This window comes from Rhinolophus sinicus, chromosome 6 (genome assembly GCF_057876585.1).
Source record: "Rhinolophus sinicus isolate RSI-liver-muscle chromosome 6, RSI-T2T, whole genome shotgun sequence".
Taxonomy (NCBI): domain Eukaryota; kingdom Metazoa; phylum Chordata; class Mammalia; order Chiroptera; family Rhinolophidae; genus Rhinolophus; species Rhinolophus sinicus.
The window spans coordinates 8,401,465-8,473,553 of NC_142506.1; positions in this window are offsets into that span (position 1 = coordinate 8,401,465).

Here is a 72,089-nt window from a genome sequence, read left to right on the forward strand (position 1 = left end):
GTCTCTGTCATCAGGTTCGTGTGACAGTCACACACAGGAATGATGTGGTCAAGGCAGCAGAAGTGAAGACGACATACGTGCCCTGCAGCATGGATTCCACTGACCAAGGCTGTTTCCCTGCTGACAAGGCATGGCAATGGATGCCCCTGTATTCACTGCAGCATTATTCACAGTGACCAAGACGTGGAACCAACCAAAGTGCCCTTCAATAGACAAATGGATAAAGAAGATGTGGTATGTGCCGGGTGTGCCCCCAAAATGGATACACATGACTTGTAGTCATCTTTTGTGATCAGTATATATTGAGTATTACAATTTTAATACAGGTTTTCCTTTCTTAAAATGTGTGTATATTTTTTGGCACCCTCTGTATGCACAATGGAATACTACTCAGCCATAAGAAAAGATGAAATAGTGCCATTTGCAACAACATGGATGGATCTTGAGATTACCATGCTGAGTGAAATAAGTCAGACAGGAAAAGTTGAGAACCATATGATTTCAGTCATACATGGGATGTAAAACTGAAAGCAACAATCAAATAAGACACAGAAACAAAAACTCGTTGACACAGACAACAGTTTAGTGGTTATCAGAGGGGGAGAGGTGTAGGTGGGTGGTAGAAAAGGGAAAATGAGGTCAAATACCCATATATGGTGATGGACAGAGAACTGACTTTGGGTGGGGAACACACAATGCAATATAAAGATGATTTATTATAGAAATGTACACTTGAAACGTATATAATTTTACTAACCAATGTCACCCCAATACATTTAATAAAAAATAAAAATAAAGAAAAGAAAAAGAAATGAACAATGAATACCAGGTACAGTATCAATCCTTGTGAAGACCAGTTGGCCACCTGGTTGCAAGCTAACCACCTCAGGCTCTTTTCGCTCTGGGTGGATCAATGAATTTTTCTCTTAGGAACAGACACAATATTTGGGTCTGGATTTGCCTTTCCTGCCTGTGGGACTTAAGCAATCACCACCGTCTAAGCTTAGAACATGATCCACCATCATCGAATTCCAATGCAACATTGCACCAGACTCACTGACCCACTTTATCACAAAGGAAGTGGAAATGTTTTTTCTTGTATTGAATAAAAGTTGACTCTCCTAGAACTGTACCTCTCAGTGTCACGGTGCTGCTTTGATGGTATTATTTTACAAATGATGGCGGATAAATGCGTACCAAGCATTCCTGGCCTGGGCTTCTACATGCGCTGTTCATGGTGGCAGAACTGCCTGCCGATGGGATCACCATGGGCCAACTTTGGGCTTTTAGGTATTTATTTATCTTTCCCATCCATCAAGAAGGGAGTACAATCCTAATGACTAATCAATATAGTCAGATACGGATTACGAGGCCAGCCTCCATTTTTGAATGAAATACAGAGAATATAACTATAATGGGAATGAAAAAGTTCTTGTTGTCTTATTTTCCCCTGTGGGGAAGCTCCCAAGGAAAGTCAAGAGGGTATCTTACTGACGGCATTATTTACTGAACAAAGGCAGTAGACTCAAAATATCCTTTAAATGCTGTTTTGGACCCTGTATAGAGAAGTAGAAAAAGCCCAGGTTTGGGGGGGATAGAAAGATCAGGATTTGATTCTCAGTTATAGCAGGACTTAGAGCAATTTTCTCATTCTCTCTGGACCTCAGTGTTTTATTCCATTATAAAGGGAGTAATGATTTCTGCTTTAAGGATTATTGTGGGGATTAAGTGGGATTTCCTGGCACTCCAAATGTGGAAGTCCCCATCTCTGGGACATAAAAAGCATGAGATTGGTTTCTTCTTGTTCCTTGGACTATGCTACTGATCTTGACAAATTTTTATCTCCATGCAAACCACATGGATCTATTAACATATTAATAATACCTTCCCTCAGAATGTCCAGTTTCAATTCAATAGATAAACCCTTGACTGTCCTGGGTCCCATTAGATATCTGAGGACGTGCAGTTACTCTGGTTGAACTTAGGTGATTTCCATGTTTCCTCAGGAACATAATTTCATGTCATGTCTTTGGAAGGGCTGTTTCTGGAAAGGACTGCTTACTACTCAGAAATTGGTTTTAATCTCAGCCAGGTACCTTTCCTCACCTTATTCCACATTTTGAGAGACTCAATGTATCCAACACATACTTTTAGAATATCTCTGATGTGCTAAGCACTAATGAAGGGTTGGGGGTACACATGGTCATGAGATCTGGTTTCTGGAGATGAGCTGTCAGGAATACGCGTGTAGACATTTCAGTACCATACAAATGTGATCGTCACTAACATTTTGATGTCACTCTCTGAATCACATCTTCTTGAGATACTGTTAGGTGGAAATCCAATTTTCTGTTACCATGTTTCCCAGGGGAAACACCCGGGATAGAAATGAGTTGGAATAGGGACATTTTTGACTCTTTGAGCATCCTCCTCTCAGAAGAAGCACCTGAGTAGGACTGTGTGAACAACCTGAGCTTTCTTTTCTCTTCTGTCTCCTCGTCGGAGCAGGCCTATCATTGTCAAGTTTCCACAGAGGGAAAAGTTTCATCTGATGAAGGTAGTGCTGGTGGAACGCGTAGTTGGAAGCCTACTCTGACAAAAGGTTAGAACACTTCCGGTAATCCAGCTTCAACAGTACTAAAGCTTTGTTCTGTATTCATTCTTCCCATCCTTCTGTCCATTATTCTTTTTTTGCAGTCATTGCATGCATTGCTCTCTATGTGTCAAGTACTTCATGTTTGTTTTTCTTGTTATTCAAATGTCCTGCCTCCTTGCTGCTTATTTCGTCAGAACGCGCATTAATTTCTGCCACATGACTGTGAATTTGTCTATTTCTCCTTTTAGTTCTGTTAAAACTTGCTTTATGTGCGCTGAAGCTATATGTTATCAGGTAGATGCAAATTTAGAATTGGTATGTTTTCTCATAGGTTGATCCTTTTATTGTCAACATACTGTGCCTTTTTATCTGTAGTAATGTTTCTTGCTTTAAAATTACTATATTGGGTATTAGTATATATTGCACTTCTCTTATTAATGCTTGCATTGTATATTTCTTTCCAGCTTTTTACTTTCAAACTTTCTGTCTCTAGTATTTAAGGTATGGTCTTTTAAGAAGCATATGGTTGGTTTACTTTTAATCTATGCTGCTAATCTTTGTTTCTTTAATTGAAATATTTTGTCCATTTACATTTAAAGTAACTACTATTTCATTTTTTATTTATATGTACCATCTCTATTTCATTCTACTTAACTCACTTTTGCCAATTTTTTTGCCTCCACTTGGAATAATTTTAAAACATTATTTCACGTTCTTTTTTATTACTTTATAGCTATATGTTATTTCACCATGTTTTAGTCATTATCCTAGAGAATTCAACTCCATTTACCCTGTTTCACCTTATTGAGCTATTGTTGTCATGTATTTCAGTTCTACATATATTTTATATTCCATGCGACATTATTATGTTTATTTATATACTCAATATTTCCTTGGCTTTGCCCACATGTTTACAGTTTCAGTTGCTTCTCAGTTTTTCCAAGCTTCCATCATTTTCCTTCTTCCTGAACAACTCCCTTAATTCATTCCTTTAGCGTAGGCCTGAACATGGCAAATTCATTTTTTGTCTTTTATAAATACCTTTACATGTTACCTTTATTTTTATTTTTTTTTGAAAGATATTTTCACTAAGTATAGAATTCTAGGTTAGTATTTATTATGTTTAACACTTTGAATATGTCATTTTAATATTTTCTGGCTCCTGTCTTTTCTCTTATGTTGTCAGTTATCACTATTACTGCTGCTGATGCTCATGTGAAATCTATCTATCTATCATCTATCTATCTATCTATCTATCTATCTATCTATCTATCATCTATCGTCTCAGCTGCTTCTAAGATTTTTCTCTTTGTCAGTGTTGGCAAATTCTTGACCATTGTACTTTCAAATATTATTTCTTTTCCATTCTCTCTCTCTCTCCACTCCTTTGAGATGCCATATTTGTTAGGCTCTTGCTATGTGTTATATGCCTCTTAGACTTTTTTCTATATTCTACGTCTCTTTCTTTATTTTTTGTGTGTGTATCAGTCAGATTTTTTCTTTTACTGATCTGTCTTCTAGTTGAACATTTCTCTACTGAACTTTGGCAACTATACTTTGAAAAACGTACTGAATTCTTAGTCTTATATTTCAATTGTTTTATTTTTCAATTTTAGAGTTTCCACTTGAGTTTCTAATAGTATTTAGTTTCCCCTAAAATTTTCCATCTCATCATCTGACTTCTTTAATGTTTCGTGCCTAATTATTTTAAAGTCTATGTCTCATAACTTTTATATCTCTATTTATTGCAAGCCTATGCTTTTTCACAACTTGTCTTTTCCTATGTCTTATAATTTATTGATTGCAGGGCATTATGTTTGAATATTACCTTCCTTCCAGAGAAAATTTACTTTGTTTCTTACAAGTCACTTGGGTAGGGACAGATCTCGTTAATTTGTTCTGAAATTAAATTGACCTGCTCACTCATTCTTAAATTGTAGCCCCCCTTGTGTCCCAATAACTGGATGTGGAAGTGTTATGTCTTCGTGTGTCAATATGAACTGAACTCAGAGGAAAAATAGCTACAACTACTCCTCAGAACGATTGGTCCAGGAAACCCCAAGAAATAGAAATAAAGATTGACCTTGAGTACGTATAAAGTTTGAAGAGATGAAGCCTCTCGGTGTTTTGTAGCAGTTTATATCATAGTTGGTGTCTATAGATAAGTGGCTGATTTGTTTTCAGGTGCGAGACTGTTTTATCATTGTTGTTTCATGGGCTTTAGTAAGTTTAAGTTTCAAGGTCTGAAATTGACTTAATCAGGTATAACTCTAGTGGAGTAAGATTTGCCTCAAAACAAGCACATAGGACTTTTAGGCATTGATGGGTATAAGACTAATTATTATTATTCTCTTTACAGCAAGAATAGAGTGCAAAGACAGCACTCTTATATATGGATACTAAGAATATGATTCTATCCTTCAAATTTTATTTACTTTTAATTTTTATTTGCTGTCAACATAGTGGTTAGACATTTATATAATTCTTGAAGTGATTCCCCAATTAGTCTGGTACCCACTTGCCACTGGACATAGTTATTACAATATTTTTGACATATTCCCTATGCTGTACTTTATATCCCCATGACTATTTTGTAACTACCAATTTGTACTTCTTAATCTCTTCACCTTTCTCACCTAGCTCCCTAACCCCCCTCTCATCTGGCAACCATCAGCTTGTTCTCTTTATTTAGGAGTCTGTTTCTGTTTTGTTTGTTCATGTATTCTGTTCTTTAGATCTCATATAAGTGAGATCATGTGGTATTTGTCTTTCTCACTCTGATTTATTTCACTTAGCATAACACTCGCTAGGTCCATCCATGTTGTCGCAAATCATTAACATTTCATTCTTTCTATGGCCCAGTAATATTCCACTGTATATATGTACCACATTTTCTTGATCCAGTCGTCTATTGATGGACACTTAGGTTGGCTCCATATCTTAGCTATTGTAAATAGTGCAGCAGTGAACATAGGGGTGCATATATCTCTATCTTCCAAAATTTAAGTACTAGGTTCTAGGAAGTACCACCAGATCACTTCAAATTCTGATACTCTTTCTATTTTATTTTATACATATGTGTACCTTGTGTATATACATATGAGTACACACACGTACTTGTATATGTGTATGTTTATATCTATACAAATATATCTCTATCTCTACCTCTATCTCTATATTATCTTCTCCCACTCAGCTTGGGGTGAGGGACAAACAAACACATGCCTCCCCAGCCCAGGTGGGGGTGAAGGGCGCTGGCACAAGACTCTACAATTCTGTGCACTGAAGCTCTCCTTCTGCTCTTTCACTTCAACCCTTCACATCCTCAAGTAAGAACCCCCCATGCTCTTTTTTGGTCTCCCCCAGCCTTTATCTGGACTTACAATACGCCAATAAGAACATTTTGAAGAAAATACATATTTAATGTTAAAAATACAACCTATCAGTTTAGGCTTATTGAGTAATTGTTATTCAATTTTCCATAGGTTTCTCCATTTTACTCAACTATTGTATGATGAGCATTTTGCTACTTTTGTAACATAACTTTTCATTTTTTTAAAAAAAAGTGGAGTTAAAATGATTACCTCCAAATGTGTCTTGAAAGTCTGTGTAATGATTCAATGAAATGCCTGAATTGTAATTAAATATTAAAATTATTTTGTATTTTAAAATAATAAGTAAGCCATCTTCTTCCACACCGCTTCTTGGTTTTCTTACAGTATCCGAGGAGTAAAATGTTATGATTTCTGTACAACATTGCAGTCCAATCAGACCTGAAGTCTTTTCAGGATCCACTGCATTAATCACAAAATATATCATTTTAGGCAAAGTTAGGATGGACGGAACTCGTTTACCTCTGGTGATGTCACCAAACAACGTCCATGTGTTTCTGCCTTTCTTCTCCTCCGTTAGGTTGGATGGAACACCACAGAGGGTCCTAAAGGCTGCAAGTCCGGACACTCAGAAGGGAATTGTTAAAAAGAATTACCCAAACCCCGTTCTCTTACTTTGCAGTCTGAACAGGAAAGACAACTCACAGGTAGAGTGATAAGAGGTGTGCTGTGTACTCGGACATTCTGAGAAGGATATTGTCTGGACAGAGGGTTTGGCTCCAGGTCCCCTGAGCAGAGAGGTCCATATGGTTCAGGTCCAGAGAAATGGATTGCTGCTATTTCTTCAGACTCAGTAAGGCTGAGGCTATCACAGTGTTCAAAGGGGAACCTTATGTTCACCTCGGGGCTGCCAACTGTCCAGCCGCCATCCCCATCAGCAATGGCAAGAAATGCTCCGAATTTGGGCTGGAGAAAACAGAGCAAGAGCCAGCTAGTCTATGAGCCTCATCATGAGAATGCTAATAATTGCCAACCTTTCCTGCATCCTTCCTGTGAGCCAGCACTGCAGAGAGCATCCTGTGTGCATTATTCCATTTAATCCTCACTGTCATAGAGCTGAAGCTGGTGTGATGACTGTTTTGCATGTAAGAAATGAAGCTCAGATAGACGAAATAATTTCTCTACGATCACTTAGCTGGGAAGTGGTAGAGCTGGGTTTTGTGCTATTGCCCCAAACCCCCACCTCTGAAGTCCAGCGTCTTAGCAGGGCACCCAGGTCCCCCAGGACGTGGCTCAGAGCCTCCTGCTCTCTCCGCCCCAAGGTGTGTCCTCTCCCTGTCACCCCTCCCTGAACACACCTTGCACTTCTGAGATTCTTTGCTTTTGCTCATCGGTTGTGCCTTAAAGGTATTTTCCCTTCTCACCTGCCAAACCAACGCTATCATCCACCAGCCCCCTGTACAAATGTCACTTCCTCTATGAATCCTCTCCCAGCTTCCTTCTCCCAACTCTTGGCCTCTTTACCTCTATTCCCTCAGCACCAAGTTCATATTTTAGCACAGAGGTCAACAAACTATGGTCTGTAGGCCAATTCTGGCCTGCAGCCTGGTTTAGTACGACTCACAAGCTTAGTTTTTGTTTTTAAAAATTCAAAGGAAAAAAATTAAAAGAAGGAGAATATTTTGTGACATGTGAAAATTATATGGAGTACAAATTTCAGTGGATATAAATAAAGTTTTATTGGTACACAGCCATACTCATCTGTGGACATATTGTGTACGGCTGCTTTTGTCCTCAATAGAAGAGCTGAGTAGTTGCAACAAAGATATATGGCCCAATATCTACAATATTTGCTATCTGGCTCTCTATACAGACGCAACTTGCTAACTCCTGCTTTATAGTCCTATCAAGTGGTGATTCAGAATAATGCGCACCCATGTGTTATTGATTTTTCTATCGCCTGTGCCCAGCACAGAGCCTGGTTCTTAGTAGACAATTATTTAATGAGCATAGGAATAAAAGTGAAGTGAGTATAAAGAAAATATTCTACACCAAGAATGAGGAGCCCTGGACTCCAGTATCATTTCTGTCACTTACTGTTATATGTCAGGAACACTTCAAGTAGGATAGTTTGATAAATATTTTTCATAAAGTGATACGCAGTAATTCAGAGCTGGTAGCAGCAAACGTGTTACCATCTGTAGATGGGAAGGGTCCAGCGGTGGGAGCAGTTTCAGGATTCCTGAGAGAGAAAGTTGTGCAGAGTCAGCCCTTTGGGAGTTCCTGTAGTTCTCTGTCAGCGAGGCACAGCCAGTGACAGAAACCTGGGAAAGAGCCAAGAAAAGAAACGCCCCTCCCTCTTCCCATTTTCTGTTGGGTCTCCCTGTTGGCAAAACCCACTCAGGTGCTGGAGCCCAGTCACTGCATGGAGGTTGGCTTCTGGAAAAGAGAGCAGGGTGGAGAAGATAGGAAGCTGGAGGGCCAAGGGGAAGATATCCTACGCACAAACTTAGCGACAAGTCACATTTATTTTTCAGGCTACAATTTCTTCACCAGGAAAACGGAGAAGTTGGATTATAAGATATTTATAATAACAATAACTGAAACAGCAACAACAACACAAATGGAAGTTCTTTGTTGAGACCTTATTATGAACCATACATCTGTTTTGTCAAATAGCCTTCAGAATAAATGGTATCCCCATTATGTAAATGGGAAAACTGAGGCTCAGAGAGACTTTGCAGACCCTCAGAGACCCTACTTGTTCACACAGCTAAGAAATTACTTCATTTGAAAGTACACCTTCCTATATACAGTCCCTCCCTGATTTTTATTTACCAGAATCCCAATCTAGCAGCATTGGTTGGGGCAATAGTGTTTTGGGACTTCGGCTGTCTTTCAAATTAAACTCCATACTAACTAGTCTGCCTTAGGCTACCTGGTCAGCTCTTCTGGATTCACTAAATTCACACAGCCCTCCCTGATCTCACCTCTAGTTTCCTGTGGACAACAGCTTCAGGCACTGTTCCCCAAATCTGCCCTGAAAGAGCAGAACTGCCAAGGAAACTTGCCCCAACCTACCCTCTTTCTTGTTACTATCGTAAGACTTGGCCAGGAGTTCCGGTAACAGGGACCTCATCAATAAAATTAGTCTGGTGACAAATGTTCCAGTGTTTTCCAAGAAACGTGCTGAAAGCTGAACATTATAGGTCTGAACCCTGGTACATGTATTTATTTATTCTGAGCAATTTGCTCAACGCGGGAACCCTTGTACATCATAACATGGACGTGATGTCTTAATTATTCATGCCATTAATAATTGACATCATTAATAACAGGAGTAATACCATTAATAATTAAGTACATAAAATGGAATTCTCTGGAATTAATTTATTATCATTAATTTTGGTGCTAGATTACCAGTGCTCATTAGAATGGTGGTCAGGTTCTGTGCATCAAATTATTTAACTAGTCGTCTTCAGACCTAAAAGGCCAAGGAATCGTGGCATTCACTTCAACCACTTCCTTTCCTCGCCATGCAAAGCGACTCTTCTATCTTTTCTCTGTGCAGGGAAGGGGGACAGCTTCTTGTGGACACTCCATAGAGTTCAGCATGTCTCACCGGCTGGAATATAAACTGGGACCCAATGAAGAGAAGGAGGGAAGAGCACTGCCTGTGGGACTACAAAGCCTTGCAATAAACCTGCCCTCGGGCCCCCAGTCCTGCCAAGCCAGGTCCAGGGCTCAGCCCCTTTCCTGCCACAGACCCAGGGCTGTGACTGCTCCTCTTCCCTAATTAAAGCCTTGGCCATCTATTTCCTTCTCTGGGATTCCTCTTCCGTAAACTGACGAAAGAAAAATAGTCCCGTCTCCCTGGAGCTGCTCTTGATGCTACCCCCGGAGACAAGCCCGCTGGCCCTTTTAAGAGTTTTGGGGCCAAGTGTGATAAAGACACTGGCGGGGAGAATAAGAGTTGCCTGTGTGGATAATGCACACAGGCTCAATTTTGGTGTTTCAGAGCTCTGATCCTCGTGTGAGTCACCGATGTTTCAATGAGCTACATTTCCTTATCTAGAAAACGGTGCAATGCCGACAGGGAAGATAAGAGCGGTTACCAGGGAGAAACACTGCCCCGGACACTCGCTCTAGGAAGGACCTGATGTCCAGGTGAAGGGAGGGTCAGCAGGCAGCCTCCAGCTGTCAGCACCTTCAAGGTCTGCTCGGGTGTGCAGAACTGCCACGTCTGAGATCACAGCCTTCCCAGGTAGGATACCAGCTCCTTTGGTTTGCCTGGAACTTTCTGGACAGTATAAGTCCCACATCCCAGGATGGGTCTCTGGGCTGGAGTCCGATCCCATGGCCACATCTTTCAAAGCAGAGACATTTGCTCTCAGCGTCTCACAAGGCGAATCCTTTGTGTAATTTTGGGTGATTGTCTGGAACAATGGGCCACAGTGATTCTGCTCTCCCTCCCCTCCCCCTCGCCAGCTGAGCTCAGTACAGCTGCCCACTAAAGCCCACTGGGATCTTCCGACAAGAAAATTAATGTGATGTGTTCCTCCCATGAACTCCCATAACACTCCATAACTTTCTGATGGTGCTCTCTGCACTGCCGCTTTTATTATAGTTATTGCCGAACTTGCCTGCCTCTCTCTCCTGGACCATGAGCCTCAGGCCCCACACCAGTGACTGGGACATTTCTGTGTGAAGAAGTGAGAGAATGGATGGCACGTTGTAACCTGTACTTCCCTCTCTTGTATGCCTATTGACGGTTAAGAGAGCGCCCCATTGATAGGGGTTAAATGTGTGAAAACCTGTGACATCAAAAACCTGGGTTCTTCTCCCGCCTCCACCTGGAATCCTAAGACTGTTTTGCTTAACTCTTAGTTTTGTTTGTGCATGAATAAATTTGCACAGTTGACCCAAAATTAGTAATTTCTAGGTTAAACGTAGAAATACTCTGTGTCTCTGTTTAAATAGTCTAACCCACTCTTGAAAATAACCCAAAATGTGTCAATATTTCTATTCTACCTTATTTTTCGGTTTTTCTAATAAAATGAAATAAATGAATATTATCTAGTAGCTGACACTTATGATTAATCTTCTCTTTGTGGATTGAATGGTTCCGTTAGCTCTTTAGGATCTTTGCAAATCGTATTTGCATATACCAGAGCCTTTTTCTCTAGTGTCCCTGGAGGTATGTATAAATAGATACAATCATGTGCTCCAGAATGCAAATTGTGGCAGTTTTTCCATCTCTCTGACCTTGTTTAACCCTCCTTCTGGATTTAGTCTTCTTGATTAAACAAAGGGGAAAAATTCATAGTCTCACCTGGATGCTTTGGTGAGGGATACTGAACCCCTGTGATAGAAATCGTCTTCTCCCTGATGAAACGTATCAACTATTAATTAGTTCACTCAACTGACCGGGGATCAACCTGAGTAGGATGATATTAAATGTTGAAGGAAACGGAAACATCTGGGACTCAGGGGCCCCTGAATTTGAAACTCTTCGCCTTCCTGCCACTGAGGTTTGAAATTGGGTACTGCTCTAAATTAAGTTTAAAACTCAGCTCCAACTAAAAAAACGTTAGGTCGTGTATTAGCCTGCATTGTCATCTGGCATACTAAATGATGATTCAGTTATCTGTTTATTGTCTTTCTCCCTCCAATATAAATACATTCTGTGCATTTAGAGATTTTTGTGAAGAGCGACTAGCACAGCAGATTTTTATTTGTTGAATGAATAAATGATGGATTTCTGAATTTTTAAACTTGCAAAATCTCAAGTGGAAGGAATTCTCAGAGCCATATAGTCTAACTTGCTTTCTGTGCCCCTGTGAACAATCATTACTGTGAACACGAACCATTCCAGGAAAAGGGGCTCATCATCTTTCAGTAAAGGTAACCCGGTTTTCCTGGCTTAACTGCAGCATAGACTCAGTTTACCCACAGAAAACGATTGTTGTACTTGTTACAATGGGTGTTGAGCCTTACAGCTCCCTCAAAGAGTTAGTACTTTTCATAAAGTCAAAAGCGTTTTTTTAAACAAATGTTTATCAAATCCCTCCATGCTCTAGGTGCTTTGCTTACAGTAATTCTCATTAATAGTGCAGTGAGATAATCTTGAGTGTACCCGCTGTCCAGATGAGCCCAGGGAGCTTCAGCGAGGCTCTTACTAAGGCACTCAGCTAAAAAGTGGCAGAGAATTCAGTTCTGGGAATTCAGGTCTGCGATCATCATTGTTCTCACTGCTCAAATAATGAATACTATTTGTAGAACATGTATACAGCTCACCAAATACTCTAACAAATTTACCTCCTTCAAAAAAATACTAGCACCCCCTGAGGTAAGGATGGCATTATTCACCCTGAAACCAGAGCTCAAGAGACACATTCAGCACAATAAATAGTGGAGTTGAATTTAAACAAGTTAACCGGATACAGATCTCCTATTTTTTACACTAACACCATACCACTACAAAAAAAAATAAATAATAATAATAATAAATAAGTAAATAAATAAATAAATAAAAAACACCAAAAAAAAAAAAAAAAGCAAACCAAAAAAAAAAAAAGTGTGATTCTTACATTCTACCGTATAAACTTCTTCAAAAACTGGTATTTATTTCAGTCAATTAACAAACACATCCTTATTGTATTCCTGTCATAAGCCGTGGCTGGAACTGAAGGGGTACAGATGAACAAGGCATAGACCCTGCATGCTATAGATTCACAACCTTGTTGGAGTGAAAGGGACACTTGTAGAAAGGTTCAGGAACATCAGGGGAGGCAGTAAGAGTGAAGTGTCATGCTGGCTTTGGGAAATCAGGGCAGGGAAGATGTTTCATCCTGCTAGTCTCTGCAGTTCGTTGTAAAACACATCTTTCTCCCCACTAGATTGTCAATAATTCGAAGGCAAAACCTATGTCCGGACATTGGTTCTGACATCCTATTAGCATATGGCACAGAACTGGGCCCAAAGTTGGTGCCAGTGATGGCAATATTGTTGTATAACACGAGCTGCTGTTTAAGACTCAGAGCGTAGCCACTCTTCTGCTCAAATAAATCAATAACCCTATGAATAACCCTACATGTAATAGGTCTGGGCTATTTTGAAAGCGTCTTCACCCAAGAGGATTGCTTGAAGCAGCTACGTGACTCAGCAGAGAAGTGGGCCACCAGATCAGAGGCTGAGACTTAGAGAGGAAAGGGGGGTTGAGAAACAGTGCCAGGTAACTGGCCCCCCGCGGAACTTCTGATGAACGTAGGGAAGCTCCTCAAGGTAAGGTCATCCATAATGGGACTCTGCCACCCCAGAGGGCACAATGACCAGCATATGCCTATGCCTGCCTCAACCCTGGGAGAGCGTGAGACAGCCTCCTGAGGGAGAAAGAGAAAGGAACAGAAAGGAGAGAAAAGAGGCTGGCTGATTATGTGTCTCTCCCTCATTGTCCTCTCCCAGACATCAAGTAGGACCTCAAGTTGGCATAGAAGGAAAATCTTAAATGTATGAGTAGGTGGTGTTATATACCTGACTGGATACTTTCATTATTCAAATAAGACTGTTTTCATGTCTGAAGTTGACAGGAGGAAATATTTAAAAATCTGAGATGACCTGGAAAAGAGACAGCTAACAGAAAGAAGAAAGCTGCTATCTGTTTATATGCTCTGGAGTCCATCCTGATGAACAAAACATGTTTACATAGAATAGATATACTACAGAGAACTCGATTTTGAATCTTGCTTTATTATTTAAGGTTATAACGAGCATTTCTTACACTCAAAAAGAAATTCCATAACAATCTCATGCCTGTATAATGACCCATTCAATGAATGTGCTTCCCCGGTGATGGGGTGACAGTGGGTACACGCAAACCTCTCTAAGATTGTTTCAAGTAATTTATGTTTTACACTTAGAATTGTTGCGTACACAACCACATAAGCCAATTGGAACAAAAGAAGTTGAGTTCTAATTCTTTTCTCATAGAGCACTGGATTAAGTGAATATTACTGGTTACTCAGGGGAATGGACCTGAAAATTAGATTTTCAAGGAACTTGGGCTTCTTTCAAACAAGAGGCTGATTGTGCCACTTGAATTAACTTCAGAATGATGCTAGACAGGAAATGGAAGGAGGAGCTGGCCTGCTCAGAGCAGGGTTCTCCGCTCTCCCAATTAGATCAGCTCTAAGTTCCCACAGAAGATAACAAAGGTGCTGAGGGTTTGACAGTGAACAAAACCCCGGAGTTATTTTGATTCCAGGGTAGATAGATAGGCATATGAGCTCCCAAAAAATCCCTTTCTCCCAAGGTCACTGAACATATTCTGCTTCATTGAGTCCCAGGACCAGCGCGCACACCCACACACACAGAGCATGGCAAAAAAACGTATACACATTTTAAGATAACATCGTCACACTATTTGCAATATAGCGTCCCCCTTATCCACGGTTTCACTTTCTATGGTAGCAGTGACCCACTGCAACAACAGCCCGAATATATTAAATGCAAAAATTCTATAAATAAACAACGCATACGTTTTAAATTGCGCCGTCATTCCAAGCCCAGTGTGATGAAATCTCGCGAGTCTTGCTAAATCCCGCGTGGGATGCAGAGCATCCGTCTTCCGGAGTCTCCACCTGGTGGTACTTAGCAGCCATCTCGGTTATCAGATCGGTGCACAGTGGTGGTCCTGCGGTGCTGGTATTCCAGGGTATTCCAGGGACCCTGCTTTTACTTCTCAATGGCCCCCAAGCACAAGAGCAGTGGTGGTGGCGATTCAGAGACTCCGGCAAGTGCTTCGTTTCAGCGAAAAGGTTCTCAACGTAATACGGAAATAAAAAAAATAAATCGTATGGCGAGGCGGCTAAGATCTACGGTCAGAACGATTCTTCTATCCGTGAGACGGTGAAGAAGGGAAAATAACTGTGTGCTAGTGTGGGGGCAGAGCCCCAGAAAGTACAGGCTCTCGGCCTCACGTGGAGGGGTGCTGGCTCGGGTAGTAGATGGCCGTCAGCTGTGGCCATGGAGCCATTGGCCACTAATATAACTTCTGCGGCTACGAAGGAGAGCCGAGGAGAGTGGAGGAGAGTGAAAGAGAGTCGTCGGTCGGTTGCAGACAAAACGGACAGCAGGTCGCACGTCCAGTGAACCCAGCCTCCAGTGAGACCGTAGTGGTGTGACTCCCCTACCTATGGCTCCGTGGGTGTTCCTTTTTGGCCTCACCATATCCTGTGTTCTTGTGTGGAGAGTGGAAGCAGAGACCCCCGCAGGTCTCCCGCATGACAGCTAGTTTTTGTGTGTTCGCACCTTGCACTGCAACAGTTACGGCCTTGGGGTGTGATAAGGGCTGCGGCTCCGTGGAAAAGGCAGACGTGACCTGAACTGGAGGACATGAGCTGAAAACCTATCCCGACTGAGGGCAAACAGTGAACCTGGGCCGAGACTTCAGCAAGGGGGCCCCTAACACGAGGGACACCGAACCATTTACTGCAAGTGAGGGATGGTTACACGGACTCAGGAAAGGACTCGGCATCTTTTCATCTCAGGGCATCACAAGAAGCAGGGTGAGTACCGTACAGTGTTTTGAGAGCGAGAACATATTCACGTAACTTTTATGACAGTATATGGTTATAATGGTTCTATTTTATTATTACTTACTGTGTTTCATCTCTTTCTGGGCCTAATTTATACATTAAACTTTATCATAGGTATGTATGTAGGTGGGAGAACATCGTATGTGTGGGGTTTGGTACTATCCATGGTTGCAGAATCCACTGGGGAGACTTGGAACGTATCCCCCACGGATAAGAGGGGAACGACTGTAAGCTGGTGTATTATGTATAGCAATATAAAATCTTGACACTGTTTGCAGTAATCTGGGAATGGAATGGTTTGCTTGGATGCTGAAAGGCCTGGCACGTGAGGCGGTCTGACTTCACTGGTGCGGCATGGGTTGTACCATTCTTGAAATTCTTGCATTTCAAGCCAGAGCTGTGCATTTAGCAATTAGGAAAACGCAGTGAAGTATGGCCTCGCAGAGGGAGAGAGCTCTACTCAAAGTGCTTTTTAGAATATACAGTGTTTCCTGCCCTTGATGAATACAGTGATCTAAGTGTTCCATTATTCAAACATGCGGTGAATAACAATAAGGCACTGGGTGGAACGATTGAAGAGGGGAAAGCACTTGGAGGGATTTACAAGTCTTTTAAAACTTGTTCGGCCTCTTCTCTTGGAGAAAACAGCCCCGAGACTCGCTTTGACTCCTCTGCTGTCTGCTGTTTTATTTTCTGTGCAGGTCAGGGTTGCTAAGGAATCCTGGCTGTCTCCAATGTAAGAGGTAATGGGTAACAGAATCATCAAAAATAAAGACAGGGAATAGCTGCAAGGCTATTGCCTTCGTCCTGTGGGGACAAATGCTGGATTCCACCCTATAATACGTTCCTCGTGTCGTGGAGCTGAGTCTGATTTCAGCGGTGGGTGTAACCAAAGACCTTTGCCCCCGCATTCATTGCAAGCGGCTATGGACAACAAAGCCCACTTGAGGACTGACAAGGAGTGCTCTTGGAATGAGTGTAATCCAAAACCCATCACCGAGTTTTATTAGAACCAGGGAAGGCGACAGGCCTATTGGTCATGACTCCAAAAAAGCTAAAGAAAACCCACAGGCTTCGGGGACTAATGCAAAACCATTGCCGGAGCCAAAGGCTCATAGCAATTTTTGTCCTTTTTGACTGACGACAGAAGAAAGTACTAGTATTGTTGAATTTGGGCCACTTATTTTGGCTTTTTTTTTTCTTTTCTTTTTCTTTTGGTTTTTCAACTCTTCTGGAAAATGTGATCACAAACCTCTCTGGGACAGAATGTCTTCTGTTAGCTTAAATTTGATATGCATTATCTAAGATAGCGTCACGTGCTTGTGAGCTCTTGGTAGAACTTAGCTTTAGTTTAGCTTGTTTCTTTCTTGGCAGTATCAACTTATTCTTATGTATGTATGTATGTATTTATTTATTTTTAAGGGCAAGACAGTCCCCAAAGAATTCATGGAAGGAGCTCTAGCCTGAGTCACAAGACATAGCTGGAAACATACATAGCCTTTGCATCAGTTCTTAGGATGTTACCCCAGGAAAAATTCTTAACTTCTCTGAGCCTCAGGGATAGCTAGGGTTGTCGTACACGATCTAATGACTCGGGACCCATCATTTTCTTGTTACAGATGAGAAAAAAAAATGTTCTCGAGAGAATTTCCTTACACTGTACCAAAAAGAGTTGACTGGTGTGGTGCAACACTCTGGACCCACATCACTGACTCACTGGCTGCACTGAGTCCACTCCACCAGAACACAGCTTCCTTCCCCAGAACACAGCTTCTCTAGATGGCACTATTCACAGGGCATTCCTCCTCCAGCTATGTGCTCTGTCAAATTTTGGACCGACAGAAACACACACCTTTTCTTGATATTAAAACAACCTGGTTAATTCCGAACTCCAATTTGCTTTTAACTAACCTCTTCCCTCCTGTTGCTTGATCTGGTCTGGAATCACATATGCTCTGTGACCCTCCAAGGAGAAATTGTGTGCTGTTTAGAATACAAGAACACTCGTAATAACACTGTTTCCAGAAACGTGATGCTCTTTGACCCATCCCAAATAGCCCGTCTCCCACCCATGGAGGTCTTAGAATCAGTCCATTAGGGCAGCATGTATGATACTATAATACAGGTTTTGCTTTATGTGTCTTTCAAATCAACTTGATTTTGAAATCAAAGAGGTCAGATGCTGGGTTTCCTAAATTTATAAGTGACTTTAATTAGGTACATGGATTGATTGTAGAACTTTTTTTTCCAGACTCAACCAAATACAAATTTATATGGGGTACATATACACCAAGCCACCTAAACAGACTCATACTCACACTTAAAAACAACAACAATAACATACATGTAATGAGACCCTCCTCCATGCAAACTAATATACCAGGCAGAGAATCATACACATAGGGTTCCTGCCTTCACAAAGCATTGGGGCTATCCGGGAAGACATGTTTGTACAAATAATGGCAAATGTCCTGACTTTAATGAAGGAGTATGGTGGGTGCTCTGTGGGCATATCTTTAATTGGTGTAGACAGAGATTGCTAAGGCTTTCTGGAGAGTGTACCACTTAAGCTGAAATGTAAAAGATGGTCAGGAATTCATTAGATTAGCTGGGGTTGAGAGGAAAGTTCATTCTAAGCAGAAGTAGCCAACATGTGAAACACTCAAAGATGAGACAATCTATAGCAATTTTATGAAGACACCAAAAGCCCGGTGTGGTTGAACTCTAGAGATAAAGTGGTGATGGGTTGTGGGGAAAAGCTGAAGTGATGGGCCAGGAGTTTGGTCTTACCAAGGGTCCAGAACAGGGGTTAGTGCATTTTAAATTTTGGAATGACAAGACAAATATGAATTTAAAGAGAACATTAATATTTCCATGTGAAGAATGCATTTGAAGGGTACAAGAATGGATTTGACAAGACTAGGAAGGGTGCAAATGTAACAGGGCTACATAGATGGGTGTTTTCTACTAGGATGCAGATGGTACAACAAAAGCGGATGGAGAGAAGAGGATGGGTTTGCCAAGTATTTAGGGAGCAGAACTGATCAGTTATTGGTGATGAATTCCATGTGGGATGAGGAAAAAATGCGATTCGAGATTAAGTCACAAGTTTCTGGTTTTAACAGTTGTTGGATGGTAAGGAAACTACCAGTCACCCATACGGAGAACCCAGGGGAAGGAGCAACTTTGGTTGTAATGGTTATAACTGTACTAGCTGGCATGTAGTGAGCATTTACTATGAACCAGGGGCTGTTCTAAGTGTTTTATATACCTCTACTCAATTTTCTAACAACTCTCAACTATATACAGTTTTGCATCGTTTACATAATTCACTCATGGTCCTATAGCTGTACCTGGCAGGACTGGTATTTCAGCACAGAATGTCTGATCCCAGAAACCTTGAGTTTACTTATTACCCTGTTTGAGGGTCCAGGGAGAAAGGTTGACTAGAAAGCAGAATGCGTAGTTCTGAAGCTCAGTCTGAGCTAGAGATATAGGGGCACTGTATTAGTCATGCTAGGCTGTAAGATCTCGGTGGCTCAACACGATAAATGTTTCTTTCTTTCTTCACACAGCCAATGAAGTGGTGTGCATCATTTCTACCGAAATTATGGTGGCCAGGACATTCCATATGGCCCCAACTGGCCAATTACATTTAGCTCTGCGCACGTGAGGAGAATGAATAGATTTTACACAAACAGAGATGGTGATTGAACCCATAGGAGTGAATAGGCTCACCTAGTGAATGACTATAGAATTAGGAAATGGCCTGTGTCAGATAATCTGACAAGCTCTCTATGATGATGATAATGATTAATAAGAGACAAAACTTTTGGAGCACTTACTGTGTTCCAGGCACATTTACATATATTACTTCATGCACTTTCTGCAAAAGCCCTCTGTGTAATGCTATTATATATTTGTATGTCTATAAAGAAACAAAGCTACAGAGATAGTAAATAACTCTCTCCAGGTCATAGAGCTCATAAGTGACAGAACAAGAATTTGAATGCAGGTGGCCTGGTTCCAGAGTCTGTGAGTTTAACCTGTGTCATATGCTACATAATTACTAACTTCAAATACTTGAAAATTGTTGCATTAATATGTAAGTATCTTTGGTATGGGTTCCCAAGGGATAGGACTATAACTAACAAATAGAATTTAAATGGTGGTAGATTTCAGTCCAGAAGAAGCTAGCTATTTCTAATGGCGCTATCTGAAAGGAAGCCAATTGCATCCTGACATAGTGGGATCAGTGCAGGTACTCAAGCATAAGAACAAACTCCTGGCAAGGATATCAGGGAGAGGATTCAAACATCCAATGAGTGCTTGAGAAAGATAATATTTCTGTTCGCCTCCAACCTATGAGAGTTAGGAAAAATTTTAAGTACCTATTGGCCAATTTCTCCCCATGAATGTATAATCCTTGCAGCAGTTTAAGTTCCAAATTAGCTACTTAAAGTAAATTTCACTGCCTGCATCTTCTAAGTATTGGACTGACGTGAAAGGAGGAGATACTAAAGGAAACATAAAAGGAATCAGTCCCTGCCCTTGAAATGCTTAGCGTTTACTTAGACAAGACATATACCCTTGGGTGTCATTCTTGTGCATCAGAGAGCAATCAGTCCCTTTAGAATTTAGCCTGGAAGGGACTGAGAAGTGATTCATAGATGGCAGAGGGACGTCAAGGTTGGTTCAGATGTGTCATCCCTCTGTTCAAAGTGCTCTTTGCTTTCTGTGAACAAGGTAGCTCCACAACTTTAGCATGCGTCCAAATCACATGGAGAGCTTGTGAACCCAACCTCAGCTTTTGATTCAGTAGGTTTGGCTTGGGGCTCACAAAGCTGCATTTCTAACACGTTCCCAGATGATGCTGATGCTGGCCAGGTGATCACACGTTGGGCACCACTCCTCTAGAACAAGACTTATTGCTCAATACCATTAATCCTCTGCTTACGTGTAGCTCTCCTGCAGACGGGGAACTCTTGGAATAAGGACCGTGTGGTTTGTCTCTGTATTCCCAGTGTCTAACCTACTTTTGGTGCCTCCATAAATTTGTGTTGAGTACATAATTTGAAAGAAATGTGTGTTTTTCTCGAAGTACAAAGGGGGAAAGAAACTATCCATGGGAGTCAGTTGGGGGAGGAATCCTACGGTCTTTTCTCCCACAGATTTGGAAATGTGATTCATGCAGGGAGTTGTCTCAGCTGAAAAGCAACCTCACTCATACAAACACCCCATTTTATAACGATGCACACAGGACTCCAGTCTTCCAACGAGCATCAATCTTTTCTTCTCCCCTCTCTTTCTCATCATCTTCCTTCCTTTTCTGATGGTCACGGCCACTCGGTGGAAAGAAAATTCTCTTTCTTGTGCACTGAATATAGTTTTCCTCCTCCTGAAGTACATTCCCTTTGGACTGTCTTTGGCTGAACTTTGCAGTCTTCACTGAAGAGGGAACCCTTTCCCACTGTTCTCTGAGAAAGCAGCTCCTTTGAAGTCACAGCTGGCTGGACTAAACTCATTTCCTCTCTGCACAATGTGCGTCTGATGCAATGTTGGCTGATGCTCCCTCTTGCCGACTCCCGCTATTGAAACAGACCCAAGTTCAATGTTTAATGTGAGTGTTTGGCTTGGCTTAAATTTGGCCAAATCATCTGTACTTTGTTTCATTTGAAAGTTCTCTCTCTCTCTCTCTCTCTCTCTCTCTCTCTCTCTCTCTCTCTCTCTCTCCCTCTCCCTCCCTCCTCCCTTCCTCCCCCCTCCCTCCCCATCTCCTAGTTCATTCCAGATGTTTTTGATTTGTCCTTTTGTGGTTTACCCCACCCAGTTCCTAAATCAGTAAATCATTTTCATGCTTCTTCCAAAATCTAAGGAAAGTGCTCAATTAGAGAGAGCAACTGATTATAGGTTTCCTAGAGCTTACACTTAGGGATGGCTGCTCCGCTCAGGAAATACCTTTGAAAGGTAGGACAAAATGTCTTATGATTGAGAATATTTGAATTTGACTTTTGATTTCTTAACATGTGGAATGAGAGAGTAGACTAATGTTGATGTGCTACTATTATAAATACCCCAACGCATCCCCTCCTGTAAGGCCCATTTTAATTGCAAGTCTTATTTGAAGCCATTTTGTTACTCAAGTACAAATAGATATTCCCATTCGGTGACCTCGTATGTGAAGGATAAAGCACAGTCATGGATAAGATGCACAGCCTTTCCCCCTCTACCATCATCTCTTGCCCTTCTCAGCATGTTGACTGGCAATAGGGGTCAGGGTGGAAAGGGTGCAAAAAGGGAGAAGTGTTTGCCATGTTTTTATTATGAAGAGAAAAGAACTTCTTGAAGGAAACCATAGATCTGATAGGGTAGCAAGGGACTTTAGAGAGAAAAGTCAATAAACTCCCTGAGTTTAGGAAGAGAGTTTTGGATGTTTTTGAGACGAGAGATTGAAGGCAGCTTATTTTATAAGAGATTAAAAGAGAAATGAGGAAGAGGTAAATTTTTTTGCTGTGTGTTATGAATGAATTTCTCTTTGGTGCCTTTTTGAATGACTTTTGTCAACTAACAGTTAAGTCTCTTCCAAGATTTTTCTTTTTTGGGGGGCGGGAAGAGATCTGGGTTTTCTTTTGAATTTGACACTAAGATGAGACCGACTATTCCGATAACACCTATACAATTTTGTGCTACTTATTTTGTTATTTCATCCTCCATCGGTCTGCATTATTTTCTGACACCAAGATACAGTAGATGAAAAGTGACCTTTGGTGCCACAAGTTGGGGCAGCATAAGTGGGGTGGACTATGTTTGGGAGAATGAGGTGTGATGGACCCACCCTCCCTCCCTCCCTCCCTTCCTTCCTTCCTTCCTTCCTTCCTTCCTTCCTTCCTTCCTTCCTTCCTTCCTTCTTTCCTTTCCTACTGCCTGTTCACCTATCATCTTTAGCTTAAGTTGACAACCTATCATGGGTTGAATGCAGCAAGAGGAATGGGGATAGAGGGGAGAAAATTCTTAGTTGGTCAATTGTCAGTTTGCTTCTTGTTAATTGAGCCTGGCTAATGGGTTCAACTAACACTTTTTCTGAGGGGCATCTCCATGGCTCCCTTGATGGACTTCTCCAGCAGGACTCCAGGGACTTGGGCAACGCCTTTACTTTTGGTCAGTGTGGTCCTGATTCACGCCCAGTGCATACTTCTGGCAATCTACTCCACAATATTCTATTGGTCCCCTTGCCCTCTGGGCAAAGCCCCCTTTGGTAGGATCTCTATTTAAATGGCTGGTCTTACCAGTGAGATTTCATATCAGAAAACTACATTTCACACACAGAGGAGTGCAGTGATTTCCCAAACCTTTCCTCTACCCTGCTTCTGCAGTCCATTTCACCCAGCCTCTTACCTTTATTTTTTGGGCATATGCAACTCACCAGGCCATTGCAGTCCCCCAAATCAAGGGGACACAGAGCATTCTCTTCAGTAGTCCTGTTGAAGACCCTTTCTTGCAGTTTAAGGTGAATAGTGAAGAAGAAAGAGAGGGGTATCATCGTAGCATAGATTTTTTTTCCCCAAATAAATAATTTTCACTAAAATATTCCTCTTAATCTCTATTCTTTTGACAACTTTTTATTTTCTTTGTGGGTTTCAGACCCATATGACTCCCAGAATTACTTTGGAATTTCGGTAGGTGGTGTAGCTTGCCATCTTCGAATGTCTCATCTATTTTACCTTGCTGCCTCAGTTGAAATGTCCAGGTTTACATCCTGTTACACGCTCAGGTGTCACCATGTTCCTGTTTTACTGCCGCCAAATGAAATCTAAATTTCTTGAGAACTGTGATGATGACTTTCGTAAAGTCCATGATACACCTAATATGGCAGTATTCACGTAGTGGAGCTACAAGAAAATGGTTTTCATTAAATCAAATTCCTTAGGTTTGTCCTAATTAGCACATACGTAGAGATGTGGTTTGGTTGAGTGTTCTATAAATATTTGCTGAATTAAAGAAAATGAGCTACCGCGAGCTCCAACTTTGTTACTAATTGGCTGGGCTGACTCAGAGGAAGCATCACCTCAAAAGACAATTTCTTATTTATCCAAGGGAGATTTTGTTATCACCTCTAAGCCCCCTTAGCTTTCAAAGCCTCACAATTTTGTAATCCTACACATGGATTTTTCTTATTATAATAGTTTCACATGTGTACCTTCTCTGGTCAAGTAGATGGCAAGGGGAATGTGGGTGGGCGCCGTGTTACTTATGTGTTTATAGGTATTAGAGTTAAAAAACATTGGTTTCACATCTCAATTTCTAGACAGAACTCAAGCATTCTGGATCTAAGAGGATAAGATGGATCAAGGGCAATGCCAAAGATGCTGCTTTCTAATTGTTAGAGTTTTGGGTGATTGCAAATGCGTTAAAGGCCATAATGTCTCCCTAGTGTGGTTTTTTTGGAGTCTGCTTTTTGGTTTCTCTTCTGGAGATTATAGCCTTTGTGAATTTGTACAGATATATACACAAGGTAGATTCTACAGGATTTGGTAAATGACAAGTCCCATGTAGAATTGCCATCTATAAAAGCTCAAATGAGGGAGCAATCACTGCACCTGTGGGATTCAGGGAAGCTTTCACAGGAGAGAGGAACTTAGCTGAGTCTTAGAAAATGATTAAGCATTTATGAGGCACAAAAAATAAGAAGAAAGATGACCTTAGGTAGAGGAAGAAGGAAGCATTAATCATCTCCTTTCTGCTATGGGAGCTGTAATAACTAAGAAAAAGATAAAGGTCAGAGGTCCAAATATCAGCTTTAGCAATATATAGTAACAGTAAAAATGTACTTATCTTAGCATGTAGTAATTCTCCTCTGAGATACAGACCCTAGAGAAACTATCACGTGTGTATACATAGACACTTATCACAGAATATTCGTAGTAGTGTGTCTATGGTAGTAAAATATGAGAAACCACCTAAATATCCATCACCATATACAGAGGGTGCCAAAATAATGTATACACATTTTAAGAAAGGACAACTGTATTAAAATTGTAATACTCAATATATACTGATAACAAAAGATGAATACAAGTCACGTTTGACTTCTGCAATTACAAGAGGTGCTCAGAGTGGTTCCCATCAGCGTCCAGACACTTCTGATTATGGCGAACTACTGCTTGAGCAACGTTGACCAAAGTGTCCACTTATATACATTTCTTGGCACCCCTGGTATATATAGTATATCAATCCATGGATATTCTATGATTAGTTAAGAAAATGTGCTAGCAATACATCTACCAACATAAGTAAACCCTGACAACATAATATTGAGTAAAATATTTTATTCAAGTTAAAAAGAAGGAACTATGTCAATATCCTATTCATACACATATACAAATTATGTAAATAAGGAAAACGCATTTACTCTTAGCGAATACGTAAAGAATACCTAAGTATTATAAATATGAGAACATGCAGGCGAGTGATCAAGTTTAGTGGTGCTTCTCTTTGTGATAGGAAGTGTGTGGGAAAAGAATGGGGACAAGAAAGAATATTCAAAGAATTGCAATTGTCTGGATAGTGTTTTAGCTCTCGAGCCAAGGAGTGTTTTTCTTTGTAGTCTTCTTTAGCATTATGTGAACTCGTTGGATGTCTGGAATGTATGTCTCATGCATACACACACATAATCTTTTTTGTAAGCTTTACTACTGGCAAATGCTCATTAGGATATATGGCTTAGAACAAAGAACAAAATGGGCTTCCAGTGCTTCCTCCTGAACTGACTTTTTCCCCCTGGCATAGGCAGAGAATCCATGCTCCAGTGACCTTGACTCTGAGAAAAGAGGCTGAGCTCCTTGTTCCCCTGTTCCATTCATCAGACAGATCTTCTTTGGGCAGAGACATGAGTGAGAAACAAAGAGAAGGGCACAGTGTTTCCCCTGTATTTCTAAGAGGGCCAGAGTTTCTATTACATGGCTCATCCCTTCCCATTTTAATAACTGAAATTCTCAGTTTCTACTTGTGTCATTTGACTTCAACAAAAATTTTGTTGCTATCAGAATGCATCCACATTATCCATAGCTACTCTACTTCTATAAACTATGGCTTTGCTTAATGTAATCAGACTTCTAAAGCATTCCATGACTCTTATTTGGATAGAGGCAGCAAATACCCTTTGAGTGACCATCATGTAAAGCCTTTTGCTATGTCCAGAACCTCTGATGACCCACTCTGCTATCCTGAACAAGCACCCTCTACTGCAAACAGACTGAGAGAGAGTAGACCCTGATTAGACTGCCCCTGGTGGGTCTGAGTAATCAGTGTACCACAATGTCCGAGAGAAAGACTGATGGAGAGTCAAGAAAAACCTGGCAAGTTTTAAATTCTTTCAGGCATTGCTTCCACATAAGTCTTTCAATACAAGGCATATTTTCTCCAATTATGATACTTGGAGATGACATTGGGAGTCTCTACGTGAAAAAAATGTCCAGGATGGCCGGACGCTGGGGAGGAGGGGTTGTTGGGACCTGGAAGCTGGTTTCCAGAATGTGGTTCTGTTAGGTTCCAATGTCAAGAGCACAGAGCCAGTTAACAGTTAAGAACAAGCTGTTGATGAAAATCAGAAGTAAATTGCCATAGTTACCAGTGTGTCTCTTCACCAGGTCCCTAAGTGCAGTGAGTAGGGTTGGGGTCAGGAATCATTCCCATTCCTCCGTCTCCAAAATTCTCAGAAGGAGGGACAAATCAGGATGGCAAGATAAATGATCAAACAGTTGTGTACATTATGAAACATCAATTTTAGTTCCATTTAATTTGTGACAGGTTAAATTCACAAAGTTTTCATCAAGATCGATTAAGAAAAGAAGATACCATGTGCTTTGTTGTGGAAAAAGCTACCATGACTAATCTAAGTAATCTATAAGCCCTTTCCCAAATATTTCCATCTAGAAGCAATGCTAAGGAGACCAACCCATTAGCTTACAAGAGAAATGCCACAGAACCTGGGAGTTACACAGTGAGGGCTCTAATTTGGGTCCCTAACCAAAAAGCTTTTCGACTTTGTGAAAAAGTTTGCTAACTGTTTGTAAGACTTACTTCCTCGTGCTACTGATCTTATAGGTGTTTAATGAGATAATGTGTGTACATAAGGAAGGGTAGCACAGCTCGCTCCCGAGTGGGCTTCCTCGCTTCCCCATAAATGGGGTTCCTAGACTTCAAAGCTGAGTCAAATTCCCCAGTCACCCAGCACTGTCTGAGAATTCTAGTCACATGTACTCAGACAGGCCTTTCTCATGCTGTTTCTGTATTTCTGGTGCCAGTCTTGACTAGGAGCCAGTGGGAAAATCATTACAATATTTCAGAAATGCTTATTCAGTTTTACTTTTCTTCTAGCAGTGGGTGGACTTAGGTTATGCCTCTGAACACATCTGCCACGAATTTGCATGCGTAATGAAAACGAGTCTTTGTGAAAAAGTTTTGGTTGTGTTTAAATTTTTTATTTCAAAATATTTTGTTGTGGTCAGGTTACACGCTTTCCTAAGAGGAACTCCCTTATGCAAAAAGAAATCACCCGAAGTGGGTGGCTGCCGAGAGAAAGAGCAGTAGAGAGTAACACCCCCTGTGCACACAATTCTAGCAATAGCCAGCTGCTGGGAGGAAAGGGTCAATTATCATGTAAGCAAAATGTTTGTTGAGGTGTCGATACATACACAAATCTTAAGTGTACAAATCAATGGATTTTTACATGTGTAGGTACATATACATATATTTCGAATAATTTCAACATCCTGGGGACATTGCTCTTCAAGCTCTTTCCTAAGTTCATACCTATACTGTTCCTCCCCCCTTCTCAACATCAAGTAACCGATATTCTGACTTCTATCACCCCAGTTTACTTTCTCCCATTCTTAAATGTCATATAATTGAATCATACAGTGTATAGTCTTTTGTGTCGAGGTTCTTTCACTCATTCCTGGCTATGTCTGTGAGGTTCAACTGTGATATTGCGTGCAGCAGATGTTCTCATATTGTTGTATCGCTTTCCGCTTTATGAGTATTCTGCAATCTGTTGGTGCATTCTACTGTAGGTAGACATTTGGGTTGTTCTAGTTTTCAGCTACTGTGCGTAAAACTGCTATGAAATTCTTACCCTTGTTATTTGGTAGACAAATATACTTGTTTATCTATGTCAAGGAATGGAATTGCAGGACCCTAGGGTAGACATGTATTTAGCTTTAAAAGTGGATAGTTTCAAAAGGTTTTCCAAAGTGGTGATTGTCATGTAAGAGAAAAGTAGCTTTTTTTCCAGAGAGAGAGAGAGAGAGAGAGAGAGAGAGAGAGAGAGAGAGAGAGAGAGAATACTTCTACTGCATACTTCTATAGCATACACATGAAACACATCACTTCTCCGATTTCCCTCTGTGTACAGTGGAGAAGGTGGGGGCAGTTCTTAGGGAAAAGCACCCAAGGGAGGACAGTGAGTCTCTCCCTTTCCTCCCTTCCCTGCTTCTCCCGGCTTACTGCCTCTTGGTGAAGAGACAGATCACAGCCTACAGATGAGATGAAGATGTCAAGTGAAATCACAGAAAGAAACTGACAATCACCTTCATGTTTCAATATGGAATCAAACAATAGAAAGAGTCAGAAGTTCAGGAGGAAAAACTTCTAAAACTGTTATCACAAAAGTGATAACCGACATTACAAGTTACTGTGATGAATTTTTGGTTGCCTTGTAAATAAAAGGAAAAGCGGCTTCAGTGGCCTCTCTAGGTAGGAACCAGGCTACCTATTACCATGATACTATAAATTCCTATCTTGTTAATTATTCACATATGTTCTGGTTCAAGGCTTGATGAGTTTGTGTCATGAATATTTACATGTGGCAGTCCCTCCCAGTTGTTCCAAATTTTTCTTAGGATCAGTTATATGAGCACATTGTGTGCTTCAAGCTTTAGGAGGCATCTAACTATTGAATGGGGGCTTGGGGGCATTTTTAATTATTTGGTTCTATGCCCAAGTTAAGTGGGGAGCTGGCAACAACCTGGATTGTGATCAATGCAAGCAAATCAGACAGATAATTCAGGTCCCTGCAGGAAAAGCAACATAAAACATTTTGTAATGTGAGCTCAGGCATGTCACTCTCCATTTCTCAAACTCAGCCTCTTCATCTAGTACGAGCGGCAGTTAGAGGAGGTAATCTCTAAAGGCATCTGCCAGCTCTAATGTTCAATGACTTTATAATTTTCATGTGGCAATTTGATTATCTTACCAGTGGATCGTAGGGACCCACCTCCTCAGTATTTATCAAAGGAAGCTAATCAGTTCAATTAAATAAATATTGAATGACCACTCTTGGGCTGACATTGTTGAAAGAGGTCAAGAAGAAGTTGTTGGATAAATGAATAAATAAATGAATGCATAGATGACGAGGGCACTTTGTATAAAACCAGACAAATTTCTTTGAAAAACAACAATTCGTGTACATTGCTGACTGCAATGATTATGATAAAAACGTAACCAGAAAGTGAGTGCCAGCAAATGTTTGAGTAACTTTCCTAAAATGTCAGATGCCATCTGATTATAGTCATTATTGTCATATAATGAGAAAGAACACCAGGCCAGAAGGTATGAGCACACATCGCGATCCTGTCACGTACCCGATTGGTGACACTGCGAAAAATCACATACTGTCTTTGAACCATCAAGGACTTCGTTGAACTCCATAGTTTGACCATCAAGAAGAACATTGTTTCTTAGTGTCAATCTAAGAGTTAATGAGATTGTGACGATCAGGTTACTTTAGGAATTGAAAAGAATTATCCATGTTTATTGTTGTTATTAATAAGTACCACGATGCAGATACAGGAGAATTAATGCTTAATCAGTACTGGAAGTCATCAGAGAAGGCTTGACAAAAGTGACGTCTGGCCTACTAGCCACGTTTTCAGTCCATTCCATTTTCCAGTATGACTCACACACAAATCCAGGAGTTCAGCCCAAGTTAAGCATGTGTTACATGGCAGAACTCCGCTAGGTTTTAAAGATGCACAAGTACCAATAAGTGGTTTTTTTTTTAAGATTTTTTTATTTGGTGGGGGAGGGGAATAGGACTTTATTGGGGAACAGTGTGTACTTCCAGGACTTTTTTCCAAGTCAAGTTGTTGTCCTTTCAATCTTAGTTGTGGAGCGTGCTGTTCAGCTTCAAGTTGTCCTTTCAGTCTTAGTTGTGGAGGGTGCAGCTCAGCTCCAGGTCCAGTTGTCGTTAGTTGCAGGGGGCGCAGCCCACCATCCCTTGCGGGAGTCGAACCAACCGGCAACCTTGTGGTTGAGAGGACACGCTCCAACCAACTGAGCCATCCGGGAGCTCAGCGGCAGCTCATCTCACGGTGCCCTGTTCAATCTTAGTTGCAGGGGGCTCTGCCCACCATCCCCTGTGGGATTCGAGGAATTGAACTGGCAACCTTGTGGTTGAGAGCCCACTGGCCCATGTGGGAATTGAACTGGCAGCCTTCGGAGTTAGGAGCATGGAAATTAGATCAGTGTGTCCCAAAAATGTGCCCATGATTAGGAGAGTCAAGACCTTTTATAAGATTCTTTTCTAACCATTAGAGTTGTGCTGTGATAAAATGGGCTGTCACGAGAGCCAGTGGATTTTCTAACACTGAAGGGTAAACAGATATTGACTATTGATTGTTTCATTCATTCATTCATTCATTCATTCATTCATTCATTCATTCATTCACCGAACACCTGTTGAATCCCTACTACGTGCCAGACACCTACTAGGTGCCAGACACTGTTAGGAGGAAAGGTTGAGACTGCACACCTGGTCTCACGTATGGCCAGACTGAGAAGTGGATAAGACTCATAGGCAATAACTTGATATTCCTTCAACTAAAAAGACTTTTTAAAATATTTCCTTAGTAGGCTGGGGAGAAACTTAGCTTTCTATAGATAAAACTTTTACAACATTTAATGTTCAAAATAAGAGACTCTTACATGTTCTGGATATAGAATATTTTTATTTATGTAAAAATCGTTTAGGAATTATAATTTTCTGAGCCAGACAACTTCTTGGTGTTGATATGAAAGAGTTTACATTGTACATACTTGGGTGAAGACACATGTCTTCGTTAATTGAACGAAGTTGTGCGTTATTTCGTTGGGGGATTACAGATGATTTTTCTGACACCAGATAGTGCTCGCTTGCTTGGCCACCGGGTTTGTGGTGAGGTCAGTGCTACACATTGCAGTTTACAGAGGATGGCAATAAAAACATTCAGCAGAGAGAGACTGAGGCTGGCGAGGAGTGTTTTATGCTTCTATCCAGGTATGTCATCTACTTCTAAGGTAATTCTGGTGTACTGCTGCTTTGTTTCATAATTCCTAGAGATGACAGACCCCAAGACGCTTGCTGGCTGGCTCATCCCTTTGTCCAACTTTGCCTCTTGTTCCCAAGTCATCTAATGATTCATAAAAAAGGGGCATAAATGCAGATAATTACAACCTTTGTGGTCAATGTTGTGTTAATTATAGCTGCATGGTACCTAGCCACGATTGAGAGCCAAGGAGAGGTCGGTTTGGTTACCAAGGCTCTATGGCAGCTGGGTTATATTTGAAGGGACTTTTAACAGCAAATAGCAAATGTCTCAGACATTTCAAGTGTGAGAAATGCTGTTGACCTATATTATTGTTGACTTTCTTTTCAACCAGATAATCTTTGGCTATGATTTTATAAACTGTGTCTGTATAGTGGAAAAGCTACTGATGAAATTCTAAAAAGAAGTCATTTACTGCTTTTCTTCAGAGAATCTATTGATTTTTTTTTTTTTTAAGGGGGAACCATGTTCTGCCACTTGAAATGTAATAGCGATTTTCTCCAGGGTGTTGTTAAAGTTCAGAATAAGATTCACTTGGATGTTTTTGTCTGATAATATCTGTAATTAAATTATGTGAGAATGCTTCCCCGACTCGCACATACCTAGCTGACTTGGCCTGTGATAAGTACAGAAAATTCTAGATACCCAACATGCCTAGAAAGACAGAGAATGTCCTCGTCGAAATAGAATGTCTTTGTGACAGGTCTCCAAGTATTTCCTTTCAAATGAGTCAAGGAGACTTCATTGAGTGTTTGCAATGTGCCTCCCATTATGACCAATACAGTAGAAGATAATCTCTCACCGCAAACTCACTTCCCCTCCACCAATCCTGTCTCAGCCATGGTACCTCCTCATACAGAGTCCCCTGCGTCGTGGGAAATCTTGGATGCGTTCTTCACACACCTTCACTGCTCCCTCTCTTTCACCTTCTGTCTGGGCTGGCTATAATACCTGTCTACATGTTTTGATTAATACTGCACTACCCTCGCGCTGCCTTCATCTCTCATTTAGATGACTGAAACTATTGATTTTTAAATTCAAACATAAAATCGTAAAAAAAATTTAATTATCAACAAATTTAAACATACAGAAAATTGTAGTGTCATATAACCCATGCACTTCTCACCTTGTTACTGACAAATCTTAACCTTTATACATGCTTCAGACTTTGAGAAAACAACATAGAAATATAGTGGAAATTCCATTTAGTATCACTTTTCATTTCCTTTCCCCTCCCTCCTTCCTTCATCAGAGTCAAGAAGCCATATAGTTGATGTGTGTTTTTTCAGTTTGTGCTGTTAAAGATATGTATTATACATGCATATATTTATAAATAGCATATTTCGTATCTTAAAATATACGAATATGACATCAAACTGTGAACACCATTTTATAATATACCACTTGTATTTTTCTTTTATCTTCAGTTTCAGTTGATACATATAGATCTATTGTTCTCACTGTAATAGCTATTGTAGTCCATTTCAAAAGCCATGAGGTATATATGTTTCTCTACTGATGGACTTTTAAATTACTTTTCTTTGTTGCTGTGATAGTGCGACAGTGAACAGTTTTCTATGTATCACCTTTGGTATATGTATGAAATTTCTCTAGATTATATCCCTAACTGTGGAATGTCTGAATTATCAACATATGCATTTTCAGCTTTACCAACTTTCTTCTTTGTCTTGGTAGAAATATATATATTACACACACACACACACACACACACACACACACACACTCACACACACATCCACACACATGAAATAAGAGAGAAAAAGAGATTGGAGATTGATTTTAAGGAACTGGCTCATGTGATTGTGCGACTGGCAAATCTGAAATCCAGAGGGCAAGCTGGTAGGTTGAAGATTCATTCTGGTATGAGTTGATATTGTAATCCTGAGTTCAAAGGCTAGAAACTCGCGCAGAATTTCTATTTTCCAGTCTGGAGGCAAAATTCCTTCTTCCTCAGGAAAACTCAGTCTCTTAAACCTTGAGTTGATCAGGTGACACCCACCCACATTATGGGGGAAATCTGCTTCACTCAAAGTCTACTGATGTAAATGTTAATCACATCTGAAAATGCTCACAATGTTTAGACGGTGTTTAACCAAACAACTGGGCAACAGAATTTAACCAAATTAACCCATAAAATTAACCACCACACGGTTAATTTTATGGGTTAATTTGGTTAAATTCTGTTGCCCAGTTGTTTGGTTAAACACCGTCTAAACATTGTGAGCATTTTCAGAGGAGAACTGACTCTGGGTGATGAACACACAATGGGATATATAGATGATGTAATACAGAATTGTACACCTGAAATCTATGTAATTTTACTAACAATTGTCACCCCAATAAATTTAATTAAAAAAAAAAAATTAACCACCACAAGATTCTTTGCTGTTTTCTTATATTTTGTTTGTTCTTTTCTTTCTTTTTAAAAATTATACAACTTTATTTAAAAGAAGAACTACAGGTATTTGTAGAATAAAGTTCATAATTATTATTTTTTTGTAAAGTACGGTAAGCATCCTTTAATGGATATTTACATACTGCTTTCAATCCAAGTGCAGAGGGAGAAATACGGATTTACTTAAAGGTTTAATTTTCAAAAACAAAAATAAAGCAAACAAAAGGGAATAAAACAAAATAAAGATTAAATAAGATTTTGCATCTCAAAACCAAGTGAGATTATTTAGGAATGCCAGAGACCCTGGTCACAGAAGCCAAAAATCAACCTTTCTACTACATAACAATTAGTTTTGTTAAAACCAAGGACCTCATTTGAATAAGACTTTCCTAAAGAGACTAATACTAGAGACTTTATGATTTCTTATTCATTAAACAAATAATTTATCCTAATTTATTGAAAAGTGAACATGTTTATTCTTTTATAATGGGTTTAAGGGCATTCTTTAAATATTTTGAATACTAATCCTTTATTTGTTTTCTAGGTTTCAAATATTGTCTCTCAGTGCTTCGCTTGTGTTAGCATTTGTTTATGGTAATTTCTTATTGAAAAATTTTAAATTTTGTTCCTTTGTTGCTTTTGGTTTTATATGCCACACATCAATGAAATCATATGGTTCTCAACCTTTTCTGTGTAACTTATTTTGCTTAGCAGAATAATCTCAAGGTCCATAGTATTCCGTTGTGCATATATACCCCAGTAAATTTTAATTAAAAAATTTTTTTGATGTAGTCAAGTTTATCAGTGTTTTCTTTTGAGTTGTACTTTTTATGTTTGTTTGGAAAATCCTTTCCTTTTTCAATATCATATAGCAATTATGCTAAATTTTCTTACATTATGTTTTAAAAAAATACTTTTCGTAATTGGGTCTTGAATCCACTTAGAGTTTATTTTTATGTGTGTGTGAAGACAAGGTAAAATTATATACCTAGATATTCAATATGTTTTGAAGAAAACAATACTTTAGCACAGTTTTAGATTTACAGAAATTGTTAATGTGGTTACAGAGAGTTCTCCTAGTTTGTACTCAGTTTCCTCTCTCAGTCACATTTTATATGAGCCTGGTACGTTTGTGATAATTAATGAACCAATCGTGACACATTATTTCACTGAAGTCCACGCTTTGTTCAGTTTTTCTTAGTTTTTACCTAACATCCTTTGTTTACAAGTCATATAGTAAGTGGGTGTTTTGCAAATATTTTCTCTTTGTCTGTGGCTTGTCTTTTCACATTTTCTCTTACCTCTGTGTCTTTACATCTGTTCACACCTCTATCTGGAATGGTGTCTTAGTTCAGGCTGCTGTAACAGAATACCATAGACTGAGTAGCCTAAACAACACACATGTATTTCTCACTGTTCTGGAGGCTGGCAGCCTCACCATCAGGGTGCCCGTATGGCAGGGTTCTTGGTGTGAGCCGTCTTCCTGGTTTACTGAGGGCCGTATTGCTATGTCCTCACATGGAGGAGAGCCAGCAGTGAAGCAAGCTCTAAGCTCTCCTGTCTCTTCTCGTCAGGACACTCATCCCAGTCATGGGGGCCCCACCTCCCAAAGGCCCCACCGTCACACTGAGGATTAGGATTTCAACATAGAAATTGGGGGGGGGGGACGGGACACAAACACGCCATCCACAGCAAATGGCGTTGCCTCACTAAACTCTTACCTGAAGTCATCGGATTTATGCTTAGGTGTTGCTCTCTCTATAAAGCCTGTCCAGGCTTCCCTAGATCATACTAATTTGCTCTCTCCTTTCACCACTGTGGTTATTCATACCGAGGCATCGATCAGTCTGCAGTATTGTTCATTTACTTATTCTTCTTCTCCATGAGAAACTCCTGCTATTTAGAGGTGGGGACTGAGCCTTGCTCCCCTTGTAGCTCTGGTGTTTAGTACTTGGCACATCATAGATGCTCATCAGTTGTTGGGTGAATGAATTATTATATAAATGGTTCTTTCTCTGAGAAGACAAACAGAATTCATTTGGATCGGTCAAAGAACAACTGAACTTGAGCTTGTGTGATAGTGACTCTCTAGGCAAAGGGATTTAGAAGAGGCTGAAGGTAAGTCTGAGGTGACCATCAGCACGAATATTGGGGGTCGGTGACCTTGAGTGAGAGATGTTGGCAAATTTGTATGTGTAAAATAACCAAGAATCTGGTTTAGAACAGCAACTTGTAAATAGAAAGGAAATGGAGAAGTGTAGCAGCATTTTACAAGAAACAGCTGGACCTAATGACAGATTTGGTTCAGTGAAAAAGAAAAAAAAAAAAAGATAAAGATTAATAATGCTGGTATTATCTAGTGCTTGCCCAAATGTTATCAAACATAAACCTCTCACATTGCTGGTGGGAACAGAAGTGCTACCAACTTTCCACAAGATACTTGAGCATTATTTCTCAAAAGCCTTCACATTTTAATACCATTTGACCCACTATTTATATTTCTAGGAATGCATCCCAAGGAAATAATCAGAAATGGGAATAAATATTTATGAACCAATATGTGCATTATTTATGAGAGCAAGAAGCTGGAAACCACCTAAAAATCCAGTACTATGAAAATGATTATGTGTAAATTATGATATATACTCATGTGAAGGGATAGAATACAGCCATTAACAATTATATTCCAATGTGTGTTAATGATAATGAAAATACTTATGATATAGCAGGTTAAGGTACATTTTAAAATTATACTATCTCAATTATGTAGAGAAAAATGCTTGGTACAAGGCTGAAAAAATGTCTAAAATATTAATGATGGTTGCTTCTGGGTAGAGAGGTGATTTTCTTTGCTGCTTCACTGAATATGTCTGTAATTTCCAAATTTTTTTTACCTTAAGTATTAGCTTGATAACCCAAAGGGGATTTTAAAATCATTTTTAGTAGTGTATTTTGGAAGTAGAGTCAGTTTTACACTCAAATCCAAATGCTCCCTCCCCCATAAAATCTCATGTCCTGTAAATTAAAAATATAACAACCCCTCCTCTTATACTTTCAGTTACTTGTTAATTTTTCCATCCAGCAAAATGTATGTTATACTGAGTGCTTGAAATAGGCAACATAACACATACTCTCTACCCTTAGTTTATGGGACAGGTAAGTATATAATGAACAGAGTGGTTGAAAGAAATGTACCACAGCCAATGGATATATTTCTACAGTGTCTTGGGACCAAAGAGAAAGGAGTGATTAACTCCTTTTCTGCAGAGATAGCATTTGACTTGGCTTTGGAAGTTCCCCAAGACATTCACTTGTTAAGGAATAAGCCCTGGGAAGGTAGGGATGGATAATCACAGCTAATAGGAGGTAGAAAGTTTGCCTTGAGCTTCTGTGTGGAGGGAAGATAGAATGACTGGAGAGAAATTAGTCGAATTTGATGGAGGTAGGTGATTTATGGAGTTGTGTACTGTGTAGAAAACCATTGAAGATTTGATTTTGTAGAGAATTGACATGACCACTTTCTACTTGTTTAAATGTCAGTTTCCCCCTCAGCACAATCCAGGGTCTCGCACACAACTTTTGACAGACTTGGTGCTCAGTGAACGTTGGTGGTAAAAAAGGATTCCGGCTTTGGTCATGGCCACATTGTGTTTGAGGTAGGCAGAGATCTCTTGTAGGTATTTTGGGATTGGAAACTAAACAGACATAATAGCTTCTTAGGGCAGAGTTTCTCAACATTTGTTTTCATTATTGGCTCCCTAAGAAGCCTACTTAGATAATTTTTACTTCTAATCATCCCCATAGATTTGAATATTTGAATAACACAGATATACTGTATACTCTGTTTCCCCGAAAATAAGACCCAGCCGGTTCTCTGCTTTTTCTGTCTGACTTATTTCGCTCAGCATTACTCTCTCAAGATCCATCCATGTTGTCACAAATGCTCCTATATCATCTTTTCTTACCGCCGAATAGTATTCCATTGTGTATATATACCACAACTTCTTTATCTATTCATCTATCGAAGGACATTTTGGTTGTTTCCATGTCTTGGCCACTGTAAACAAAGTTGCAATGAACATTGGAGCACACATGTCTTTATCTCTAAATGTTTTCAGATTTTTTGGGTAGATACCCAGGAGAGGGATTGCTGGGTCATATGGCAATTCTATTCGTAATTTTTTGAGGAACCGTAAGGGGGATCGAATATATGGTGATGGAAGGAGAACTGACTCTGGGTGATGAACACACAATGGGATTTATAGATGATGTATTACAGAATTGTACACCTGAAATCTATGTAATTTTACTAACAATTGTCACCCCAATAAATTTAATAAAATAAAATTAAAAAAAAAAAAAAAAAAGACCCAGCCGGACCATCAGCAAAAATTAATATAAGACCCAGTCTTATTTTAATATAACATAAGACCAGGTCTTATATAATATAATATAATATAATATAATATAATATAATATAATATAATATAATATAATATAATACCGTGTATAATATAATATTTTAATATGACATAATATAATGTAATATTACATATATATATAATATAATATAATACCAGGTATAATATAACACCGAGTATAATATAACATAATATAATACCAGGTCTTATATTAATTTTTGCTCCAAGAGACGCATTAGAGCTGATGGTCCAGCCAGGTCTTATTTTCAGGGAAACACGGTATTTGTCTATGAGCTTTATGTTTATCTCTGCCTTATACATAAAAAGATATGATTTTTTTCACCTCTCCCCTTTAAGACCAATTTTTGTCCCCTTGCTGGTAATATCCCCAATGAGAGTGCATGAGTTAGAGCCCTTTAATAAAATGTTTAACTGTGGTAAAATGCACATAACATAATATTTACCATCTTAACCATTTTTAAGTGTGTAGTCCAGTAGTGTTAAGTACACACATTGTTGTGCATCCATCTTTTTATTTTGCAAAACTGAAACTCTGTATCTGGGAAATACTCCCCATTCTCCCTTCCCCGAGAGCCTGGCAACCACCATTCAACTTTCTGCCTCTGTGAATTTGATTACTCTATGTACCTCTTATAGATGAAAACCATACAGTGTTTGTCTTTTTGTGACTGGTTTATTTCACTTACTATAATGCCCTTAAGTTTCATCCATGTTGTAGCATGTGTCAGTATTTCCTTCCTTTTTAAGGCCCTAATAATATGTAGTTGTATGTATATAGCACATTCTGTTTATGAATTCATCTGTCAATGGACACTTGGGTTGTTTCTACCTGTTGGCTACTATGAATAATGTTGCTATGAACACAGGTGTGCAAACATCTCCGTGCTTTCAGTTATTTGAGCTATACATCCAGAGGTGGAAATGCTAGATCAGATGGTAATTTTAATTTTTTGAGTAAACACCATACTGCTTCAAAAAGTGCTTACACCATTTTATATTTTTACCAAAAGTGCACAAGTGTTCCAATTTCTGCATATTCTTGCCAACATTTGTTATTTTCTGTTTTCTTTTTTTTTTGATAGTAGCCTTCCTAGTAGATGTGAAGTGATGCCTCATTATGGTTTTGATTTGCAACTTCCTAATAATTACCGTGTTTCCCTAAAAATAAGACCTAGCCGGACAATCAGCTCTAATGTGTCTTTTGGAGCAAAAATTAATTTTAGACCCGGTCTTATTTTAGTATAAGACCGGGTATAATATAATATGATATGATATGATATGATATGATATGATATGATATAATATATAATATAATATAAAACCGGGTCTTATATTATTTTTTGCTCCAAAGGCGCATTAGAGCTGATTGTCTGGCTGGGTCTTATTTTTGAGGAAACACGGTAATAATGTTGAGCATCTTTTAATACACTTGTTGGCCATTTGTATATCTTCTTGGGAGAAATGTCTATTGAAGTTTTTTGCCCATTTTAAAAATTAGGTTATTTGTTTTTCTATCGTTGAGTTGTAAAAGTTCTTTATATATTCTGGATAATAATGCCTCATCAGATATTTGATTTGCAAATATTTCCTCCTATTCCTTATGATACATTTTCACTCTGTCGGTTGTGTCTTTTGATGGGCTTATAGCCTTTTAAAACTCACTTGATGTTCCTATTTATTTCTTCTTTGCCTGGTAACTAGGATCTGAACAGTGGTACCCTAGGCCTGGGCAGACATTTGATCCCACCTGGTACCTGGGATTTGGGTCATGGTGCCTTGGGAAAAATCCTAGGTACAGGATCCTGTGGTTTTCTGCATTACTCAGAGAAGGATGGATAATGTGCGGTCATTCAGTGGAATCAGAGCATGTGGTGAATCACACCACAGACTTCAAACAACAAGAATGGAAAGAAGACAATGAGTAGATTAAAAACAGAAGTACCCAGACTGAGAGCGGGCATTCCTTCTAAATATTCTTTTTTATTCAATTAGTTAAAAATGTCTTGGGCTGTTAACTGCTAATATAAGGCTGTTTCCACCTAGTTCCTATTATCGAGCTGTCAACCCATCTATCTCGTTGGTGTTTTCTGGATGGACATCTAGGCAACTCACTTGAGGTTTTCTTTTCTCTAGAGATTTGGTCCAGTGTGCTCTCTGGTAGACACAGCTCCCGTCAAAGTCCAGCTGGAAAGTTAATACCTCTCGGGAAGTGAGGAGGTCTTGACTTCACTTTCAGTTTATGTATTAAGCCATCACCTTGTATGAAGATTAAACTTCTTGCAACAGGAAGGTAAAAAAAAAAAAAAATCCTCTCAGTTATTCCTATGGGAGAGAGGTAATGCATTTGAAAATCTTCCTGATGCCATGACCGTAAGATTAATGCTGTAATCCAGTTTGTTATCTGTCTGCTCTGTCTCCTTGTGTCTAGAATAAGTCAATAGAGCTTCACTTCTCTAATTGAAATCAGTGTGCTGATGGGGTCTGTTCGTGGCAATGAAAGGTGGCTGCCATAATCTGCTGGGAGTTGAATGCATCCTCTGGGAGTGAGGCTGACCTAATTATTGTATTCAGAAATTCTGGGCTTGCTTTCACTTCTGCCTTGTACAACCATAGGAAAGAGGCCAACGCGCCATTTGGCTAATCTTTTCCTGAATTGCTTTAAATGCCCCTAACATGTTACCGTGAGACCTTTTCATTGCACAGTGCTATTTCTTACATTTTTTTTTAACCTTTTTATTTTAATGTATTCTTAAATTAAAGGGCCAATTTGCTAGTCACATGCTAAACTATCTCTGCCCTTTATTTGCCGTACTCAGGTGTAATTTATAGAATTTATGCCTTTGATACTCAAAAGTAATGTTGCTCAGAGAGATTATTGGTAGAAACACAAGTTCAAATCCTCCCAGAAATCATCTAGTTTCACCCAATTATTGCAACAGCAATAACAACAAAAATAATTGTTGAGGGCATATCATGACTCAGGCACTGTTCTAAGCCTGTTGTAAATATTTTCTCATTTTATTCTCACAACAATTTTTTGAAGTAGATGCTGTTAATATTTCATATATACTATATATGATATATGTATATGTGTGTGTGTATATATATATATATATATATATATATATATATATATAATTTTTTTAAGAAATAATAAGAGTTTAAGTATCTGTACAATGTTACACAGCAAATAAGTCTCAGAATCATGGTTAAAACTGAGGCCCAACTCCAGGACTAGGTTGCCACATAAAATACAGAACTCTCAGATAAGCAATGAAAAACAAAATTAGTATGCATATGTCCCAGCTATTGCAGGGGACACGCAAATACTAAGAAATTATTTGTTGTTAATCTGAAATCCCAGTTTAACTGAGTGTACCGTGTACGTTGTTATGCCTGTTCTATTTTGTTTTTTTTTTGCTACAGCTGGCAGCCTCATTGAGAGCCCATGTTATTAAGCATTCTGCTATCGTGCCCTATACCTGAATGTGAGGGCACTGAGCCCTGGACAAAAAAATGTATTACTTAAGAGTCCCACAGCCGATTAGTGGCAGACCTAGCTCCTCTCAGCCCCACCCAACCCTGGGAGAGTTAGACCCTCCCTTCTATTGTCATTTCAGATCCCAGGTTACGATGCTTTTTTGAAATGTTAAATATTTAAGTGATGATGATGGCATCACAACTAGCAGAGTATCCAATGCAGAATGTGGCTTAACAACTTAATAAAGACTTGGGCTTCATTTAATTTTTTCTCTGTTCATACACTTTACCTGATAGTGATTAAAATATGTGCATTTTGTTAGTATCCACAATTGTCACCCCAATAAACTTTAACTTAAAAAAAAAGGCATGTGCATTTTGATCCCAGTGTGCCCATTAGAATTTTTGAAACCTTGGGCAAGCTTCTCCCTGCATCTTAATTCTATCCTCTATAAAGTGAAAAATGGGATTGCGTGTTGCTCTCCTAATATTCCTTTTGTTCTTGATACTGTATGGTTTCAGGACTTGAGAAATATTGGTTTGGGTGTTTCATTACTGATTTTTATAACTAACATTGTGATGGCATTCTGGGATCTGTCTGTTTCATTCACATGTGAGGCAATCCTTTAATTATCCTCTTAGCCCTAGGTTGGCTGCTTCATCAGACAGTTTGGCCAATTTGTCCTCTACATAGACATAAGAATGTTGTCTAATAATCTGATCATCGTTCCTGCAAAATTCAGCACAATTCTGAGCCATAGAAGGCAAATACAGTATTTTCTATTGATTGATTAATTAATTATTTCATAGTTTGTGGGCACCAACAATCTGATGGCTTACGCAATCTGCCCAAACCCCTTTCTTTCCATGCTCTTTGGTCACAAATCAACATAGTACTTGAGTCACATGGAATGACTTTTCTCTTACCTAAATATGTCAGTGTCTTGCCTTTGTACTTTTGCCTGGAATGGCTCTGGTTGTAGCCCTCCATTTTCCTTGGTTACCAGTGGGAGCTAACCCTTGTGTGGTGCTCTCTGCATGTCAGGCACTGTTCCACATGAACTCATCCAATGATCTCAACAGCCCGACGAAGAAGGTGGTATTCCCATCTCCGTTTTACAGAAGTGGTGACTGAGGCATGGAGAGATTCAGCAACTTCTCCAAAGTTGTGTGGTTAGTAAGGAAATGGCAGCACCAGGTTTCCAACCCCGTCTAGTTCTGAATTCCCTTCTTCCAGCCAGTGCACCAGACTACCTCAGCAAGATGAATTTCTACCCATCCGTGGTAGGCTGGCCCCCAAATGTGTCCATATCACCATCCCCAGAACTAGTGCATATGTTACCTTACATGGCAAAAGGGACTTTTCTGATGTGATTTAGTTAAAGATCTTGAGATGGGGAGAGTGTCCTGGATGATCCTGTGGGGTCCAGTGTAACCACAAGGAAGGCAGGAGGGGCAGAGTTACAGAGAGAAATGTGACTTCGCAATCAGGGGTCACACGTCGAGAGATTGGTAGACCCTAGACTGCTGGGTTTTAGGATGGAAGAAGGACCCAGAGCTAAGGAATGCCAACTGCCTCTTGTAGCTCAAAAAGGCAGGGAAACACATTCTCCATTAGACCTTCCAATAAGAATGCCGCCCTGCTGACACCCTGATGTTCAATGTCGGACATCTGGAATTATCTAATACTACATTTGTGTTATTTCCAGCCGCAAAGTCTGTGGTAATTGGTTACAGCAGCCACAGGAAACAAATGCAGCATCCTATGAGACCCAGCTGCAATGGTTCTCCTCCTGCGAGGCTTTCCTGGGCACGTGCAGGTGCCGTTGGCTACTCCTTCCCCGTGCTCTGCAGTATGGGATCTTCAGAGCCCTGATTTATTATACTTATTGGTTGATATGTTGGTCTTCTGCATATTGAATAGTTAGTAATTTTTGATTCCTCAGCATCTGCCTTGCTTCCTGGTATATAAACATAATGTACTAAGTGTTTGTTGACTGACTAGCTGCTCTTCAACTAGTCCAGAGAGTAGACTGGGGTCCAAGAATCACCAGGAGAGGAGCTCAGACAGACCTGGGCCACTAACAAGCTGTGTGACATTGGGAAACTGTCTTGACTCCTCTAAGTCCCAGTTTCCATATAGGACTACAGTATCTACTTTATATGTTGCGGTTACAAAAATTAAGAAAATGTGGAGGCACCTGTCACGCCAGTCATTTAGCTAATTAGCTTATCTTCTCTGTGGGGAAACCCAAGTCAGAGCCTCGGTGTGTTGTGACCTTGGACAGTTTCCTTCACTTCTGTGTTAACTCTTACCCAGAGCACCCATATGGTACCAGCAGTGAAGGTGGTCTCCCTGAAAGCTGACTGCATAGTGGAGAAAGTACTCATCACTGCTCTTGGAAAGCACATGCTGTGGCTTCATCTTCTCCTCCACTTTGGCGTCTTTGGGGAACAAGGGCCAGAGTCATATTTTAAAGCCTGAGGATAACGCTGCCTTTGGAAGAATAGAAATTAGACTTGTTACAAGACTGTGTGGGCAGCGGGGTTTGTTTCAGTTTGAGGGGTGCACTAGAAAGAGAGTAGCATTTCTGTGCTCGTGGTTCTGGTGGCTCCCACAGTCTTCCGGAACACCCATGGGTCCAAGGCATGGCAGGCCCATGGGTCTGGACTCTCCCTTCTGCCTTCCGTCGTCGCAGCTTCAATGCTGATTCTCTTACTTGTCCCTAGAAATGAGGGACCCTCCACTCAGTGTGTAGACAAGGGCTACGTGTCATTTGCTCTGTGCCGTCTACCAGGCTACCTGGGGAGAAGAGATACATCAAAAGACAATGAGGAAGGACAAGAGGAAGCAGAAACCCCTTTGGAGCAAGAAGGAGAAGCTGCAAATTGGCGAGAAAGGAGAAACAGCAAAGGGGAAGAAGAAGCCGAGAGGCTGGAGTTTCCTTTTGAATGGACCGGGGAAGCTGTCATGCTGTTTTCTCTGTTCCTCCTGGGAGCCCGCTCTTTTACCTCTGCTTGCTTCGTATGCCCACTCCAGTCACCTCACCAGAATAATTCCCCCTCACCTCTCAAAATCAGTTCAGGACCTGGCCTTCCCTGATCACAGCACCGGGAACAGAGTGTTGCCCTGAAAAGCTGTTCTGCCTCACCACCCTGCTTCACGGTGTAGGGCAGTGTGATGTGTGCCTGTCTTCTCCAGTGGACCATGAAGAGCTTAGAAGATTGTTTTATCAGCTGCAGTGTCAACGACCGTACTCTTTAATTCTAACACACTTGGTAGGAAGAATCCCTTGGAGGTTTCTGCCAACAGCACCAATATATGTACCCCTAGTTTGGGATTAGTACTTAGCGTAGATTATGGGATTCACCGCTGGAGATGCTGAAGGTACCAGAGCCTGATTACATCAAACATCAATATTAGTCTGTCAGCATGTATTTGTCGGAATAGGCCTTTCGTTCATTTATTCATAAATCAATTCATTCTTTCAATAAATGTTTATTAAGCACCAATAGTTGATGACTCATTGTGTTCATTCATTCACTCAACACCTATTTACTGAGTGTCTGTTAAGTGTGCAAACTGTGTGTGTGTGGTGAATATACCAGTAATGTTTCTCCCATGAAAATCTTACAGGATACTGCAGAAAACAGAGAATACAAGTGGAAATACTCAAAGGTAAACGTATGATAAGCACTTTGGAGGAAACCAAAAAGGCGCAGTAACAGAGAATAGACATGAAAGGGTGGTTGGACAGAGACAGGGGAAGTGACAATGAAGCCAGCATTCGGCTAGACAGGGATCTCAGGAGGAACTGAGACACTGGTAGGCAATACTTACGGAGGTCCTCAGTGGGATACTTCCTGCTCAGGACAGTTGCAGAAAATAGAATGTGAATCGAGAACAAAGCATGGATTGCCAGCTCTACTTCAGCCCTCCAGGAAAGATTTCCCAGAGGAAGTCATGTTTCAACTGGCTCCTGGAAAATGAGAAGGCATTTTTGAAATCTTCCAGACCAAAAGATGAACTTCTCTCCCACCTCCTGCATTTCTACCCTCCAGTTTATGCTGGATCTTTCTAAACCTCATGTCTGAATGTTCAAATCCCCTAATTAATAAACTCAGTTTCCCATCCTCTGTATGGGAGATACAGACTAAGCAACATAGCCTGGCTTTTACAACAAGGTCTCAGTGTTAGCAACTGTCCCTTCCTTGCCCTCAACCTCGTCATCCTTTAGCAAGGAATTCTCACGCAGGCGCCTTCAGATATGGAGGGTTATCCCAGGGTGTTCCCTCTCCTTGGCCTGCTCCAACCTCTAGGCTTCTTCTTCAAGGTCCAGATCACCTGTCACCTCCGTGGCACCTGCCCTCGCCACGCCCTCCCCCATCCCACACCTAGAGATAGTTTCTTTTGTCCTTTCATAATACTTTGAACCTACCTCTATTTTAGAAGTTATCTCATTAGAGTGTGATTATTTTGGGGTCTGTTTCCCTCATTAGACTGTGTGCTTCATGAGGGCAAGAATTTTGTCTTAGCAATCGTTTGTTGTACTCCCAGGCCTAGAAAACCCAGCGATTGCATTACGGCGAACAGTCAAAGCTTTCTAATTGAGTGAGTGAGTGAATGGAGGGAAGGGAAATTCACTTACTGGGTGAATTCTCATGATAACAGTTTAGTTTAAAGATTATAGGCTGGCACGAGGATCAGGAGGAAATTAAGAAAGAACAAGAGATTATACTTAACACTATGAGGAATGTATAAAAAAGTGAGAAACATTGGTTGCAAATTCCCAATTTTCTGAATTCATAAAAGCCATGAAAGCAAAACAGAATTAAGTGTTTGCCACATATATTCATGGGTAAATCTGGAAACTAGCCAGAATAGGCCTACCTAATAGTCATCTAGTGAGAGCCGTGTGTGTAATTTTGAATTTTCTAGTAGCCACATTTGAAAAAGTAAAAAGGAACAGATAAAATACATTGTAATTATATTTTATTTAGCTCAATAGGTGCAAAATATTTTCACTTCAACATGTAATCAACATAAAATATTAATGAAATATTTTAATTCTTAGTTTTTGTAGTGAATTCTTAAAATTTGCTATGGATTTCACACTTACAGTACCTCTCAGTTTGGACTAGTCGCTTTTCAAGTGCACAATAGCCACATGTGGCTGGTGGCTGCCACATTGGACAGCTCAGAGCTAGAGCATTTGGGTATTTCCAAAAAGATAAAATAATAATAATATAATAATAATAATGAATTATTATTTGCCTGCTTATTTTCATTGTATAGGCAGGAAAATAAATATTTATTTAAGCAGAGGGTTTAATTAACATTTTACACAATTGTGTCAAACTGGTTTATATATGCTACCCAGTGTCTTTGGAACTTGTATTGCCAGAGATGGGGTTGGGAAAAGTAAGCAGAAAATGGAAAGAAGGAATTATAGTTCCTATGCACAGACATTTTGAAAAAAGTATAAACTTGTAAGCCCTTCCTAAAAAGTTACCCAGAGCCTTAAGCATGTTCATACCTACTGTTTGACATAAGGATCTTACTTGCAGGAATCAACCGTCAGGAAACATTGGGAAATGCTAACTGAGATTTAGGCATTCATTATTAATGAAAATAACTCAGAGTCCAACATTATTAGAGAGGTAAACTATGGTGCATACTTGCAATGAAATATTGTGCTGCCACTAAAGTTTATGCTTAGGAAGATTTTTGATGATGTGGGAAATTGTCTATGATATAATGTTAAGCAAAAAGCATACGAAACTAAATTTGTACATTCAGTGTTAAACTATATGAAAGGTATAATGAAAAGCTGGAAGGAAACATGATAAAGTGATAACAGTATCACAAAATAGTGGAATTATGAGTTGACTCATTGTTTCCCTTCTGTTCTGATGAATTTTTCTCACAAGGAGTGTATGCTAGGTCCATAAGCAAGCAAACAGAAACATGGAAGTTACATTACCTTGTTCACTTTCCCGCAACTGCCATTGCTCTGTGAGAAATCCTTTTTCACGCCCTCTTTCCCCTCCACACACATGTGATCTCTCCCCATGGCTTTGAAAAGAATGGAGAGAGGAATGGCTTGCGGGAGGGGCAGGACCTAAAGGCATCTGAGTGATGGGGCAGCTCATTGGAAGACAAGATGGGAAACCAGCCTTCTTGTCTTGGATTTCTAATGTTGACTGGGAACACCTTCCTTGGTTCCTTATCTATAAGAAGCGATGATGATTGTTGGGATGAGTTCCTATTAGCTGCTTCTGACTGTCTGTGATGAGCCCGCTGACAAAAAACTTAAGTTTAGCATTTTTTTCCTCCCCTCCCCACAATGCATCTATTCAGTTGTAGCTTCTGTGATCTCACATGACCTCCACCACTCCCAAAGGATTATACAAAAGCAGTATCTGCAGAAGTAGTTCCATTCTGTATTATGCATCGTTCTGTAATGCCTCTTTAGAGAGGCAGGGTTTGCCTGCATGGTACAGGTTTAATGTCTACATTTTCTCTATGCAGATTAAGTTCAAACATATGACTAGACAACTAGTCCCTGAGACGCTTAGAGCCTTATTATATCTTTGTTACCTAACATGGTACCTGGTAAGTGGTAGGTTCTTCATATATGTTTATTGACCAGAACTGTTCTTAGACTGATAAGTCCCAACAAATGATTGGACTTTTGATCTCTTCTAAAGATTGTGCGATGCCAGGTTGTCAGACCTCTATGCCACCACAGTAGTTTCAGCTTCCTGAGCTTTTGTTCAGTGTACTTCTTTTATTAAAATATTTACTCATATCCATTCATTCACCCAACATTTTGGAGGTGTTTTCCCAGGCACTATTTTTTGACACCCATCAATTATTGGCAGACTGTAGAGGAACTCTGGGGCTTAGAACATTTGGGACTGAAAGTCAAGTTCTTCCTCTCATGAATTGTGTGAACTTGAGCAAGTTAGTCTCTCTCAGACTCAGTTCTCTTTTCTATAAAATGGGGATAAACTACCTGTGTCACAGGGCTTTTATGAATATTCTATGAAATCATTTGTGTAAATCACTAACCGAGTTCCTGAGATAAACTGAACATTGTTATTTTTTTTAAGTAGCTATATTTAAGATAGGTAGAGACTGTAAAATAGTTTTCATAACTGTTACCTCTTGTTATACTTGCGATGTATTCTTTTCAGCTTTTGAATCTGGTGAATTGCATGAGTGGTTTAGGGGTCCCTAACACCATTGGTTCTGGGGAGAAACAGGACATTGGTGTCAAGAAAAACGTATATTCTTGATGCAATGATGATGTATGTGGTGACTAGTGAGGGGTGCCTGGGGTGACAGGTGCAGAGACCTTTTGTAAAGTGAAATTTCAGAAGCAGTAGTGATCTCAATGTGACCTGGTGAGGGAGAGAGCTAACATTTGAATATTTACTTTGTGCTGTAGCTTTCATCATCCCCACCATAATCCTTGACCACGAGACACATTTACAAATGAGGAAAATAGGCTCAGAAATGTTTATTTGTACGAGATTCCCCAGCTTCCAAGTGGCAGAGCTGGGCTGTAAATTCAGGTTTGTGTGGCTGAGAAACTCATAGTTTAAATGTTAAAGCATAAAACCTGAAATTGCTGGTCATGGACATTATAATAAACACTGATAATATCTACTGAGCCCTTACTGTTTGCCAGGAAATTTCTAAGCCTCTTCTACATATTAGCTTATTTAATCCTCATCAAACGCTATGCGATATGTAATATTTTATTTCCCATGTTACAGATAAGGAAGCTAAGGTGAAAAATATTAATGTTTTTGCCCATCATCACAAAGCTGGAAACTGAGGGTGAGGAGATTCAGATACAAGCCCTGTGGGTCTGGGATCCTCCTAAAAGAATATTTTCAAAAATCGAGCCTCAAGTAAGAGTTAAGACTTATGAACTTGGTAACCTGTACATAAATCGTAACTCAAAGAATCTGTAATTTAAAATGTAATCACTCTCTACAGTTTTCCATAATTGATCAGAGGTGAGAATTGACAATTTTGCATTTTCAGGATAATGGGTCAACCTATGAAACGGTGGCTTTGGTTTGAGTACCAACGTTCTGCTCAGTTTTGTCTTCATCTGATTTTTATATTTTCTGATGAAAAAAAATAGTCATAGTTGCTGGCTGCTGCCTGCATTTGGAAGGCCTGAAATACGTCCATTTCTGTCTCTGATGATACTGGTCAGCAAGCCATGGCAATTCATCTTGTTGCCATCCGCACTTAACTTCACTTCTTCAGGTCACTCCCTCACTTCTTAAAATTCCCCTGGTTCTTTTTTTTTTTTCTCCCCATTTTGATTTTTTATGCTTAGTGTAAGACAGATTTAGAGAGAAAAGAGAACTGTAGATTTGCGAATTTTTGAAAGGGTGAGTAAACAAAGTTGCCATGTTCGATTGCCAAAGTCCAGTAGTGCACAGCTACAGAAGACACAATTTGTGTTGTCTGGGATGTGGAGAACAGTTCCTCAAGTTGTGCATGGACCTGTGTGAGTACTGATGTGTGTGTGGTTAAGATGGCGTTCGTGTGTGGACATGTCTGTGTATGGAGATGAGACTCACGTCCAAGAATCCATGAGTCACATGTGTAAGCTCGTGTGTTTGTGTCTGAGTATGAGTTTTGATGGTGGCGTGGGAGATATGGGGCAGGAGAGACTGAATATCTTAGTTTCCATAACGCATGAGGTTACAGCAAGAGGAGTCACATGTTTCTTTTGCCAAAGTGAAAAAGTGACATTGAAGCACAATATATGGTAGGTGCATTGACAAAGTGCCAAATCAAAACACTTAGTGGTGATCCAAAATTCCCCCCAACTTGTTCTTTTCCAAAGAATGCACCCCTTTTTAGTCTGAATAGTATGATTTGTTTTTTTCTAGTATGGCAGAATATTTCATTGGAGCTGCACTTCTGAGCGTTACTCATAGCTTTATGGACTTCTTTCTACCTTATACTCGTTCTTCCTCATCTGTAAAAATGATGGAAACAAAAACAAAACCAAATAAACATATATGTGTGTAAAATATATATATATATATATATATATATATATATATATATATATATATATATATATCCATATATATATATATAATTTTCTTGTATCTCAGAGAAGAGCTGTAAAATCAGATTATAAAATTTGATAAAAAGACATTCTTAATATATGACAAGTCATACTGCTATATAATACTAAATTTCTGCTTTACACCTGTATTACTGTATTATTAATTCAGTTCATTCATTCTTCAGTAAGCATTTGTTAAACAGTTTCACTCTTCCAGGCGTTGTGGCAGATGTTTGGGGTACCCGCACTCTCCTCAAAGCCCTTACAGACTGTAGGAGGAGACGTGCGTAAACAGGCGTTAAAACAAAACACGGGAAGGCGAACTTGTGACACTCACGTTCTAATTGGGAGAAGACGCCAAGGAAGCATAGAAATTCTTACAGGAAAAGTACTTCTCACCACTGACCACCAGTCTCGTTACAATAGCAATGGTACTGAAACCAGACAGCTCTGGAATCAAATCCTGGTTTGGTGTGTGGTCGCTGTGAGACCATGGTGAACAACTAATCCCTGTACACTTCCATTCCTTCTTATTTAATATAAGGAAGATAATGTAACCTGCATAGGTTTGGTCGAGAGCCTAAAATGTTATTATGCTTCATACTGAGCGATGATCTGAAACATGGTAGGCACTCAAGAAATGTTAGCTATTGTTATTTTTGCTATTACACTACTGGTTTATTTGTCTCTATTTGTATAATTAAATCACTTCTCTTTGAATATACCCCTCTTCTTTATTCCTACTATCAGTACTGGCTCCTCATTACCTTTTGAATGACTACAAATGTCTATTTACTTTTCCCAAAATTGAAGACTCAATGTCATTATCTGTGCTGTTTCAAAGGGGTGTATCTAAACCATGCCACCTACCACCAGCTTAAGCCCCTCAATAGTTCCCTCTTGTTTCTTGGATTAGGTCCCAGAGTTGTGAATTGCATATAATAGCAAATGATGGAATTATCTTTTCTGCAGACAACAGCCTTGGTGCAGGGCTTTGGACCAAATGACCTCATTAGCTCTCTTTTAGACTTGGGAGTGTTGGTGTAGAGAAACATTTCCTTCTTTGCAAAGGAGGTCAGGGAAAGGGCAAGTCAGTGCTTTCCACTAATGAAATAACAGTTACAGTGGGAGAGCAAGTCCCTCAAGGAACTTGACTCTTATTTTTAGCTCCGCTCAAAGGACTGTAGCCTATTTTAGCCAGCCCTGGGACGTCCCACAGCAATCTAAGAGATGAATACACTGGCTGAAAATATCCTCAGATATTCCAAGTGAAAGGAAGCCATGAGTAGAGGGATGATACTTATCATGTGACTACGGGAGGTATGTTTTGACCAAAAAAGAATTTGGCGTTTTTGGAGTCTTTGGCCACAAAAAGATCTCTGACACCGTGTGTAAACACTCGGGTTTGCAAGTTCAGACCTGGGCTCCACTTTTGCCCACACCCACTATTAGCTGTTTAGCACCGAGGACAACAGTTAATCTTCCCGAGCCTCAGTTTCCTTTTTGTGAAATTGGAATAACGGTTTCCATCAAAAAGTGTTACTGTGACAATGCAACCAGATAAGGTGTGTAAGATGTCTGTCATATCACGGATGCTCAGGACATGAGAGGTACTTTCCTCCTGATGGGTAGTGGGTTCTGTGTGGCTCCATGATTTTCACTGGCTGCACCCTGCAGCCTTACCTTGGAGATGCTTAGCAAGGAGGTAATGAAATCAGGCTAGTCCATCTCCCAGATCGGGGATTAAAAGCGTCCTAGGCTGACGGTTCAGGACCGTGAATCTGTTTCTTCTGGTGTGTGTTCCTGCTCCATTTAAGCCTTCAAAATTTGTTTCAGTCCTTATGAAAAGGGTTCCTGCCTCTTTACATCTGGGTCCTGTTCTTCATGTGAAAGGCCACGGCAGCATATTGGAAAGAGCAGGGTGTGAAATGGCCTCAGATACAGAATTTTGAACATTGAGTCCTGTTCACAATTAAGTCTCAATTTATATTTCAGGACAGATTTTCTGCTTCTGTGCGTCATTTGGATTGAATCTGACTCATTAATCCAAATTTGTTTTCGTGTTTTTCATTCAATAAATTCTTCTGTTCTAAGCTACTATAGTAATCTGTGACAGTTGTTTAACATTTTTCTAAACATGAAATGAATAGAAAATGAAAAAAAACCCCAAATTTGAAACTAGATATCTAGTAGTTTTGAGTATCTAAAGTGTTTTTATTTTAAGTTTTAAATGACTAAATTTTTAAAAATAATATTTGCTAAAAGTAAAAGAAATGAATCAAACAATAAACTGATACAGCCATTTGTAACATATTTGGCAGACAATGATTAATATCACATATGCAGAGCTCTTACAAATTAAAAGAAGTTAGCCAACAGTTTAATAAATAAGAGGTATGAACTAATTATAAAAAGAAAACAAAAATAACAAATAAACCTATGAAAAATTTGCAAAGACTTACTAATAGTCAAATAAATTTAAGTTAACACATCCATAGCACACATCAAAGATTTTTATTCTGGGTGCCACATAGACATAGGGTTATGAGATCGTAGGTAGCTCGGTGGCATTTGGGTCAGTAGAGGTTGGGTTGGGAAGAAGGGACAGTTTGAACACGTGATCTGTCATGTCACCTAAGATCTCTTTCTTATAGTGTATCGTGTTTGGTCACAGTCAAATGATAGGAGCAGTTTCATGCCAAAAATAGATGTAAGTCAGAAGAGATATGGAGAATTTAATTGTGTCTTCTTTTCTCCAATGGTACCTGTCACATGGTAGATGTCTGGATTCAGAGCCAATTAGTGAACTTGTCATGTAAATCTCAGATTAGTGAGGTATTAACTCCTCTCTTGAGATGGACCAGTGTTAAATAGAATGGGTCCAGTGCCAGGAAGAGAAATGAATACATAGAGAAGAGAACAATCATTTATTGAGCATATATTATAGTGAAGAGACTCTAATAAGAATCTTACACAGTACTTTATGTAGTGTTCACAACATTCCCAAGAGGTAGGCGTAGGTAATTGTGCTTATTTAAAAATGGGGAGAGTGAAGCTCAGAGAAATTAAAACACTTGCTTGAAAATCTTAGAGTAAGAAAGAAATGAGCTGGGGTTATTCATGCCTGTTTATGTTAAGCTCACTGACCCACGTTTTCCGTCCATCTATAGATTATTCTTCAAGACTTCTGTTCTTTAAAATTTTTTAAATAATCATGATATTGTTTTAAGAAAAAAAGTATGTTTAAATACGTACTGTTTGAATATAACTAATGATTTTTAAATCACCTGGCAAAAGAGACATAAGCTTTGAGCAGCAGAAACAATCATCTCCTGCTCTCAGCAGGATTTCTGCCAGGAGAGACTGTTTGCTGAGCAAAACATGTTCTGATTTGAAGCTAGAATCTGCAGGGTTTTTTCTTTTTAAGAGTGACAAATATTCCACGTGATAAGTCAATGTACAATTTGAAAAATATTTGAATTTGATAATAAGAGAACATTTTAAACTGTCATTTTGACGTCTTGAAAAAGACAGTTCATAGCTCTAAAAATATTCTCCATCTATTATAGCATATGTAGGTTACACTGCCCATCCTGAGCTGTATTCCCACTGAACTGTGTTCTCATAGAGAATATTATGTTGGAGAAGATTCTTCATTACGATGATAAAAAGCTATTTGCAAGAATCCCGATGAAGAATAGTCATTGGGACCTTAGTGATGAAGAGAAGGATGGAACTAAGGAATGTCCAACTCCTTAATGCAAGGAGATGTGAGTCAGGCAGACTCTTATACCGGGGGTGCCAAAAATGTATCCAAGTGGACATTTTGGTCAGTGTTGCTCAAGCAGTATTTCACCGTCATCAGACGGGTCTGGATGCTGATGGGAACCACTTTGAGCACCTCTTGTAATTGCAGAAGTCAGACGTGACTTGTATTCATCTTTTGTTGTCGGTCTATATTGAGTATTACAATTTTAATACAGTGTTTTCCTTTCTTAAAATGTGTATACATTTTTTTTGGCACCCTCTGTAAATAGTAGATTTTTTCCCTGAGGTTTCTGCCGAGCCCATAAGCCACACCTCCTTTTCTGATAATCGACATCTTTTAACAGGTGTGGGCCTTGGCCGCCACAATTGCTATGTGACCCTATTTCCCCAGCATTGCCCTCTCATCTGGCTTTCAGAACCAAGAGTGGGTCACATGACCCGCAAGGGTCAATCAGGTTTTCCCGATGTCGGATTTAAAATTGGAATTCAGAGTTGTTCGTCGGATTCTGCTGGTCACACACATAGGGGTCGCATGTGACTTTGGAGGTGAGCGTCTTTGGTCACACAGCCAGAAAAGGAGAGAAAACCAGTTTGTGGACTGAAAAGAGTAAAGGAGACATGTAAATAAAACATGTCATAGAGTGTGGGACTGAGGAAGTTTGGGACTTGATGTTTTTGACAGGTTTTTGTTTGTAGGTTTTCATCTCTTCTGTGTTCTCTGTCCTTGGGGTTCCGTGGAATGTCCTTGTCTCCTTTTGACAAAGTTCACCTTTCTTATTTTCCTGCTTAAGCTCCTTTGTGTACTTTTCTCTTTTTGTACCTGCAACCCAAAGAGGCTTCATTAAACCCCCAGGCTGTCACCTGCACAGATGCCAGCAGAGGCTTTAGTTCCTGGGATGGCCATGTGTTATACAGCCTAGAAAGTGAATTAACCCGGAAGTTCAGTGTCCAACTTCAAGGTAGCACAACTGAACGCTGTGAGCCCTGGGCCTCGCGGAGGCTAAGACTCAGAGAGAGCAAATCAAGCTGGGGTCCAAAGGCGAGCGTGCCAGAGAATGTCTGAAGTGGCTTATTTCCCAGGGTTATTGTGAAGTCAGCGAGACAATATACATGAAAATGCCTTCTTCCTTGTAAAGGGCAAGATAGTTTTAGTGGTTTAGGGCACAGACTCAGTAATCAGCTTCCTGAGTGTAAATCTTGGCTTTGCTGCTCTCAGGCTGGGTGACCTTGGGTGAAAGTTAAAACGCTGTTTGCCTCAGTTCCTTTGATCTGTAAATTGGAAACGATAAAGATGGTTTCTACTTCATAGGGTGACTTTGTTCATTAAAAGAGACTGTGTAAAGTGCTTAAAATAGCTCAATATGTGCTGTTAATTCTATGAAAATGTTATTAGCTTTTATGCAACTGTATTGTTGGATTTCACTGTCTTAGAAATTGTGATACTAGCTTTATAAATAACCATGGCATTCTATACTATAATCTACAGAACACACTATATGTGATATAAATTTCCCTTGTGCTTAGGTTTTATGCTATTAGAAATAATAAAATAAATAAAAAAAACTTTCATTAAGCTTTTATTTCACGGCAGGCACTGTACATGTACTCTTTAGTTTAGACGGTGGTAAGGGGCCTGCGTTGCATTTAGTTTTGTTTCCATAATCCAGACGAGGACACTGAGGAGGTGACAGGTTGAATACTTGGGAGAAAATCTCAGAGGTGAGATATGTCAAAGCCCACCCAGGTCTAAACCCAAGAGAGATTGACTTCAAACTGGCAAATCTACAGCTTTAATCTCAATGCACATTCATAACCTCACATAAGAGGTGTGATCAAACGATACGGTTAATGTTTAAATTAAAAAAAATTGATTACAGTAAAAGACACATTGCCATTAATCCCCCTCAAAATAGGGCCCCTCGCTTTGAACACACTTATCCCATCATTCTTGCCACTTTCTGAAGCAGTTCTGGAAGTCCTCTTTTGTGAATGTGTTTAGTTGTACTGTCATGGCTGCCTCGATGTCCTGAATCATTTTGACTTTGGGGAAGAGCTGGAAGTCACATGGTGCCAGATCCAGTGAATAAGGTCGATGAAAACACATCATAATGTTTTGATCTGACAGAAATTATCTTACCAGAAGCGATGTGTGACATGGAGCGTTGTCATGATGGAGGATGATTTACAGCACACTTTAAAACACACCTTTTCTCAACTGTGGCTCACACCTGACTGACTGCACTGAACAAGTTGAAACGCGTCACCCACTGTTACTAAGGTTCAACACGCCCCTTCCCATATTGGAAAACCCCTGCCTTTTTGTTGGATGGCACCCGGCAGCAGCAGTCACCGTATCATGTGACCACAGTGAAAAGGCTCCATGTCATACATCACTTCTGGTATGGCAGTTGCTGTCAAATAAAAACATTACAGTGCGTCCTCGTCTACCTTATTCATCGGATCTGGCAACGTGTGACTTCTGCCCCAAAGTCAAAATGACCATGAGAGGAAAACATTTTGAATCACTTCAGGACATTGAGGCAGCCATGACAGTGCAACTAAAGACACTCACAAAAGAGGACTTCCAGAACTGCTTCAGAAAGTGGCAAGAAGAATGGGATAAGTGTGTTGGAAGTGCGGAGGAGTATTTCGAGAGGGAATGTGTCTTTTACTATAATAATTTATTTTAAAAATTTAAACATTCACCTTAGTTTTGATCACACCTCATATATATGGTCATGTAACAAACCTTTGTGTGGGTCCTCTGCTTTCTCAAAGTCAAAGGCAATTTCTCCTGCATGAATTCCTGTAAGTAAGCCACACTCCGCAGCTGGCTTCTCTTTTCTCTTCTTTACCTGGGGAATGAGCCAAAAAATACGAAATAAAATGATTGTTAAGTACTGAGGAAGTGTGGCTGAGCATAAAAAGGGGTTGTGGAAACATGAGAGAGCATCCAGGAGGGCTGGGTGTTGCTCAAGATGTAAGGCAGATTGGGGAGCAGAGAAGAGTTTCACAGACTCTTTACTGCAACTGAATAGCTTTTATAATTGCTAGAGAGGCTTATCTGATTAAGAGGGGAGCTGTGGGAGTTGGGAAGACGTGCAACAACCATCTTTCGGATTCTCCAGGACTGAACACTGTGCAGGCCCACAATTCGTAAGGCAAAACATAACTACATTCCTAATGGCAAACAAATTTTTGTTGATACAGCAACATTTTTATAATTTTACAGACATGGGTCAATTGGTTCTAGAACATTTTTCTGAATAATATCATTCCCTGTGTGTTACAACTCAATCATATATACTTAAATGATTAAAGAAGATTTAAGAGTCCACCACAAGCCCTTTGCATTTCTTTTTGTGGAAAGAGTGGTGCTCAATCTCCAGTTGAGTTCCAGTAGTTCAACCGGTCAACCCAGTAAAGTAATAAAATCAAGGGATGGTTTTGGGAATTTTTCATGTTCTTCATCACTTCTCTAAGACTTTCAAACAGTCATGGGACACAGCCCCAGAATTGGCATATCCCAGGCCAGTAAGATTTGTTTCTACTTCTTTTTGTCTCCTAGCTTTGACCTATAATTGACAAAATCATAATATATTTAAAGTGTACAATGTGATGATTTGATGTATGTAACATTGTGAAAGGATTCCTTCTAATGAGTTGGTTAACATATTCATAACTTCATATTTTTACACTCCCTCCTTTTTTTTCCTGGTGAGAACACTTAAATTCTGACTCTCTTAGTGAATATCAATTATACAATACAGATGTATCAACTGTTGTCACCATGTTATACATTAGGTTCTCAGACCTTATCCATCTTGTAACTGAAAGTTTGTACCAATTTACCAACCTCGCCCCATTTCCCCCAACCCCCAGTCTGGAGTATTTCACTTAGCGTGATGGCCACAGGGTTTATCCATGTTATTGCAAAAGATAGGATTTCCTTCTTTCTCATGGTTGAATAATATTCTGGTGTGTGTGTGTGTGTGTGTGTGTGTGTGTGTGTGTGTGTGTGTGTGACAACTTCTTTATCCATTCAACCATTAATGTACACTTACATGGTATCCATACCTTGACTATTATGAACAATGCTGCAATGAACATGGGAGTGTAGATATCACTTCTAGATAGTGATTTCATTTTATATGGATATATACCCAGCAGTCAGATTGCTGGATCATATGGTAGCTCTATTTTTAACTTCTTGAGGAAACTCCTTCCTATTTTCCATAGTAGTTGTATTAGTTTACATTCTTACTGACAGTGTATAAGGGTTCCCTTTTATCCACATCCTCATCATTATTTGTTATCTATTATCTTTTTGATAATAGACATTCTAGCAGGTGTGAGGTGTCTCATTGTGATTTTGATTTATATTTCCCTAATGATTTGTGACTTTGAGCACCTTTTCATGTGCCTGTTGGTCCCTTGTATGTCTTCTTTCAAAAAATGTCTATTCAGATCGTTTGCCCATTTTTAATTAGGTTGTTGCTATCATTATTATTAATTGTTGTTGTTATTATTATTATTTTGCTATTGAGTTGATTAGTTCCTTGTGTATTTTGTATATTAACCCCTATTGGATATGTGGTTTACAAATATTTCCTCCCGTTCCCAAGGCTGCTTTTTCATTTTATGGATGGTTTTCTTTGCTGTGAAGATGCTTTTTAGTTTAATGTTTATTTTTGCTTTTGCTGTCTTTCCTTTTGATGTCAAATAAAAAAATAATTGCGAAAACCAAAGTTAAGGAGCTTTTTCCCTGTGTTTTCTTCTAGGAGTTTTATGGTTTCAGGAGTTTTATGATTCAAGTTTTTAATCTATTTAGATTTGATTTTGGTGTCTGGTGTTAGATAGGGGTCCAGTTTCATTCTTTAGAAGGTAGATATCCAGTTTTTCCAGCACCATTTATTGAAGAGATTATCCTTTCCCATTAAGTATTCATGGAACCTTTATTGAAAATTAATTGATCATATATGCATAAATTTATTTCTTCATAAACTTTCTCCAGAAAGAGAAAGGAAAATTAAAATTGTGGAATAAACAAATTAGCCAACTGTTTCTTCTTTTCCTCACCTTTATCCCTACCTTCAGGCTGTGTGGTTCAGATGTACCCATCTCATTTTGGGAAGAAAAGCTTTATTTTTGTATCCAACAAATATTTATTGAGTACATGTGTCAGACATGAGAATAGGTATTGGATATGAACTCTTTTGTGAGTAGGTGGGCAAATGGACGTACTCAATGTCTTCTGGAATCCTGGTCTCTATCTAACGGCTCCCAGAACCATGACCACCAGATCTTATCCTGGAAATCCATCCCCCTTTCTGATCTCTAGTTCTTGTCCCACTTCTTCATTATTTGCCTCCTCTTTGCCAAGATCTCTTGCTTCTCATCTTACAAATATTTACTGAGCACCTGCTGTGAGTCAGGTACCCTTTAAGGTACTAGAAATGCATCAATGGAAAAAATAGAAAAAGATTCCATGTATGTTACTGGTGATAACATTCCATGAGCTCATCAAGGCATCATTAAATACTTATTTTCTTCAAAATCCGATGCTATTTCTAACTCTTTGCCTTTCCTCTATAAACCATTTCATTCCCTTCTTTGTCTGATAAATACCTAAGAATCATGCAAGACTCATTTAAGTCTTTTTCCCCTATGAAGTCACTCCTGACTCCCTTCCTCCAAACAAAGCTAATGCCTCGTTTCTTCTTGCTCCTGTAGTTTGATCACATTTTCTTGTCTATTTTTCACTTTGGACTGTACACTCCATGTGGAATGAGATGATTGCTGTTGTTATACATATTGACCTACCATAGACACTTATTTAGGTGTAACTAACATGGGGGACAGAGAGAATATCTAATATTCTAAGTAGCTTGTTAAGCCAGTTTATAATATAAACAATTTAAGGATATAGGATATATTGCTTTAAAACATGCTTGCATATGTTTAACTTCATTTTAGTAGAGGTTTAGAAGAAGAGTATGAATCACACTAGGATTCAGAGTATCAGAGAATTGTGGGAATGTTGGCTAAATCCAACATCCTTCATTATAAGTCTATAAGAAACCCTAAGGGATTTGCATTTGAACTTGAAACAAAAGAATAAGCAGCCCAAGATGTAGAGGTAGGTGGTAATCTCCAAATCTCTGTGGAATGCATTCATTTGGTAACAATTTGTCCCCATCCTTCCTGGACTAGATTAAGAAGTGTCTTTTTCTTATTCAGAATGTTTGAGGGCAATGTGTTATTTATCTCTGCAGTCTCAGCAGCTAGTATGTTCTGGAACTCAGTGGGTGAATGGTGTATAAATGATACATTAGTCAAACAACAGGTTTTAATAGGTATTTATTAAACTGACCAGCTATTTGAGCAAAACGACTGAATTACCACAATGTCTTGTTATCTAGGCACTACCACAGGCATTACAAACTGCTGTTACAGACTCTAGACAATTATTTAAGCAAATCTCAGATGCCAAAGAAAATGAGCTGCCATAGAGGAAATATGCTTACTACATGAAATATGAAATGAGAGGATATGTTTTACTTTATGTTTAAGAAAACCTTGACTATGACGAGGAGACATAATTTTTGTTGGACTACATCTTTCAATATAAAAACAAAAAGTTTATTGTCCAATAAAATATTTTTAAAAACAGCTTGGTTTTGTATAAAATGGCAAACCTACCGCTGTAAAATACAGTTTTCACTAACCAAGTCGATGCATTCCAACAAATATTTATCGAACACCCACATGTCAGCTCATGTAATGTCAAGATTCATAAAACAGCCCCTTCCTTCCAAAGAGAGTTTTACAATAGTGCAGTGGCCCCTGGGGTGAGGTGTAGTTTAATTAAGAGACAGCTGAATGAGCAATTAATAGATCTAGTTTTTAATATTTAAAGCATGTGCAACCCTGGCCATGTCATTTAGGCCATGTACCCAGGTTACATTTCCTGACAGATTTCTCGTAACACACACCAGTCTAAGCTCTAGCCTTAAAATCTAGGCAATGCCTAGAACATAGGAGATACTCAATAAATATTTGTTGAATGTGTGAATGAATGAATGAATGAATGAAGGTAGAATATCAAACAGTTCTGTGTTCCTGCTTTGTTGGTAGTCAGGATTTGGGAAAGAAGCATTATTAGGAAAGAATGAAGAAAATCCCCCCAAACACTTTTCTGCTTGAATGAAGGTCAAGGAAGACTCAAAGAGTTTTGGTCTGAACTGTGTTTTAAAAATACTAACTTTTCCTCACACACTGCCGGTGGGAATGTAAATTGGTGCAGCCACTATGGAAAACAGTATGGAGCTTTATCAAATAATTAAGAATAGAGCCACCATATGGCCAAGGAATCCCTCTTCTGGGTATCTACCCAAAAAATTTGAAAATACTTATTCGTAAAGATATATGTACTCATAGTCGAATGTTCATTACAGCATTATTCAAAATAACCAAGACCTGTCAACAACCTAAGGGTCCTTTGGTGGGTAACCAGATAAAGAAGATGTGGTATATACATACAGTGAATACTACTCAGCCATAAAAAGATGACATATTGCAATTTGTGACAACATGAATGGGTCTTGAAAACATTGTGCTAAATGAAATAAGTCAGATAGAAAAGGGCAAAAACCATATGATTTTACTCTTGTGGGATAGAAAACAAAAAGCAACAAATGAAAAAACTCATAGATACTGAAAACAATATGGTGATTACCAGAGGAGAAGAGGGTGGGGAAGGAAGAAGAAGGAAAGGGGGCCAATTGTTTGGTGATGGAAGGGGACTAGATGTTGGGTGGTGAGAACACAATGGAGTATACAGATGCTGTATTATAAGATTGTGCACCTTAAATTTATATAATGTCATTGACCAATGTTACCCCAATACGTTTAATAATAAGAAATACTAAGTTTTTCCAGGAAGATTGGCCATTTCAGGCAGAGGAAACAAAAGTCTAAAAACGTGAGAGATCATGGTGATGTCTGGGATATGCAAATCTCTTTGCATGGCTGGATAATAGGGCAGGATACGCATGGAGTAGGGTGGAGCTGAACCAAGAGAAGAGACGGGTGGGGCCAGTTGAGGAAAATGTGTGCCAACTTCATGTATGTATTCATTGAAAGATGCCTGTGAATGGTACATCCACTCTGAAAACACTTTGACAGTTTATTATAAAATTAAACCTATGCATAGAGTTTGACCCATTCCTAAGTATTTATCCCCAGAGAAATGAAAACTTTTGTTCACATAAAACTCTATACATGAATGCTTATAGCAGCTGTATTTGTAATTGGCCAAAAACTGTAAACAACCCAGATTTTCTTCAGTGAGTGAATCAACTGTGGTACATCCACCTGATGGAATACTATTCACCAATAAAATGGAATAAAATAAAAAAATATTGATAGATACAACTTGAATGAATCCCACAAGAATATATATGTATATATATGTATATATATATATATATATATATATATATATATATATATATATATATATATGCATTTATATTTCTTGAACTTACAACATTTCAAACAAGCTTCCTCAAGTACTAGAAACATTTTTTTGTCGCCACATAATATATTCTATTTATGACATGATGTTTCATAAAGACTACTCACATTTCCCCTGCTTTTTTGCCTCTTTAACAACGATCCAAATTGTTCATTGTACTTTTAATTTATGAATTTGTGGGTTTTACTGAACCTCTTGTAAAGTTTATGGAGGTACAAATATGTTCTATTTTGGTGGGAAACGTTAGACTTGGGATATGCAAATATTAACATATGAAAAGCCCCTTTTATGTGCTTCCATTGGATGAGGATTCAGACGGAAAGAGGCTGGGAATGAGACTGGAATTCCCCTCAGAGATCCTTTGGCGCTGGTCTAGGAGATGAAGGTTCTTGTGGACTCATTGACTGTAATCTCTTTCTGTGAACCCTGAGTCTCCAGTCCAGAGGTGATATGCGTCGTGGTGCCCTGGTAAAGACTCGTGTTTTTTATGCATGCTCTTAAAAGCTTGCAGAAAGGCAGAGCACAAGAAGCATTAGAGCTCATCTTTGTGTGGACGAGGAAACCAAAGCTTAGGATGGCCAAGTTTCTTGCCCAAGGCCATGGCACAGACCAGAATTAAAACTCAGTTTACCCAGATGCCTGGATGTGTGTGCTGTTCTATGCTCTGCTGGTTAACACTTTAGCTGTTTGCTTGTATTTTTTGAGCAACAATCTCAAGACTCTGAGGGTAATACTTTTGTTGTCACAAAAGAGCCTTAAAAACAAGTAGGAAGTAAACAATTCATTAACCCCGTGTTTCAGAGAAATAAAATAAATCTAAGTAGCCTTTGTTCCTATTTGTGTGCATTTGTGAGAGTCTTTCAATGTCAAAGTTCAAGAGTGAGGGAGAAAAGGATTGTTGAAAAGCAGCCAGATCTTGATTTGGTAACCACTATTATCTGCACACAGAGAAAATGTTCTTGTCCCTTTTGTCGGACAAGCCTAGGCTCTGAGTTCGTTTTCAAAATGTGGAGATGGTTTGCAATGAGTCCTGCACACCCTCTTGCCTAGTTTTGCTTATCCCATGGTGGGGGCATTTTCCAAATGTTTTTCTTGAGTCATGATCTGTGGGGTATTGTCCCAATTTCAACCTTAGAAGGGGCCCAAGTATCAATGGCCCAAGTGTCAATCTGACGTTTGACACAGGGCAGCTTAGCACATTGAAAGTGCAGCTGCCCAGGAGTCCAGCAACTTGATATGGATTTTGACGTTGCCATTAGCTTATTATGTGACCTTGAGGAAGTTATTCTCCTTCGTGGCCTCACTTTTCCGATATGGAAAACGACAACAAAAAGTTGGACTAGATTAGAAATGGCACATGGGCTATTCTTTCCCAGTCTTGGGCCTATGCAGGCATCACAGGTGAGGGTAGACCAGCTCTTCCTCTGTGAGTCCGAGAATCTTCATTCACGGTAACATACTAATGCTATAAATGTTCATTGTAATTTCTCATGGATACATCTTCATGATCAGAGGTTGAATCTCAAAATATTTTTGGTTGGATGAAAGATGAAACAAGGAAATTGAAATGTGTCGCTGGGATCTGAGGTTCTGTGTGACTTTTGCGCCTGGAAGTGACGGCCTCCTTCTTCCTATGTCCTCACCAGGAGCCCCGATATCCTACTCACTGATGATTTCCCTGCTATGTCCTCTTCTCACTTAGCTTCTCTGAGAGTTGTACCTACCAGAACCGGTTCACAGTTTCTTATGGCTCTTTAGACAAAGCTGTTTGGATACTTCCACAAATAAAACAGACTGTTATTGGCATTAAATGACGTTATGCACAGGATGTGTCTCAAACAGGAACTGGCACATGGTTAATAGCCTATTACCATCATTATTATTACGACTACAATTGTTATCGTCACTATTAATAATTTAGAAAAAAGGGTTTCTGCTTATCTGTTAAGGATTATCATTAAATATGTATTCTTCATCTTCTCTATCTTTACAGCAACCAAACCTATTAAGCGCTTCTAGATCTGAATATTTATTCCCTACTCTCTGAAGATGGCTGAGCGCAGCCCAATTTGACTGAGACTTTTATTATTTCTGGAATCTGCTGATAGGAAGTAGTATGTGAAGCCTTGTTGTCTAGGATTTCTTCCAAATGGACAGTTTTTTATGTTTTTTTCTTTTATATGAGAAAAGGGGAAAAAGGGGGGAGGGGGGAGAAAGGGAGAAAGAAGGGAGGAACGAAGGAAGGAAGGGAGAGAGGAAGAAAAAAATTCATGTTGCCCTATTAGAAAGTCAATTCTTGGTTTCTAAGAAATACTGTCATTCTCAGAGGCTTGTTCTGTGCCCCCACCTCAGTATAAAATAGATTTTCCTATTATTTTTTCAAAACTGTGTGCACGTCTTTCATGGTTACAACACATTAATTGGCATGAATATGTTTTCCTACATTGAAGTGTATCTATGTGAGAACAGAGACTTACTTCTCTCTGATCCTCTTGCCTTCCTCGCTCACTATTACCTGACTCAGAGGAGGTGCTTAACAAATATTTGTTAAATCAGTGATTCCTAACAGTGAGGGAGACGTGGAAAGCATTTCAAAGAAGCCCTGTTTCATGTCTCCCGGAGTGAGAAGGAATTGTGTTGATGTCATTTTTGAGAAGTAGAGGTACAGGTCCCCACCTACACAAGTCCATTGCTCTTCACAAATTCCTGGCCGAAGACTCTGGACACCATGGTGGTTAATTGTATGTGTCAACCTGCCGGGGCCAAGGGACGCTCAGATACCTGGTTAAACGTTATTTCTGGGTGTGTCTGGGCGGGTTCTTCTAGGAGAGACTAACATTTGAATTGGACGGAGTAAATCAGATGGCCCGCCCAGATATGACTGGCCATATGTATCCACTCATCTGTCATTTACTTCCCCAAACTATTGAAGGCCAAGATAAAACAGCAAAGTGGAGGAAGGGCTAATGCACTGCCTGACTGCAGTGCTGGGACAGTCATCTTCTCCTGTCCTCATGCTCCTGGTTCTCAGGCCTTCAGGCCCAGACTGGACTCGACACCATCAGTTCACTGGGTCTCAGCTCAGACCTTTGAACTATGTCCCTGGCTCTATTGGGTTTGCAGATGGCAGGTCATGGGACCTCCTTCACCTCCATAAGCTCATGAGCCAGTACCTTCTGGTAAATTTCTCTGTATCACCTTTAAAAATAATTACTATTCATTTGATCCTTCTTGTTATAAATGCCATATCCTCTTTATTTTTATTATTATTATTTTTCCTGCTCAGAATATAATTAGGCTTTTAGATCAACAGAGCTGAAACGTAGACTTTGTTGAAAATGAATGATGCTAAGGAAAGTAACCATAACCTCTGCCTCCCCATGAAACCCTCAGCAAATTGCACATTTTTAAGGATTGCTTTGGGAATCTATCTATCATCTATTTATAAAACATGTAGTAACACTCTGCTGTTCGTCTCAAGGTGGAGAGCAGGGCTGGTTTGCAGAGACCTAATCATATTGGGGTGACTTCTGCCACACTCTGTGTTGCTGTTTACATATATTAAACCCTCATTCTGGCCCCGCGTGATAGGTTTGGCTCTCATTTTGCACACAGTAAATCTGAGGACTAGGAGGGACACTCAATGTACCCTGGGTGCTAGGTGTAGTCTTTGCTGCCTCCTAAAGATGCAAGGTTACCGAAATAGGAAAGGGAATTGAATTTTTTTGTTTTTGAGTTGAAGGATCTATAAGAAGCATGGCGTGAAGATGGGAAAGAACATGGTGTGTCCAGGGAACCCGGAGTTGTAACGGTTACACAGAGGGGTGTGTCAGGAAGTGGAGTGGAGTGGTACCTTGTGGGTCCAAGCTCTGATTTGTAAGGCTGAGCAATGAAATAGTGATGACACACTGGTAGCTATTAACACCACACTACTCTCTTTGGCAACAATAGGGTGAAATATGCTTATTCCTAAAAAAAGGCTGTCTTTCCTTTCAACCTTCAGCTGTGTAATTGATGATAGAAATAATTATCAAAGGCTTTAGAGTCGGCTAAAATTCATGGAAGTCTCTCTTAAAAACAAAAAAGAGAATTCCATGGTAATGCATGTTATATCCAATCCCTGAGTGCATGCAATGCCAATTACTGCCACCTGCCCTGTCTTGTCTCAGTTACAACACCCCAGGGAGACCTGCACTTAAGGCTCTGTCAAAATGTCAGCTCTGTTTCTGGGGCCAGATGCAATAACTTCCCTTGAAGATTGCCGGGGCGGGGTCCCACGTGAAAAGCAACATTAAATCTTCCCTTAGGCTAAACAGGGACTGCCAGTCTAGCACTGTATTTTCAGCATGTACGGGGAAACTGAACATTTCCCTCCAAAAGGAATGTGCCAGATGCTGTACCAGATGCTCTAGATAGGTTGTTTCATTGAATCCCCAGCACTTGAAAGCCTACTTGTCATCATTCCCAATTTTCACATAAGACTATTGAGGCTCCAAGATCACCCCTTGCTTTATGTGGGTAAACAAGGATTTTTAGCATAATCATTCTCATCCCAACCTCTATTCTCCATCTCTCCCATTATAAATGGGAAGAATTTGCTTAGATTTCTTTTGAATTCTTTCATTGGAAGCCTTCTATATCTTTCTCCTCACTTTCTTCAAAATTCTGTTTCCATCCCCAGCCTCTACCGATCTAAATAACTTCCGTCCTCTCTCACTTGGAACATTCACCGCCATCTTGATTTTTCATGATGGTACCTGTGCAAATAATATCGACACTGAGGAATGGCTCTCTTGAGACGGTCCCAAATGACAAATACAAAAACAAGAAAGTGATTGCCCATATTTGTAAGACTGTGCCAGAAGAGCAGTTTAAAAAGAATGCAAATGATAGTCACCAGTTTCTGAAAGTGATGGAGTTCCTCGTCTGCTTGAGCCCATATACTTGATGAGCACTTAATGATTTCACATTACTTTTATAGGCGATATGTCATTAAATGTTCATAATAGCCCTTAGGCAAATATTTAGGAAATATAGCAGTCCATCTGTAAAATTCCTTGTTCAATGTCTCCAAGCTGCAGGTAGCAGATCCAAAAATTCAGTTCTAAGGATTATAACTACAGTTAGTGCTGTTTCCACAGCCGTACTGTTGCCTCTCAAAGCTTGCTTAATCTTTAATTATTTAATACTTATTCATTTATTTATTCATCCACATATTCTTTCAACGATATTACATTTTTTTTTCATTGACCAGACATTATGCTGAGTGTGTGGCACCAAAAAAAAAAAATCTCTCTTATCAAATAACTAATAATCTTAATGAAAGACTGGCATGTAACTAATAGTCATAATTTCGTAAAATAAAACAACCTAAGTTTGAGAGCATCATAGCGAGCTACAAAGGAGAGATGGAGTTTTATTTAAATGCTTTGCAGAAGCTGCTTGATATGGCTTTTGACAGGTAATAATATTTTTGCCAGGTGGCTAAACACGTGAAAAATTTGTCATGTGAATATTGCCTAACAATCTATTATATTTTGTTAAGAGAACAATGGCCTCAAAAATATACAATGATATCCATATTATAACAAGTCGTACTTTTGCTTTTCTCTGTCTTAGGACAACATTTAATTACATTACATCTTCCTTAAATCTAGATACTCTTGCAGTTGCTGGGTGTAATTTTCACACGTTTACACAGTTATTTTATTTAAAAGATTATTCTCTTTGTTAACCACTTAGTTAAGGGTTCCTTTCCTTGTTATGCATATTAGGAAATGTGAATGTTCTCTACACATTGCAAGAGTATTTGAATTTCATCTCAGGGAACTAGGTAGTTCACATATAATTTCTTGCCTTAATCACTTTGGTCGATAGAGAAACCCTTTTGAAGGGCTTTGATTTCTGTTTGGCAGCAAAAGACTAAACACTCTCATGAAGAGAAGCATAATGGTTGCCCAACACTTGCATGAATTAGCCGTAGTTCAGGCATTAGCTTTGACATAGTGATAATTTAGTACATAGCCATAAAAAACAGTGTTGGGAGTATGTAAAGCTCAGGTGTCGTTCTTCCCAACGCTCTAAACCAGTGTCAAAAACAAATCCCAGCTGAGTCCAGACAGATACCTTGAGTGAGACAGACCACACGCATAGGGAAAGGCATGTCCCATCTAAGTGGTGTAGCTTCATGTCAGCTACAGCGAATCGTGGCCATGTGCCACGCAGACCCGTGGGCTATTGCTGCCAGGTCTTCCGCGATTCTATAAGAAATTGGAAAGCTTTATATGGAAATAGCTGATATTTACATGTCAGTATATTATTTGTTCATCATTCATTCATTTAAAATAATGAACTAAGCAAAACACATAATAGGCTATGGTCCACCCGCCACTCACGTAGGAATTCATCTCTCGGTGGTGATGCCAAATCACTCAAAGGATAAATAACTGCCCCGCATGGGAGGGTCAGTCTCAGGTCATCCTGAAGGCAGGATCACCACTGACCGACCATTCTGATTGGGTCTCTGATGGCTCTCACTAATGCTACTTTTTTCGGGGGGTGGGGGGGTCAAACTGGATATCTTCTAGGCATGGATTTGGGTCTCATTGATGTCACAGGCGGACACTAGACTGAGTTGTTAGTGCTGCGGGAAATGGATATCTTAAGGAGGAAGGGGGAGGGCTGTGTCTCGTCTCACTCACTCTGCTGGGCATCTTCTGCTTCTCCAGCTGGATCATGGAGAGGTGCTTCAGACAATCTTGGAGGTTTTATCTAAAAGATGCAGTTTAGCTTAAGTAGTAATTATAGAAGCCTTGCTAAATACCAAATTGTTTTATTCTGAATCTTAGATAAGTCTCAATAAATCAAAAATTCCACACTTACTCATTTTGGAGTAAATGGAATAGAAAAAGCAACCAGATCAATAGGGTGATGTATTGTTTAACTGACTATGCACACATGGCCTACTTAATCAATCCAAAAAGATGTAACTCCCTAGTCTGACCTCCTGCATTGTGTTTACCTTAAAAACCATTAAATAGAGCAGTGGACTGTTCTGTGATCATTTTCACTTTTCTGTATTCCTTTCCAGGTTAATCTGTGTGTTCTAGGAGAATAACTGTCGATGTTAAATTACTATAGGCCAGAGTTGTGGCTTCTTTTCCTAATTCCAGCAAACTCAAGGCAGGATGGAATTTCATATTCAATAGTACAAGTTCTGGCATCTGACTGCCTAAGTTGGAATCCCAGCTTCACAAAATTGTAGTCCGAAGTTTTGGGCAATTTCCTTGACAGCTCTGGGCCTCAATTTGCAAAGCTGCAAAATAAGATGTGGTGAGGGTCGTTGTATGGTTGAAATATGTAAAAAAAAATGGTTAGGACAATGTCTGGCCCATAATCAGTGCTTAGTGACGGTCACCTGTCATGATTATGTGCCTTGTAGCATAGCCGTCCACGTGATACCCAACTGATAGATAGTCTCCCGTCTGATTAGTGGTTTCAAGCATGTATTGATAAAGAAGGAGGGATATAAGCGGACTGAATGCCTGCAGTGGAAAGCCACCCTCAGACGGGAAAGGGTTATAAAATAGGGGCTTCTGACGATCTCCCCAAACACACACTCTGGGTTCGATTTCAGGAGACCACCTCATATTCTACACCTTCTACAGATAGACTGCGGCTCAGTCTTCAGTGACCAGCTCTATGCCATTGTCTGTGTGTAGCCTTTGTGGGGCGCCTCAGGTGGCATTATTGCCACCTCACGCTCTCACAACCCGGGCAACCCGCCTCCGTGCTAGCACGCACCCTGTACGACTGCATTAAGTTTCTGTCTCTTCTCTACTCCATGAGTGTCTTCCAGAGTCGGGATCAGGTTGGTTCTTTATGTCCCCAGCATTTGTAAAGTGCCTGGCACAGCAGAGAGACTCAAAGACTATTTGTTCAATGACAGATAAAAAGAATATTTAGTGGCTGAAACACAGATGGAATTGCTGAATGAATGATCAAAGGAAAACAGGAATGATTTATAGAAATTGTTGGCCCTAAATTCAAATTGTAGGTTCTTCTTGGCTTTTAGTAGTTTAGAACGATGGTTGGCCTAATCTAGCCTAATTGAGAGAGAGAGAGAGAGAGAGAGAGAGAGAGAGAGAGAGAGAGAAGGGTGGTAGGGGGAGGGGGAGGGGGCGGGGGGAGGGAGAGGGGGGAGAGAGAGAGAGAGAGAGAGAGAGAGAGAGAGAGAGAGAGAGAGAGATTTTGTTGTTAAATGATTACAAATGTAAAAATAAACCAGTCTGTCTGCTCCCCATCAGCTATAACACATCCCTTCGTTAATTTCATATCCTGTTCAACTCACCACTCAGCTTGGTCTGATCGTTACCGCTGCTACGTCCTGTTGCTCATGTAATTCCTTTTGTCCTTCGTGCCCTTTCTCCTCCTCTCCACCTTGCCAAATTCTACTTGTTCTCTGAAGCTCAACTTAATTCACCGTTTCTAAAAGTTGTCCTAACCATCTGGCCTTCATTAAAATTCCACAATTTCCATAATTTCCATAACACACCTCTTTATATTTTTGTTATCTCCCTGACAATTTGTAAATTTCCTGAGATGAAGCCCCACATATTCTATTTCCCTTTATGTATCTTATATTGACAGTGACATTAAGTTTCCAAAAATAGCCACTGGAGCAAATTTTGGAGCCAAGGAGTTTTTTTTCATTATAAGGGAAATCATAACAAGGACGCGTACTAAATATTATTTATGTCTTTTATTTTACTAAAGATCTGAAATAATGTTTTCTTACTTCTATCATACACCAAAATAAATTTTAGATATATCAAAAGTTGAAGCAAAAATAATGAAATTACATAAGTGTAACAAGTCCTAAAGGTAAACATATTTAAGACACTGCTTTGGGCAGAACAAGTCAAGAGAAATATTGATGATGTAAATATTGAAAATAGCATTTTTGTGCATCAAACTACTTAGTGGCAAATGATAGTCACCTATGTGTCAGAAAAAATGTCCTGGATATAGAAGGTATACTTACAAATCAATAAGAAAAATGAGCATATCAATGGAAAATTGAGTAAGCAGATAAACGATAAAGAATAAACACAATAATCAGATAAAGCATTCATGCTCCCTAGCGATCCAAATGAAAATTAAGTGAACACGGAGATAAAAGTCGAGACTAAGGACAAATTACTGCAGTGTTTCCTGAGGGAGCTTGGTGATATGTATCAAAGATTTTGAGAATGTCCCTATCTTCTCATCCAGAAATTCCACTTACAAAGTTAAAATGGGTCTGATGGAGGGTTGGAATATGCTTGCCAACATTGTAATGGCTGTTTCCTTTTCTTTTTTGTTCTGTTCTTTCCTTTTCTTTCCCTTTATCGTCTTTTCTTTTAAATACTATGTATTTTCCATTCTTTCTGTAGAGACGACATTATGC